This window comes from Rhamphochromis sp. 'chilingali' (genome assembly GCF_963969265.1).
Source record: "Rhamphochromis sp. 'chilingali' genome assembly, chromosome: 21".
NCBI classification, from domain to species: Eukaryota; Metazoa; Chordata; class Actinopteri; order Cichliformes; family Cichlidae; genus Rhamphochromis; species Rhamphochromis sp. 'chilingali'.
Genome location: NC_137949.1, coordinates 9,119,193 through 9,189,305, shown reverse-complemented (window position 1 = coordinate 9,189,305; position 70,113 = coordinate 9,119,193). Strand labels below are relative to the sequence as shown.

General features: G+C 40.5%; 7 protein-coding genes and 1 long non-coding RNA gene across 10 annotated transcripts in view; 3 read left to right on the top strand and 5 right to left on the bottom strand.

Annotated features, from left to right (window-relative positions):
• The window catches only part of LOC308389629 (cytosolic 5'-nucleotidase 1A-like), a gene marked incomplete at both ends in the record, with an annotated part of 2,921 nt that extends 2,736 nt beyond the window's left edge, over positions 1 to 185 (top strand). The window contains one exon of the mRNA XM_080871118.1: positions 1 to 185. This exon is cut by the window's left edge and continues 1 nt beyond it. Within this exon, the coding sequence (XP_080727244.1) occupies positions 1 to 185 (185 nt within the window).
• A 5,195-nt stretch (positions 186 to 5,380) lies between these two features.
• Positions 5,381 to 6,977, top strand: LOC308389755. Its single transcript, XR_013970323.1, has 3 exons — positions 5,381 to 5,406; positions 5,490 to 5,648; positions 5,990 to 6,977. It is a non-coding gene; the product is annotated as an uncharacterized lncRNA (long non-coding RNA).
• A 3,062-nt stretch (positions 6,978 to 10,039) lies between these two features.
• Positions 10,040 to 12,215, bottom strand: LOC308388973 (uncharacterized protein). Its single transcript, XM_080870043.1, has 5 exons — positions 11,699 to 12,215; positions 10,841 to 10,942; positions 10,724 to 10,753; positions 10,487 to 10,648; positions 10,040 to 10,202 (listed from the first exon to the last, which is right to left on the bottom strand). Exons 2-5 carry the CDS (start codon positions 10,848 to 10,850, stop codon positions 10,117 to 10,119), a joined length of 288 nt encoding a protein of 95 aa, XP_080726169.1. The 5' UTR covers positions 10,851 to 10,942; positions 11,699 to 12,215; the 3' UTR covers positions 10,040 to 10,116.
• Positions 12,216 to 12,889: 674 nt separating this feature from the next.
• LOC308388972 (interferon alpha-inducible protein 27, mitochondrial-like) lies at positions 12,890 to 14,409 on the bottom strand. Its single transcript, XM_080870042.1, has 4 exons — positions 14,295 to 14,409; positions 14,129 to 14,158; positions 13,837 to 13,998; positions 12,890 to 13,189 (listed from the first exon to the last, which is right to left on the bottom strand). Exons 1-4 carry the CDS (start codon positions 14,302 to 14,304, stop codon positions 13,104 to 13,106), a joined length of 288 nt encoding a protein of 95 aa, XP_080726168.1. The 5' UTR covers positions 14,305 to 14,409; the 3' UTR covers positions 12,890 to 13,103.
• Positions 14,410 to 15,001: 592 nt separating this feature from the next.
• On the top strand, positions 15,002 to 17,096 carry LOC308388971 (interferon alpha-inducible protein 27, mitochondrial-like; the record flags this gene model as incomplete). Its single annotated transcript, XM_080870041.1, has 6 exons — positions 15,002 to 15,128; positions 15,705 to 15,843; positions 16,056 to 16,183; positions 16,387 to 16,410; positions 16,478 to 16,645; positions 16,975 to 17,096. Exons 3-6 carry the CDS (start codon positions 16,159 to 16,161, stop codon positions 17,094 to 17,096), a joined length of 339 nt encoding a protein of 112 aa, XP_080726167.1. The 5' UTR covers positions 15,002 to 15,128; positions 15,705 to 15,843; positions 16,056 to 16,158.
• A 12,451-nt stretch (positions 17,097 to 29,547) lies between these two features.
• LOC308388974 (interferon alpha-inducible protein 27-like protein 1) lies at positions 29,548 to 31,867 on the bottom strand. Of its 2 annotated transcripts, none has more exons than XM_080870045.1 (6): positions 31,832 to 31,867; positions 31,441 to 31,534; positions 30,532 to 30,650; positions 30,366 to 30,395; positions 30,075 to 30,236; positions 29,548 to 29,896 (listed from the first exon to the last, which is right to left on the bottom strand). In XM_080870045.1, exons 3-6 carry the CDS (start codon positions 30,539 to 30,541, stop codon positions 29,814 to 29,816), a joined length of 285 nt encoding a protein of 94 aa, XP_080726171.1. In that variant the 5' UTR covers positions 30,542 to 30,650; positions 31,441 to 31,534; positions 31,832 to 31,867; the 3' UTR covers positions 29,548 to 29,813. The 2 variants fall into 2 exon arrangements, with proteins under 2 accessions (XP_080726171.1, XP_080726170.1); XM_080870044.1 differs by having other exon boundaries at positions 31,491 to 31,534; positions 31,832 to 31,861.
• A 3,201-nt stretch (positions 31,868 to 35,068) lies between these two features.
• On the bottom strand, positions 35,069 to 38,345 carry LOC308390037 (interferon alpha-inducible protein 27, mitochondrial-like). The gene is made up of 4 exons (XM_080871713.1): positions 38,228 to 38,345; positions 38,079 to 38,108; positions 36,652 to 36,813; positions 35,069 to 35,484 (listed from the first exon to the last, which is right to left on the bottom strand). The coding sequence occupies exons 1-4, from the start codon at positions 38,235 to 38,237 to the stop codon at positions 35,384 to 35,386; spliced, it is 303 nt and encodes a 100-aa protein (XP_080727839.1). The 5' UTR covers positions 38,238 to 38,345; the 3' UTR covers positions 35,069 to 35,383.
• A 3,834-nt stretch (positions 38,346 to 42,179) lies between these two features.
• LOC308388969 (uncharacterized protein) lies at positions 42,180 to 49,408 on the bottom strand. 2 transcript variants are annotated; one of them, XM_080870033.1, is made up of 6 exons: positions 49,390 to 49,408; positions 46,253 to 46,316; positions 46,104 to 46,133; positions 44,234 to 44,395; positions 43,109 to 43,244; positions 42,180 to 42,984 (listed from the first exon to the last, which is right to left on the bottom strand). In XM_080870033.1, the coding sequence occupies exons 2-6, from the start codon at positions 46,260 to 46,262 to the stop codon at positions 42,903 to 42,905; spliced, it is 420 nt and encodes a 139-aa protein (XP_080726159.1). In that variant the 5' UTR covers positions 46,263 to 46,316; positions 49,390 to 49,408; the 3' UTR covers positions 42,180 to 42,902. The 2 variants fall into 2 exon arrangements, with proteins under 2 accessions (XP_080726159.1, XP_080726160.1); XM_080870034.1 differs by lacking the exon at positions 49,390 to 49,408 and having other exon boundaries at positions 42,187 to 42,963.
• Positions 49,409 to 70,113: the final 20,705 nt, after the last annotated feature.

The window sequence follows — 70,113 nt, the reverse complement described above, 5'->3', positions numbered from 1 at the left end:
GGCCACTGAAGGGCTTCCTGGAGGTTTTAGGAAAGCTCCAGAAGAAGTTTTACGGCAAAGGTCAGCGGATGGACTGCCCCATCCGGACCTACCTCGTGACAGCTCGGAGTGCAGCCAGTTCTGGTACCAGGGCCCTAAAAACGCTGCGCTCCTTTGAATATATAAATACTTTGAATATACTGTGACTTTGTAATGATACCTAGCCTATATAATCCAGTTTAAATGTTCTGCAACTTTGCCTGACAATCTAGGCCAATTGAATTGATTGAGTTGATCTTAGGGACATACATATTAGTCAAAGCTAATCTCATACAGCTAATTATTTTCTCCCTACAAAGCTGTGCACTAGTGTACTGAGGAGCCCAAAATATAGAAATGACAGATTGGTTATAAATAACGAACTGTCACATTATTTTAGACTGCACAAAAGAGTCACTGTCTGTAAATCTATAACTTTATGTATTCTAAAAGAAAATCCTTAAAAACAAACAATTATAATGTATTCCTAATTGAAGCTGTGTTTGTGGGAGGGCCTAACAAAGGTCCCACCCTGGAGAAGATCAGTACTTAAAAATATTTTTATTTTAAAGACACGAAAAATAAACATACTTTTATCACATCTGTTATTTTTGTGAAGATGTGTTCATAAAAAAATATTTTAATATAATAAAGTAATCTAAAAATGTACTGCATGATTGAGCTGCAATGCAGAATGGGATTTCATCACACAGAAAGTGTCACAGGGGCTGGTATGTGTCTTGGACAATGGGCTGGAATGGACGGGTATAATTTGGGAAACAAACTACGCTGCAGGTGGTGTTGGACGGGGGCAGGACAAAGTCAGTTTCTACTTTGCTGTTTCAGGGCGGGAGGCGTAAGGTTCGGAGTGGGCCAGAGGGCTGCTGAGTGCTATTCTTGGTGCAAACGATGGTGGAAAAGGCAGGCACATAATCCCTGACATCCCCACCAAAAGTGGCTCTTAATAAATGAGATGGTCCAATTTACTCCAGGTTGGCAGGTGAATCTGGCAGTGCGAGCCCAGTGAATGACGGCAGAGTGGACAGCAGTGGGGATGTTGTGCCAGTTTGTAGAGTCAGATCGACAGATCATGTGTCGTTTTAGGGAGGAGACAAAGGAAAGCAAAACAGAATTCCTAACAAAAGGCGAGCCATTTCCCATGATGGTGTCATGATCCTGGGTCCTTTTGACCCAGCGTTTTGTGTTTTCTCTTCGCGATTTTGGTTCTGTTCTCTAATTGGTGTTTACCCTGTTCCCCCCCCCCCCGTGTGTTCCTGTTTTATTGTGAAGGTCTGCGTCTTATGTGAGTGTTTTCAGTTTGCCTCCCTGGTCTCGTCATGTTAATCACTCCCAGCTGTGTCTCCCACCTGTGTGTAATCTCCCTGTGTTCTGAGTGTATTTAAGTTGTATTTTCTGTCTTGGTAATCGCTGGTTCGTCTGTGTTGTTTCCCCTCGGTCTCCCTGCGTCTCTTCATGTGTATTTCCCCGGATCTCCCTGCACCGTCATTCCTGGTTTGTGTTGTTAGTTTACCCAGTTTAGGTTTTCGGTTTCATGTTCACACCCCGTTGCTGTTTGTACCCACTGCTGTAAATAAACACTCACCTGCACCAGAGCTGCCGCCTTTTGGGACCTTTCTCCACCTCCACACGGCTTGCCCCGGCAAACCGTGACAGATGGGTGGCAAAACTAACGAACAAAAACGCAAAAGCGAACTGAAAAGGAGCTAAGACAAGCTAAACTGGAAAAGCTAAACTAAAAACGTGAACACAGGGAACGTAAAACATGAAATTCTGGATACAGATTCCTGAGACGTGGGATACAAACAGATGATCCGACCCAGAATAAATGACAACTTACAACATAAATACACAAGAGGGTGACGAGGGAAGAGGTGGGGTGAACACAGCTCGGGTGAATAAACAAAATGAAATGGGGGAAGTAAAACAGAACACAATGAACATGGGAAGGAATACTATCAAAATAATACAGGAAACAAGCAGACTAAGACACACAGACTTGAGTCAGGGAATGGGGGAAAAACAGGGGAGAGCCAGACTTGGGAACATAGAAACAGAAACAGAAGACGAAAACACGGAGAGAGACATGGACATAAGATAAGGAACAAGGCTAAACATCATACTAATAGTAAAAGATAAAACTTAAATGTTTCCCCCAAAACAGCAAAAGAAACTAAAATACAAAATAAACTCAAAATGCTGGGTCATTGACCCAGAACCGGCTGGAATGGGGTTGGACTAATTAGAGGCAGATGTACTTGATTGCACTGATACACTGGTCTACTTATAGCCCACACTACAAACACTGCTGTGTCGTTTTCTCTCTGTGCAGGTATGCAATGTAATGTGATGAAATCAGATATGTCTGGGATGGATGGGTTTGCGCTATGAATTCTATAGTGAATGTGTCATTTTGTCTCTCTGTGCAGGCCAGGGCCTATTATATGCCACAGCCTAAATGCAGCAGCGTAGCAGAGGCTGGAGTGACCACTGGCTATATACTTGCAGGGTGGTGGGTCTGAGAGGACAACTGCTAACCCTGTTGAAGTCAACACGTGGAGTACAACTGACAGTGTGGCATAGCTGGCTCTGGCCTTGGGACTGTGTGTTTTTATTTGATTCATAAATGGGACACTGGACTGTTTTATCTTTTATCTCTTGATTATTTGTCTTTTTTTTTTTTGCCTGTCTCGTTTGGTTCTTTTGCCATCAGAATTATTGTCTAAAGGTGAAGAAAGATGCCCAACGGATTTACTTTACCAAATTGACCATCCCAGCCTTGCCATAATGGTCTATTTGATTCACCTTTTATTGTTTATTTTATTTATTTTTTTATTTTCACTTGCTAGACATTGGACAGACTTGAATGAGGAAAAGAAACGGGAGAAAGGAACAGGAGGAAAAAACTGTGGAGAAGAGGGACGGGGATAAAGGGCAAAAAAACAAAAACCAACTAAATAAGCAGACAAAAAAATGCATATATCGATCACCTGGATCACCTGTTGAGAAAGAAAAAAGAAAACAAGCAGAAGAAAACGAGAGCAATACAATAAACAACATCACAATGATATATGGGAATATAACAGTAAATACTAAATATTAAACATTATTGTGTAAGATCGACAGCGCACAGTGTGCTTTGAGGTAGGAGCCAAAAAGGGTGTAGTTTGTGTGTGTGAGCACCCGTGTGTACACCTGTGAGCGTGGACGCGCTTGTTTTTAAAAGGTTCCTTCATGTGATGATCTGCTAGAGGGTGTGGGGGGGCCACAGCCCCGTCCTCCAGGGCATGAAACAGGTATGGAGGAGATCAAAACTCCAGACATCCAGAGGCCCCCAGAACACAAGAGCCCAAGGAAGACCAACAGAGGGGCAGCCGCGCCACTGTCCCAGAAAGAGCTGAGGAGAGTCCCAGATGAGGGCTCACTCAGCAGCCGCGGAGCAGAAGCCAGGGGGAGTTGCAGTGACGCGCCCGTGAGCTCCGCCGGCAGCCAGCTGTGCCAGAGTGACCGAGCCCCAGGCCAAGAGGCCGAGGGCACTCCACCTCCGAAGTGGCCCGAGCGAGCCCCAGGCTCCAGGCCCCGACAGGCAGCCACCAAGGAGTGAGCCGGTGTGTACCTGGACGCCCATCCCCGGACACAAAGAACCACCAACGCACCGACACCTGAGGGAGTCCGCCACTGGCAGGGGAAGTGGTGGTAGGGGGAGATAGACCTCCAAACCTTGGAGGGCCTGAGATGTCCCCAGAGAGGTGGCGTCTGATACCCAACCTGACATATGGACACAGACATACAGGCACACACAGATACAAACATCCATTCCCACCCTCATGCTCTCATATGCACTTACTCCACACTCAACCAACGTGGAGACAGACATAAAGAGACGCTGTACACACAATCACACTCCCCAAGCGTACTCTACGAACCGGGTCTAGGTACCCTTGCCCCTGGAGGGGGAAACTGCACCCAGACCCAGGTGGTGTTACCCTTTTCCCTGGGGTGGGGGGAGGCAGACCGCCCCGACTCCGCAGCAGCAGGGAGGCCCCACACTCCAGACCGCAGTCGGACTCCTCCTCCCGGCCCCCCTGCTCCAGCAGGTCGCAGAGAACGGGGGTGTGTGAAGACTCCAAACCTCCCTCCACCCGCTCATTGTAGTGTTGATGCATGTGTGTTCTAAGGTGCCTTTAAAACCCAGGAGGGCATGGAGCTACCTGCCAGAGAGCAGCAGGTAAGCGCATAGCCCCCCCTGAAAGCCCTCAGTGTCTACGTGTATTTAAAATTGAGAGGTGGGCAACGACGCCAGGGGTGAGGTGTACAACCTGATGGTCTTTTGGATTCCGTGAGCATGCCCACCCCCAAGATCCTATATGTATGTGTAATGAGAGTGTGAGTAATGTGAATGTCTAAGTTGTGGGATAAAATTGAGGCAGGGGCAGCCAGAAGGGGACAGAGGGGGGGTTGCCTCCCCTGCACCCTGGTGACACACCCCTACTCCAAAGCCCTGCATGTGTGGGTGATTGTGGTGGAGCGGGAAGAGGGAGGCAGCTGGAGATGGGGAGGGAAGGAAGGGAGGGGCAAGTGACCCCTTCCTGGGGCCAGATCCCCCGCTGACCTCAGTAGGCACCCCCATACTCTGCAATCCGCCAGGGAAAGGGGGGCCCAAGCCCATCCGGTCTAGGGCCCAGAACAGCAGCGCCGCCCGGCCCCACAGAGCCCGGGACAGCCCACCTGACCCCACCACAGAGAAAACTGCACCCACCCCGTCATCCACTCATCTTCAGAAGTGAAGCTGATGGAGGTGAGGGGTATTTGTTTTTCACTGTGATTTCATTTAAACCTCTGTAATCAATACAGGGACACAGCGTCTTATCTTTTTTTGGCCACAAAGAAGAACCCTGCGCCTACCAGGGAAGAGGAAGGATGGATGATGCCTGCTGCGAAAGACTCTCGAATATATCTTTCCATATCCTTCCTCTCAGGCCATTTGGATCATAGCAAAGAAATATGTTTTGTTTTCAAATGAATATGTTAGTGTTATATTTTTAAAACTACATCCCTATGCTGCTCCTCCTCTGTTCTAATTTGAGAAATAGGAGTGGCAGCTCTTTGAACTAAAAAGTAAAAGACATGCATCAAGTTTCCATATCTGCAGTTGAGCTCTTGCGTGTGTTATCTTTAAAAGCATCAACATGGACTTGGAAGAAATATGTGAGCCTCTCCCTCTCTCGCGCTCTCTCTCTCTCGCGCTCTCTCTCACACTAATATATATATATATATGCAGTCTATATGAATTATTATTGTTACTGTCAAGATTTTATTTGATATCTTTTTGTATTTTATTAACAGGCAAGGCAGTCCTTGGGTCCCCAGGTACACCATCACATCACCACAGCATAATTTTGATATGAAAATCTTTATTATAAGTTTGTTTTTGTTTTTTGTTTTTAATCTAGGACCTGATGGAACTGTGATTCTGACCCCTGCCGATTTGCCTACACTGGGGTTCACTTCAGCTGGAATAGCAGCAGGCTCCATCGCTGCCAACCTGATTCCACATTTAGCACTCGCTAATGTAGGTGGAGCAGGTCTCATAGCAATCTTGCAGTCCTGGGGTAAAAAAACATTTTTGTTATATATTCTCTCTCTCCCTCTCACTCTCTCTAAATGTGTGTAAAACAAAACCAAACAAACAGACATGTTTTCTCATTGAGCGGGAACAGGATCAGCTTCAGGTAAATTCAGAATAGTAATATTTTAGTCCACTTCGCTTTTGATGTTTATCTAAGTACATGTCAAACATATAAAATGCTCTTATTGAACACGTCTCTATAAATAAATGTTCACGACTAAAATAATTTATGTATCAGGTGGTGAAGATGGAAAAATAAAAGCTTTGCTCATGTTGAACAAGTATAACAAACAGCTAATGGTGTCTAATGTGATTTTACTGTAGGCGCAGCATGTCTGTCTTGGATTGCCCCTTTATTGTTTGGCAGTGTTGGAGGAGCAGCAAGTTGGATGTTCACAATTGCGTGTAACGTGACTGTGAGATTTGAAGGTTAACACACTGAATAAACACAAATTTTCAAACACTTAGATAAAGCATGTGTTGAGAACTGAATTACAAAAATCATTGATAAAAATTGTTGCTGATTTTTACCTGTCATTTTGAAGTAAAATATTATTGTAAAGGGTAAAGATGTTTTATCAGATCCAAAGACTGTTTGACGCTTCTGTTCTCTTCATGAATCTAATGTCAAAATAAAAACACATGCAAAATAAAAGTATAGTTGGTTTTATTGTAAACACCATAATGTAATGTACAGTAACAATATCAAATCCATAGTCCATAAATGCATCACTCTTACAGAGCCAGTAATCTGACTGTGTTCAATGAGCTCAAACACCTGTTTCAGTCAGTGACGGGCAAGTTACACCTTTTTTGTCATGTGTTTTTTTCCTGGGTTTTCTGTCCCTCTCCATTAAAATTAAACTACCATAAAAACGAGTGACTGTTCATTTCTCTGTAACTGGGGAAGCATACAAATTGTTTAGGGTTCAAATTTTTTTTCTACCACTGTAACTGAAACGTGGAAGAAATATAGAGACTGGATTTAAAGGCCTGAAGACAACACTGACAATTTGAGGACTGAGATCACTTACAATAATATCATTGATGGAGATACAAATTAAGGCAGATATGTAAGAAAGAAAGTCTTTTTGTTTTTTACCCCGGCTCTTCACTGATATACTGCTTGGTGCTTGTTTTCTGCACAGTCCCACAATGTTATTGGAAGCTCAGACCATGCAAGGATTAGAGAAACTGCAAATAAAACAAAATGAAAACAAAGAGCTTCATCACTGACTTTATTACTTTCTATAGATTTCTCTGTTATTATCCTAAAGCTCATACAATTAGAAAATGGCTGGAAGGGCTGCCATGAGAAGCCTGTTATCTTTCAAAAGAACAAGGCAGCAGCTTTGCAAAGATTCATCTAAACAAACCACAAAACTTGTCATTCGGACAGGTGATCCCGCAGTGGTCTTTTTGTCACAGAACAGTTCATGGAGGACAGGAACTTTATTGCCTTAGGTGTTGCTTCTTAATGCTCTTTTTTAACATTAAAAAGCTTTTATGAATATTTGACATGTATTTATGTTTTTTAATGCTCATATTTATTTATTATTTTTTTTTTTTATCATACTTGTTCTATTTAAACAAGTTCTGTGCATTGAATTTGTCAGGGCAGGTTAGTTTGAATGACCCGTTTTACCTTTTGTTATATGTTCTGTTTGCTTAGGAGGAAATCCCTTCTTGGGATGGGCTGGGAGGTCAGTTCCTTCATCATGATTATGCAAATTCTCATGACCATTGATCAGCAACCATTGATCAAAGCCCACTGATCATTGGCCATGAATACCATTGACAGAGAGTTGGGGAATGGCTGTAATCACAGTATTGTAAGATGGTGAAAGATGTACTCTTAGGCCCTCGTAGGAATTTGCCTTTAGGGCCTTTTCTTTCTTACTTCAAAACAAGTTCTGTACTTTTAATTATTAAGGCAGGTTAGTTTGAGTGACCTATTTTTTCTTTTGTTGTATGTTCTGTTTGCTTAAGAGGAAATTCCTTCTTGCATTCTGTCAGTCTGCCCCAGGGCAGCTGTGGCTACAACTGTGGCTTGCCTCCACCAGTGTGTGAATGTGAGAGTGAATGAATAGTGGAATTGTAAAGCGCTTTGAGGGCCCCAAAAAGCGCTATATAAATGCAATCCATTATTATTATTATTATTAAGAGCAGTGGGTTGGGTGATCTCAACTATGTGTAACGTGACTGTGAAATATGAAGATTAAACCATTGAATAACACATACTGGCCTACAAATGTTTCCTCCTGTGACAAATCTCAATATCCTGAATGAAAATGTATTCTTATATGTAAATGTCAAAGACTGAGATTAAATCATGATTTGAGAATTACAAAAATGTTTGATAACCTTTGTTGCTGATTTTTACTCATGATTTTGAAATAAAATATAATTGTAGAGGATAAAGATGTTTTATCTGGTCCAATGACTGCATGCTCCTGTTGTCTTTACAAATTTAATGTGAAAATAAAAACACATGCAAATTAAAGTCCAGAGCTTAACCTGACTGAAATGCTGTGGTGTGTGGGTCATCGGGACTGCGTGAGACAAAAACAGTATCCTGTAACTCAGTCAGGGTTGCTGTCATGGTCAGTAAGACAACACGTTATTTGGTAAAGGCTAGAAAACAGGGAAAAATCGTTAGTGCTGAGAGGCTGGGACTAGTTTGGGGCACCAATGAAGGGATAGTTTAGTGCAAACTATAATTTCTCCCCATCAGTTTTAACCAGTTACACCAGTATACACATTCACATATAAAACTTTGTATACTGCTGAGCCAGGTTACTCTCTCTTGGGAAAACTGGCTGCAGGTAACTGCCTGTGGTTTTCTGAACAAAAGAGATCTGTCAGTGTTCCTGGGTCATTGTCCCAGTGTTTTTCAGTTTTGGACTTTGTCACTGTTTCCTGTTTTATTATGTTAGCTCCGACCTGTGTGCGTTATCTTTTGTTCCACTTCCTGTGTTATTACTTAGATTTAGTTCAGCTGTGTGTATCACCTTGTTCTTATCACCATTACCCAGTTGAATTTAAACCCTCTGTTTCTCTCAGTTTATTGTCATTGTTGATTCTGCATGTGTGTTTCTGGTTCAGTTCAGCACATGAGCCTGACAGGACTCATGTACATGCTCATCTTTAATCATTAAATGCCTTATAAATCATTCAATGCCTTACAGATACTGAAGGACCCGTCCCATCCTGGCAACAAACTGTTCCAACTTCTGCAATCTGGTAGAAGGTTCCTCATCTTCCGGGCAAGGACAGAGAGACTCAAGAGGAGCTTCTATCCCCAAGCCATCCGTGCCCTAAACACACACACACCCGCCCTCTCACATCATCTATAATTGACTGAGACAGGACTCTTCCAGACACTAAACCCAGGCACAATGTACATTTCAATTCCTTTAATTTTAAATATGTTTATATTGTCTATCCTGTAAAATAGTCAGATGTCTATTCATATTAATGTACAGAATTCACCTGCTTGCTGCTGCTAATGCATATTCACCCAATGTAAATACCACACACACACACACACACACACACACACACACACATATACATACATACACACACACACATATACTTGTATAACTATGCATGTGACAAATAAAGAACCTTGAACCCTTGAACCTTGAACAAATACATTTATCAAAAGAAGAAATGTTTTGGCTTTGAGTTCTCAAGGTGAATAAATAAACACGCTAACAGTTGCTGTAATCATGATGATGATGATAATCTGTGAGGTGACATTAAAAGCTGACCAGCAGCTGTTGGTTGTCCCAAAATCTAGGCTAAAACGTAGAGGAGAACGAGCCTTTTCGATTATGGCCCCCAAACTTTGGAATACGCTGCCTTTAAATATTAGACAGGCATCTTCGTTTCCTGTTTTTGAGTCGCTTTTGAAAACACACCTTTTTTCGATAGCATCTAGACTGGTGTGAGTTGATATGTTCATTATGTATATTATTATGCTTCAATGTGAGTGTCAGTGGTTTTATCTTGTGTTTTACCCTTTTGTTTCTGTACAGCACTTTGGGGAAACCTTCTGTTTTTAAATTGGATTTGGATTTTTTGGATAAAATGGCTTCCTTTTAACTGTAAACTAAAAGAGAGATAAACTAAACACATAACACATGGCAGTTATGTTCATTTCTGACTGCACTCTTAAACCTGCCTCATCAGTCGTCCATCTGTAAGAACTTGTGTTGTCCTTGTTATATATAAGTTTAACAGTACAGTTAGTATTACAAACGGCTAAAAAAAAACAATATTATTGCTGAGATCACCTGGAATTTAAATCTTTTTATTAATGTAATACTTAAGCCTTTCATGCATGAATTATGACAACTTCAATCAGGATTTTTTTCTTAAGTATTTTTATTCGTCTTTAGGCATAAAAAGATGGGTAAAGCAAATATATGAGTTCTTCATGATTTTCAGCTGATGAAACTCGCCAGCCATCCCACTGCTGCTCCAGCACCAGCTACAGCAGCACCAGCAGTAGCTGACAGACCAGCTGCACCTGCAGCACCATGACACAAAGAAGCTGAGAAATACTTATACTTTGTGCCTATATAACTTCAGTCCTGCTGATATCACAGTGTACTGAATCATTATCATCGTCATTATTCACAGTTATCGTTATCATTAATGATACAATTGATGATGTCATTGTTATATTTATTATCATAATGATACAATATAGTGTCATTATCTAATCTAAAATTGTGATATTTTCATGAAAATTGTCTTTTTGCATGTTGTTGCAAGTTAAAATCCTAATGAAACATCTAAGTATTAACTTACCTGCTGACTGCAAAACAGCCACCACACTTCCAGCTGCCACTCCTCCTCCGTTAGCAACTGCAGCAGACGACATCATGCCTGCAGCGTAGGAGCCTGCAGCTATTCCTGCTGAGGTGAAACCAGCAGCTCCCAGAAGAGCAGGAGCAGCGACTACGGCACCTACTGCAGGAAGAAGACATGGATCAGACATGGATCGGGCTTTGATTCAAATGAGTTAAAATTGAATAAAGTGCTTACCTGCTCCTGCAGCACTGCACACAGCTGTCACTACAACACAACATAAGAACACACATTAACATTCCATAATTTTTTTAAATCAAAGACGATCCATGCACAGCAACTCAAATGACTCACCGGGGTCCATGTCTTTATCTGCTCTGCGTCTGCTCTGAAATGGGCTGATTTTTATAGCAAGAAAGGTTTCCTTTCCTCGGAAACAAAACTTTATGTTCAGAGCTGAAAAAAAAAAGAGGGCGACAGAGAGCCACACAAACTGGAGAGTCATTTCTCTTTACTTTTTGTGTTTCTTATCTTTGCTTATATTGGTAAATGCCGTGGTGTTAGTAGGATTTATGAAGTGGTCACATGTATAAAATAAAGAAACCAGTGTCTTTGTGGCTGTAGCTTCTGAAAGAAATGTTCTTTATAGCATAAAATAAAATAAAATAAATAATTTTTGATTTCGTTCATGAGAAATTTGCATCAGATTAAACGCCAGTGTGTCATTCACAACAGTTTAAATGTCGGAAATTAGTTTTTGGCAGACCATCAATTTATAACCAGATGGTAATATGTCACTTTGTTAGCAGTACATAATAATGCACTGATAAAACAAAATCCAAACAATTTGTGCTTACAAGTAGAATTTGTATCATGTGCGACACTCGAGTGTGTCCGACTTTGTGTTTTCACTTCAAGCTTTGGTGATCGCTTTATTTCTATAGCAAGTATAACAAGTATGTCAGCCCTGGGACTCAGTTACTCAGCAACTGTGTTTGTGATTTAGTGCTGTATAAATAAAATTAAAATGAATTGAATCATTATTCACAGTTATTGTTATCATTAATTAGATCATTGATTATGTCATTGTTATATGTACTATTATAATGATAGAGCATAGTGTCATTATCTAATCTAAGATTATGATGTTTTCATGAACTTTTTCTTTGTTACAAGTTAAAATCCTAATGAAACATCTAAGTATTAACTTACCTGCTGACTGCAAAACAGCCACCACACGTCCAGCTGCCACTGCTCCTGTCACGGTTTGCTGGGGCAAGCCGTGTGGAATATGAAATAGGACCCAAAATGCGGCAGCTCTGGTGCAGATGAGTGTTTATTTACAGGGGTGTGAGTACAAACAGCGGTGGCGACAAAACATGAAACCGGAAACCTAAACTGGGTAAACTAATAAGACAAACCAGAATGAGGATGCAGGGAGGTCCGGAGAAATACATACAGGGAGAGCGAGGGGAAACAACACAGACGAACCAGCGATTACCAAGACAGAAAATACAACTTAAATACAATCAGAGAACACAGGGAGATTACACACAGGTGGGAGACACAGCTGGGAGTGATTAACATGACGAGACCAGGGAGGCAAACTGAAAACACTCACATAAGACGCAGACCTTCACAATAAAACAGGAACACACGGGGGGAACAGGGTAAACACCAATTAGAGAACAGAACCAAAATCGCGAAGAGAAAACACAAAACGCTGGGTCAAAAGGACCCAAGATCATGACAGCTCCTCTGTCCTGCGTCTGCTCTGAAATGGGCTGATTTTTATAGCAAGCAAGGTTTCCTTTCCTCAGTAACAAAACCTTATGTTCAGAGCTGAACAACCGAGGGCGACAGAGAGCAACACAAACTGTATCTGTATTTTTGTGTTTCGTTTATGAAGGGGTTACGTGTATAAATAAAGAAACCAGTATCATTGTGGCTGTAGCTTCTGACAGGAAAGTTCTATATAGCATAAAATAAAATAAAATAAAACAAAAAATGCGTTGATTTCAATCATGAGAGATTTGCATGATTAAATGCAACGACGTCATTACCCATAGTTTAAATGAGTTGTAATCAGTTTTTTAGCAGACCATCTATTTATAACCAGATGGCAAAATATCACTTTCTTATCAGTATAATAATGCAGTGAGAAAATAAATCCAAATAATTTATGCTTACAAGTAGAATTTGTATCATGTGCGACACTCAGTGTGTCTGACTTCACTTCAAGCTTTGGTGATCGCTTTATTTCTGCCAGTTATAGAAACCAAATATGTCAGCTTTGGTACTCAATTAAAAATAATGATACATGTCTTAGTATTTTCAGATAACATAAATAGAATAATAAAATATAAACAAAATAATAAAAATAACCAGAACACAACTTTAAAATGCTTTTCATTATTAGGGCTTTATTTAAAGTTGCACAATTTGACCGTGTTCATGTGTTTTGTAATAAAACACCACAGCATTACCAGCACTCACATTTCAGCCAAGCTTTACTGAAGCATGGCGCTGATACTATTGCAACTGTTTCCAATTGGCAGCAGTAAATATGTCATTTATTACTATTTTTTTTCTTTCTGATTATCATAATTTCCTGGTCTCAGATGAGAGCAGCCACCAATCCTCCAACAGCCCCTCCAACAGTACCCACGGCTGCGGTGGCGGCCCCAGACAGACCTGCCATACCTGCAGAGAGAAAACAGGCTTCAGAACACCAGACAGCTGATCGAGCAGTTAGATGAAGTAACTGAGCTGCAGAGGAGAGGGGGAGGGTTTATCCTACGACGGAGTATTAGAGCCACAAGAAAAAAGTTGTTGATATGGACATTACTGTTTGAACACAAACTGCCACATGCGCTACATCCGCTAAAGAAAATTCCTTATTTAGATGAGTTAGTGAAACAAACTGATCAGCCGTCTTGTGATACAACATTCATCCTCTTTATTGCACGAGGATGTAACCATCGATAACCTCGCATCTGTCCATTACCAGCTTTTTGTACAACCTAACACTTATCACCACACTGTGTTTATGAGCTTAAAGAAAAATCATTTCTTTCTTTCTTACTAAAACCGATTCTGAAGCACAATTTCACAAACTCTGATGACATACAGTAGCAACCGTGGGAGCTTTTCTTCAGACACTTGTAATCTCCACATTTCGACTTTATTCTCAAAATGATTGATAATATTTTTTCTTTACGTGGACCTAATAGTCCGTCGTATTATCCTCACTGCAGCACAGTCACATGTTATTGTTTCTGGGATCTTTCAGGTTTATAATAAAGGTTTTTGAGTAATCACTGGTAAAATATTTATTTATTTATTTTTACCTGCTGACTGCAAAACAGCCACTGCACTTCCTGCTGCCACTCCTCCTCCATTGGCCACAGCAGCTGCAGACATCATGCTTGCAGCGTAGGAGCCTGCAGCTATACCAACTGAGGTGAAACCTACAGCCCCCAGGACAATAGGAGCAGAGACCACTGCTCCACCTGACAACAGGAAGAAACACCTGGTTACTGATCATCAGGATGTTTTAAAATGAATACATGTATGATATGTGTGACTTCACCTATGAGTGTTAGATGTAAAAATACATAAATAAACAAAGAGGTTTGTTACCTGCTCCGATTGCGATCGCTAAGCCTGTCACTGAAACATAAGAAAGAAAGGGAAAAAAAAAACATCTTACCAAAGCTCAGCCTGAACTATTTAGACATTTTCAGTGATGCTACAATCATGAACTTATATGATGTAGAGATGATTTGAAAAAGGCAGCTGTACTCACACAGACCCATTGTTGCACTCAGGATCAGGAGCCTAAGCCTGGACTGTGTTGGACGACTGGACTTATATAGGAGTGTGAGGATCAGCTGTTTTCCCGGAAAATGAAACTCTTAGAATGGGCGTCACTGGGTCTGTGATGTAAATAAACTTTCTTTAGTCATCATGGAACAAGTGATTGTGAGGTTGGATCTCAGGGGTTTGACATATTTACTCATTTATTTAATGCCATCTTTATTACGGATTTTACACATGGATTATTTCAAAGGTTTTTCTTTCTGTTTTAATCCTCATGTTAAATCACTTGCTTAATATGAAAACAAACAAGAACAACCTTATCACAGGGAGCATATATAAACGTTACTTGGGTCACTGAAAATGTTTCTGTATTATGTGTGGGAGCAAAAAAGATCACTGGCAGATCTGTAAGGACGGCAGATATACTGCACTTCTTTAAACCTCTGACCTTCCTCAGAGAAAATAAATTACACATTTAAAATAATTAGAGGCCAAAAAGTTCTTCCTCAGGTGGAGACAGACACCAACATGCATCCAAGCACATTTTTGAAAGTGCTGGATTTTTAATGTCACAACTGGAACATTTCATGGAGACCAGAACAGAAACGTCTTTATTGCCTTACAAGAAATGTCTTAGGTGACCTGATTTAAACAAGCACTTTGGTTGTTGTGTATTTATTTTGTTGCACAAAAGTTTCAGTTCATAAGAAATGGTTCTTGTAGTTGTTCAAAGATTGTCACACCACTGCAATGACGACAGCATTAAACCTCGCCCATACTGCAAACATACCCATGACATACCGGCATAGTTTACATTCAGGTAAGTGATGATTGAAGGAACAGGACTTTGTCTTTCTCTTTCTCCTTTCAAAACAAGTTGTGTGCATTTATTTTCTCATGATAGCAAAGCTCGGCATTCCTCATGACATTAATGTGAATCAACACAGTTTAAGCTTAAAAAATGTCAACCTTAATATAAATGATGGTTTATAGGCTTTAAGTCTGTCTCATGGAGCTCTAACATCCTCATCTACAGACTTATAAACAAAAGGGTGTAAAAGTTGTGTGTTGGAACACATTTTGATTCAATATCCTTGTGAGCATTATTTAAAAGGTACTGCAGTGTAGAAAGTAGTGCTGTTATAAAAATGTGGAGAAGAAGCCAATCAACAATCATGACTATAACACTTAAAGGTTTAAGTCTTTGCTACAGAGAAACTGCAAGTGTTTTTATGTAATAACCCCCCCTGTTTTAGGGCAAGAGGCAGGGTACTGAGGGATCTCAGGGATCACTAACTCATAGACACAATCGTTCATAGTCAGATTCACACATATGGGCAATTCAGACTTTCCAACTGACCTAGGCCCACTAACTGCATATGTTTGGACTGTGCAGTTGAGCTCTTGGACTGTGGGAGGAAGGGAGAATACCTGGAGAGAACCTGCAGACTCCACACAGAAAGAAAGGTGGAACTGAACTCAGGACCTTGCTGTGAGGCATCACTGCTAACCAGCGTGCCACCGTGCTGCCCCAGGTTTGTTGTTATAATAATGAAGTTATTACTACACATAATTTGTTATTGTGCAGAGCCCATTGTTACTGCAATGAGATTATTTGGATCATTGCAAAGAAATGTTTCTTTCATTCTTTATGTGGTTTCCACAATCATAAGATGAATATGTTACTGTTTAGAAAAAAAACCCATCATGCTGCTCCTCCCCTGTCTAGTGTGTATTGTTCTTTCAGAAATGGGAGTGTCAACTCTTGAAAAAAAAAAAAGTAAAAGACATGGATCAGCTTTCCATGACTGCAGTTGAGCTCTCGGTGTCTTAGTGTTATCATTGAAAGCATGGACACAAGCTTTGAAGAGATATGTGAGTATATATATATATATATATATATATATATATATATATATATATATATATATATATATATATATATATATATATATATATATATATATATATATATATATATATATATTATAACAGTGTTATCACATTATGCAGTGGATATGAATTATTTTTATAATTGTAAAGATTTTATTTGAAATCTTTTTGTATTTCATTAACAGGCAAGGCGGTCGTTGTGTTTGCAGGTATGCCATCACATTAACCACAGCATAATTTTGATATGAATATATGAATATAAACTTTTTTATCCAGGAGCTGGTGGAGTTGTGATTCTGACGCCTGCCATTCTGGCTACACTGGGGTTCACTGCAGCTGGAATAGCAGCAGGCTCCATCGCTGCCAAACTAATGTCAATTTTTGCCGTCAGCAGTGGTGGAGGTGGACTTCTAGCAGCTGTCATAGCAATCTTGCAGTCCTGGGGTAAACTGGATAATTTGTTACATATTCTCTCTCTCTCTCTAAATGTGTGTAAAAAAATCCGCAACCAAACAAATAGACATGTTTTCTTATAGAGCAGGATTACTGCCAGAAAAATTAGAAATTGTAATATTTTAGTCCACTTTGACTGTTGCTGTTTATCTAAGTGTCAAAGATATGAAATGCTCTTCTTGGACACATCTCTATAAATAAAGGTTCATGAGTAAGATAATTTATGTACATCATAAATTATTTTATGAAGAATTAAAACTTTGCACATGTTGAACAAGTATAACAAACAGCTAATGGTGTGTAATGTGATTTCACTTTAGGTGCATCAGGTCTGTCATGGGCTGCCACTTTAGTGTTTGGCAGTGCTGGAGCAGCAGTGGCTTGGGTGCTCTCAACCGTGTGTAACGTGACTGTGATATATGAAGATTCACACAGAGAATAAACACAAACTGACCTATAAATGTTTCCTGCTGTGACAAATCTCAATCGCCTGAATGAAACTTTATTCTTATGTGTGAATGTCGAACACTCAGATTAAAGGATGATTTGAGAATTAAATTACAAAAACATTTAAAAAAACATTTTGATTTGATTTGATTCTGGTGGTTGTTTGACATAACTGTGATGTCACACAACTGCAGTGACAACAGCAAAGGAATATAATGAAGCTTCGCCCATGAATAGTCCTCCTTTACATTCAGGAACCAGATGAATAAAGCATTAGGGCCTTTTCTAGCACCAGCTGAACACACTGAGAAGATTAGAGGCTGCAGAGGGACGTAACAAAGGTGATACACACAGCTGAACTAAATCTAAGTAATAACACAGGAAGTGGAACAAAAGATAACGCACACAGGTCGGAGCTAACATAATAAAACAGGAAACAGTGACAAAGTCCAAAACTGAAAAACACTGGGACAATGACCCAGGAACACTGACAGATCTCTTTTGTTCAGAAAACCACAGGCAGTTAACTGCAGCCAATCTTCCCAAGAGAGAGTAACCTGGCTTAGCAGTATACAAAGTTTTATATGAGAATGTGCGTCTGTGTAACTGGTTAAAACTGATGGGGAGAAATTATAGTTTGCACTAAACTATCCCTTCATTAGTGCCCCAAACTAGTCCCAGCCTCTCAGCACTAACGATTTTTCCCTATTTTCTAACCTTTACCAAATAATGTGTTGTCCTACTGACCATGAGAGCAACCCTGGCTGAGTTACAGGATACTGTTTTTCAGAGGTGTGGACTCGAGTCACATGACTTGGACTCGAGTCAGACTCGAGTCATTAATTTTATGACTTTAGACTTGACTTGAAAAAATGTTCTAAGACTTGTGACTTGACTTGGACTTTTACACCAATGACCTGGGACTTGAATTGGACTTGAACCGGTTTACTTGAAAAGACTTGATATTTTACCCCAAATATAAAATTTAACATGCATATTATATAGAGATTGAAAATGTGACGCCATTCACGGGTAGAACCGCAAAGGATTCTGGGAACTCGTGGCAAGCGTATGGGCAGAAATCTGTGCCATCAGAAACTGAATTTGAATAAGTTCAATTTGAATTTGAATTGCTCCGATTGAATCTGAATTGTAACTTGAATAAATGCTTTTGAAAACTGAATTTGAATTAGTCTAATTTGAAATTGAATTTATGGTTTGAAAATGATCATCACTAAATTGAAATTGAATTTATATTTTGAAAATGAATTGATTTGCTTTGAAACTGCATTTTATCCTTTAAAAATTCAGCTCTCGAATAATTTCAGTTTCACTTCTCACCATTCAGTTTCAGTTCTACAATTCAATTTCAGTTCCAAAATTCAGTTTTTTGGAACTTACATCCGGTTCCGGTTCAAGCGCAGATTAATAGAACTACGTTTTACTAGTGGACCGAAAGTGTTACTGACGGGAATCTACAGTGTCTTGAGCTGAATTAAGACTTCAGAAGTCATTCGTCATGTCGAATGACCAGCGGATAAACTCTCAGGTTGGTAATAAATGTATTACATGTATAAGAACAAGCGTCATGTTAACAAAAGATAGCCGTACAGTAACTGTTATGCTTATTGTAGCTGTTAGCTAAAAACGCTAATTTAGCGTAGTTTGCCCTGAATTCAGCTTTGACAACAAATATGATCGACTGTTTCTAGTAGAATTCCAAAGTTGTCATCTTGTACCCTCTCAGAGTACCCCCTCTGTATGCTTGCAGAGACCCCTACAGTAGGGAAACATGCAAAACGGTGTCCAAACCTTTGTGTTTTAGCTTTATTTATGTCTTACACAGCATCCCAACTCTTTAGCTAACTTAATAACTTTAGCTAAAGTGAATAGTTAGTCTAATTCATTAGTGCAGCATTACTGGATCATCTCTGTTTTTCTCAGCAATTGCATTGTTTGGAAGTGTTGGTGGAGCAGCGGGTAGGATGATCTCAACTGTGTGTAACCTCAACGTGACTGTGAAATATGAAAATTAACACACTGAATAAACACAAACTGGCCTTCAAATGTTTCCTATTGTGCCAAATTAGACTGACTCAATAGTCTGAATTAAAATTTATTTTTTTATGTGTAGAAGACAGACACTCCGATTAAAGCATGATTTGAGGACCAAGTTACAAAAATGATTGACAGAGATCTCTGATGTTGTTCCCGGGATCTGCTGGAGCCACTCGCCTAGCTTGGGAGTCACCGCACCTAGTGCTCCGATTACCACGGGGACCACCGTTACCTTCACCCTCCACATCCTCTCGAGCTCTTCTCTAAGCCCTTGGTATTTCTCCAGCTTCTCGTGTTCCTTCTTTCTGATGTTGCTGTCACATCGATCACTACGGCCGTCTTCTTCTGTTTGTCTACCACCACTATGTCCGGTTGGTTAGCCACCACCATTTTGTCCGTCTGTATCTGGAAGTCCCACAGGATCTTAGCTCGGTCATTCTCCACCACCCTTGGGGGCATCTCCCATTTTGACCTCGGAACTTCCAGGTTATACTCGGCACAGATGTTCCTGTACACTATGCCGGCCACTTGGTTATGGCGTTCCATGTATGCCTTGCCTGCTAGCATCTTGCACCCTGCTGTTATGTGCTGGATTGTCTCAGGGGCATCTTTACACAGCCTGCACCTGGGGTCTTGCCTGGTGTGATAGACCCCAGCCTCTATGGATCTTGTACTCAGAGCTTGTTCTTGTGCTGCCATGATTAGTGCCTCTGTGCTGTCTTTCAGTCCAGCTTTGTCCAGCCACTGGTAGGATTTCTGGATATCAGCCACCTCCTCTATCTGCCGGTGGTACATACCGTGCAGGGGCCTGTCCTTCCACGATGGTTCCTCGTCTCCCTCCTCTTTCTTGGGTTTCTGCTGCCTGAGGTATTCACTTGAGCACTCGGTCAGTTGGGGCCATCTTATCCAATGTATTCTTGGATGTTCGTTGTCTCATCCTGGACTGTGGTGCTGACACTCACCAGTCCCCGGCCCCCTTCCTTCCACTTAGCGTACAGCCTCAGGGTGCTGGACTTGGTGTGAAACCCTCCATGCATGGTAAGGAGCTTTCTTGTCTTTATGTCAGTGGCTTCTATCTCGTCCTTTGGCAAACTTATTATACCAGCTGGGTACCTAATCACGGGCAGGGCATAGGTGTTGATAGCCCGGATCTTGTTCTTACCGTTCAGCTGACTCCTCAGGACTTGCCTGACCCTCTGCAGGTACTTGGTGGTTGCAGCTTTCCTAGCAGCCTCTTCATGATTCCCATTCGCCTGCGGGATCCCCAGGTACTTGTAACTGTCGTCTATGTCTGCAATATTGCCTTCTAGTAGCTCGATCCCCTCAGTTCTGACTACCTTCCCTCTCTTTGTTATCATCAGACTACACTTCTCCAGCCCAAATGACATCCCGATGTCATTACTGTATATCCTGGTAGTGTGGATCAGTGAATCGATGTCTCGTTCACTCTTGGCATACAGCTTGATGTCATCCATGTACAGGAGGTGGCTGACAACTGCTCCATTCCGTAGTCGGTATCCGTAGCCAGTCTTGTTAATGATCTCACTGAGGGGGTTCAGGCCTATGCAGAACAGCAGTGGGGACAGAGCATCTCCTTGGTAGATCCCGCACTTGATGGTGACTTGTGCTATGGGCATGAGGTTGGCCTCCAGTGTTGTCCGCCACATCCCCATTGAGTTCCTGATGAAGGCTCTCAGGGTCTTGTTGATCTTATATAGTTCTAGGCATTCCAGGATCCAGGTGTGGGGCATTGAGTCATAGGCCTTCTTGTAATCAATCCAGGCAGTGCACAGGTTGGTCAGTCTGGTCCTGCAGTCTCGGCTGACTGCTTGGTCTGCCAGTAGCTGGTGTTTTGCTCTCATGTATTGACCCATGTGCCTGTTCATCTTAGCCGCTATGATGCCTGACCGGAGCTTCCACGTGGTGCTGAGGCAGGTTATTGGTCGGTAGTTGGACGGACCGGTCCTTTCTGGGGGTCCTTGAGGAACAGGACTGTCCGGCCTTCGGTTAGCCATTCTGGATGTCTCTCGTCAACTAGCAGCTGGTTCATTTGTGCTGCCAGACGCTCGTGGAGTGCAGTCAGTTTCTTCAGCCAGTAGGCGTGAACTATGTCAGGGCCTGGTTCTGTTCATCTCTTCATACTGGAGACCCCTTCTTGGATATCTGCCACTGTGATGGTTACTGGACCCTGTTCGGGGAGGTCGCTGTGGTCTGCCCTCAGATCCGCTAGCCACTGAGCATTGCCGTTATGGGTTGCATCCTTCTTCTCCTTCTCTTCCAGTATTGCTCCGTCTCCAGCCTTGGTGGTGCTGTTCTCTTACTGTTCCCTTGCCACTGAGAGTACACCTTGGCTGGTTCTGTGGAGAACAGCTGGTTTATTCTCCTGCCTTCTATCTCTCTGGTGTACCTCCTCAAGCAGCTGCTTGAGGAGGCCAAGGCTGTGAGTCATTGCTTGGCAGTTTCCAAGGCCTCATGTATGGACAGCTTCCTGTACTTCTTAGGCACCTTCCTCAAAGGCGGAGTTGCGCCTTTCTGCAACTCCGATAGTTGGCTAACCTCCCTCCGTGCTACCTTGATCTTAGCCTCTAGCCTCCTTCTCCTTGGAGGGTACTGCCCCTTGTGGCTGTTCAACTTGTAGCCAAGCATCTCACTGATCACTGCTGCCGTATTGTAGATCAGCTTGTTAGTGTCGGTAATCGTGGCTGTAGGTATCGTCCGTAGTGCTGCATTAACATCATCTTGTTTCATCTTGTTCTCTCTATAAACTCCACAAGATGCTCGGTTGAACTTTCCCTCCTCCGAGGTAAACTTTTATTAAACTCTTAGTAACCAGTCATGAGTCTCTACTTCTCACCTTCCGGTGTTACACTCTCTAGACTCCGGGTGGAACACACAGGTAAATGCAATTCCCATTGCTACATCCCTTTTCTTTTACAAAGACAATGAACTATTCATAAATTGAGAACTCAGTTTGCAACTGGAACAAAACTTAGACATGACATTTCTTTGTTGGACACAATTTTCTTCAAAAATAAAAAATTCTTTCTTCCACTTACTTTTTTAGCTTTCTTTCTATTTTCCTTTAGTATTACTTTTATTCATTTTTTCCGTTTTGTTTCTCATTTCCTTATTTTTTTTCCTTTTATTTATTTATTTTTTCCTTCCAAACAAGTAAACAAATCACAAAGCCATAACTCAAAATATTATCACAGATGTTTTGCTCTGTTCTCAAACCAGTAAACAAATCACAACTTATAACTCAAAATGTCGTCACAGGTGTTTTGTTTTTTTTTCTTTTGTTTTTCCTCTGACAAGTAAACAAATCACAGCGTATAACTCACAGATTAGCCCTTAATTGCATACATAGTCCTTCAGATATCCAGGTTGTTGTACTACCCGTCCTGACCTGGTAGTGCTGTTTTGTGTGTTCTCTTTGCTCTTTGTCGGCACAGTAATGTTCTGCCCCTCAGGCTGGAGATGTGCTGACATGTCTTTTTTGACCTCAACAGCTCGCCTCAGATGGCGACGATTCCTTCTGAGGACTCTGCCGTTGTCCAACTCCACATCATAGGATCTGTTTCCCAGAGTGTTACACACTCTAGCCTTGGTCCATAAGTTGTGTGGTTCAAAAGGTTGGACTCGCACCAAGTCCCCTGGGTTTAATGTGTCCATGTCCTTCGCTGTCTTGTTGTAGTACTTTGTTTGTCTCTCTCTGTTTTTCATCAGTGCTAACTTGTTGTCAGTCACTTTGGGTTGCAACAATCTGTCTCCTATTGGGAGGAGTGTCCTTGTCCTCCTGCTTAACAGTCTCTGTGCAGGGCTGGTAGTTAAACCTTGTGTTGGGGTGTTTCTGTGGTCCAATAAGGCCAAATATGGATCCTGTCCAGCCAATTTCGCCTTTTTCATGAGTCGTTTGGCAGTTTTAACGGCAGACTCAGCTTTGCCGTTGCTCTGCGGATAGCCAGGTGATGAGGTAGGTGTCGAAATTCCCATTTCTGGCTGAAGTTGGCAAACTCTGTTGAGCTGTACTGGGGCCCATTGTCAGAAAAAACAATATTTGGGATTCCCTGACGTGCGAAATGAGTCTTTAGTTTCCTAATCACAGTACTCGACTTGGTATCAGGTACATAATCTATCTCCCAAAAGTTGGAGTAATAATCAACAGTTATTAGGTAGTCCCTACCCTCAAAGTTGAATAAATCTGTCCCAACTTCGGTCCATGGTCTAGTGGTCGGCTCGTGTGGTTTTAGTGTCTCTTTCTGTTGTTTTGCATCCACAGACCGACATATGTCACATGTAGCGATGTACTTTTTGATGTGGTCGTTCATACCGTGCCAGTAGACGCAGTCTCTAGCTCTCCTGAGGCACCCTTCTGTGCCAATGTGTGTTGAGTGAATTCGCTGGGTTATATCTGCCTGCAGTGCTTCTGGAATCACCACTCTCTCCCTTGAAGACCAATCCATCCTGTGTGCTCAGTTCATCCTGCAAAGATTGGAACTGGGTTATTTCAACAGGTACATCTTTCTTACAGGCTGGCAACCCCTTTTGTATTGTTTTTATCAGCATTTGTAGTGTGTGGTCGGTTCTTGTCCCTGCTCGTATTCTGTGCATGCTTTCTGTTGAAACAGGTACATAGTCCACCATGTTGACACATTCTGTCTCCAACTCCGTCTGGCTTTTGATGCCATCCTGCAGGTAGGCCCTACTCAGCGTATCAGCAAGTAGCATGTCGCGGCCTGGAACATATGTTATGGTTATATCATATTTTTACAGCCTTAATAACATCCTTTGCAGTCTCTTAGGTGCATGTAACAGTGGCTTTTTAATAATGTTCTCGAGTGGCTTGTGGTCTGATTGCACTCTCACTAGACGACCATATGTATATTGGTGGAATTTCTCCATCCCAAACACAATAGCTAAGCATTCCTTTTCAATTTGTGCATAACCTCGTTCAGTGAGCGTCAATGCACGACTTGCAAATGCCACTGGTTTTCCATGTTGAGTCAGAGCTGCTCCCAGTCCTGTCTCGCTGGCATCACACTGCAGCGTCAGCTCTTCTTCAGGGCTGTAATATTTCAAAACTGGGACTTGTGTTAGTTTTTCTTTCAGTCTTTTAAATGCATCTTCCTGCACGTCTGTCCACTCCCATAGGCTGTCTCTGTGCGTCAGTTGTCTGAGAGGCTCACAGTCGTCTGACAGATGCTTGTAAAACTTTGATAAATAGTTGACCATTCCAACTAGTCTCTGCACCCCTTTTATGTCAGTTGGTGCTGGCATCTCTGTGATGGCCCGTACCTTCTCTGGGTCAGCTCTCAGCCCCTCTGCTGTGAGTAGATGTCCGATGTATGGTACTTCCTGTCTTCTAAGCTTGAGTTTTTCCACATTTAATTTGATGTTTCTCTCTCTGCAGCGTTCCAGGAAAAGTCTCAGGTTTCTGTCATGATCCATTTCTGCCAACTCAGTCGTCTCTCCTTTTCCAGTGATCAGGATGTCATCAGCAATGATGTATGTGCCTGGCAGGTTCTCTAACGCTTGCATCAGTTTGCGCTGAAAGACCTCTGGCGCTGGGCTGATCCCCATCGGCATTCTCAGCCAACGAAAGCGACCAAATGGTGTTGCGAATGTCGTGAGATGGCTTGACTCTTCTGTAAGCTTCACATGCCAAAAGCCATGTTTCACGTCACAAACTGTGAAAACTTTCGCTTTTGACACATCTGGCAAGATGTCATCTATTGTTGGTAACAGGAAGTGACTACGCTTCAAAGCTTTGTTGAGCGGTCTTGGGTCAATACATATCCTGGGTTTGCCATTTGGCTTCTGCACTGTCACCATCCCACTGATCCAATCAGTACTACCTTCCACTTGTGCTATTATTTGTCTGTCTGCAAGGCTCATCAGTTCCTCTTTCAGTGGTTTCATCATCGACACTGGGACTGCGTTTTGGCAGTTTGACGGGCTGCACTGTTGTGTCGATTTCCAGCTCATATTCACCTTGCAAACATCCATCTCCTGTAAACACATCCTGAAACTCAGTCTTTATCTCTTGCATCAACCATGCGTTTTTCTCTGATGGAGCTGTTGTCATTGAGCTGTCCAAAGCACAGATGTTATCATATTTAACTTGTATTAGCTTCATCGCTTCACTAGCTGTTCTCCCAAGTAGAGCTGTTTTACAGTCCTCCTCTACCACTTGGAACTCGACTCTGTACTTTTTGTTGTTTCATGGGTTTGTCAGCTTGACCTTACACTTTCCTAATGGACACAGCCTTGATTTATTGTACATCACAAGAACCTTGTCTGTGTGCTCCATTTTGATGTTAGGGTTCAACAAGTTGATGGGAATAACGTTGCAGGTTGCACCACAGTCAACTTGAAACTTGACCAGGCTGTTGCCAATCATCATGCCTGCAAACAGCTGCTCTCGTTTTTTCATGTCTGATGCTTTGATCTGGTTCACTTCTACTGCAGTCTGTGTCATAGCTGTGACAGTCATTATGTCCTCACAGGAATCCGAGTTCTGCTCCGTCACTGTGTGGACCTTTTTTCCATTTTCACTCTGTCTGCTTTTACTCCTGCATGCTATAGCAAAATGATTTTCTTTGCCACATTTTTTGCATTTTTTTCCATATGCTGGGCATTTTGATCTGAGTCTTTCATGTGCTCTTCCACAAAATCTGCATGATATCTCTTTATCCAGTCTTTTTCTCTCTTTTTGTTTTACTGCATGCAGTTCCTCCACAGCCTGTCCCGCTATTGTTTTGTTGTATTCTCTTGAAATCTCCATTGCTCTACAAATATCTAGACATCTGTCTAATGTGAGGTTCTCTTCTCTGAGCAACCTTTCCCTCCAACTGGAGCTGTTCGTGCCACAGACGATCCTGTCTCTGATCAGTGAGTCTTTTAATTGTCCAAAGTTGCAGGTGCTCGCCAGCATTCTCAGGTCCGTAACATATTTATCAATATTTTCTCCAGGAGCCTGATTGCGTGCAAAAAATCTGTATCTCTCGACAGTCTCATTAACTTTGGGATTACAGTGTTCATCGATTTTTCTCATCAGCTCACTTACTGTTACTCTTGCCTCAGCTCCGATCAGCGTTCCACAGAGCTCCCTGCCCTGTTCCCCGATCAGATAGTAAAACAGCTTCACTCTCGCCTTTTCCTCAGCATCCGGCAGAGCTAGTTCCGTGTAGAGTGTAAACTCTTCTTTCCATGTTTTCCACGCTTTAGACAGGTTCACTGAATCCATACTCCACTGTGCGGGTGGCTTCAATCCATCCATCGTAGACGCCGCTGCGCTCTTCTCGTCAGCGTCTCACCTGCTGTCCTGAGCCGTTAGCACCTCCGAGGCTAACTAGCCTAGCTGGACGCGTCAATACCGTCCACTCAATCTGTTGTCTTCAAAGCGCGGTGTGGATCACTCTAGACCCCGCTGCCACCATGTTTCATCTTGTTCTCTCTATAAACTCCACAAGATGCTCGGTTGAACTTTCCCTCCTCCGAGGTAAACTTTTATTAAACTCTTAGTAACCAGTCATGAGTCTCTACTTCTCACCTTCCGGTGTTACACTCTCTAGACTCCGGGTGGAACACACAGGTAAATGCAATTCCCATTGCTACAATCTAGCAGACCTTCTGTGGGTACTTCACGTAATCTTGGTAACCAGCTACGGGGGATCCAGGTTTCAAGCTTGGCCATGATCCTATCTTTCAGGTCAGTTCCTCTTGCACTCAACAATCCTTCTCCTATCGCACTTGGGGCTTGGTACCCAATCTCGGGTGGGGGTGATGATATCTCCCCCCTGACCTGGCTCCCCCTTGCCGTAGCATTTATGTTGTACCTCGTCAATCTCTAGCTGTGAGAGCAGTCCCTTCTTTCGAATGTTGGAACACTGAGCTACTAGTTGTTTCGCCGTCATTGTGGATGTTGGGTATCGAAGAATCCATAGGTCCCTCATCCTATTCATGTAACCCTTACTTCCAGACACATACACACATAGACATTTGCGTACTAATTTGTCACGAAATATTTTACGGCTACCTCTAAAACCAGTCTAAACACAGTTCCTTTTGGCGAACTGGTGGTTCGGATCGTCAGACTGAATCCCACCGCCGTGGACCAGACCGCCCGGACTCAAGTCCACCTTCGAGGGACCTCCTCGTCTAAGAGGGCTGTGCACAGACTTCGGTGCTGGCTCCCCACGGCGTCAGGAATCAGTCCGCCAGATCTTGGAACAGAGTCACGGATAACAGTTCTGATGTTTTTGCTCCGGCTACGAAGGACCAAAACAAATGTCAAAAGATGTATTCTAAGACACTTCTTCAGCTGAGAATCAGAGAGGAGAAACACACAGTTTTACTTGCATGCAAGGGCAGTACAGAGCACTCGCACTGAGAGTGAGAGCTCTGAGACTCACGCTCTGCCACTGCCCTGGTCTTTATTTATACATCAGTGGGTGCGTTTGATCATTACATTGGAATATGGATGTTTAGGTGTGTGTGTGTGTGTGTGTGTGTGTGTGTGTGTGTGTGTGTGTGTGTGAGAGAGAGAGAGAGAGAGAGAGAGAGAGAGAGAGAGAGAGAGAGAGGTTAAGCTGTGACCCCGTGAAGACTTCCGTAAACCTGCTGGTCTGGAAATCCAGCAGTTCATTTAAATAAAATGGGACTTAGACTAGCTACGTTTATCCTACCGTAAAATTGGAAAAGAAGGTATGACCTCTCCCAGTTCCCCAGGATGTGGGTGTGAATGCCAGTGCACTCTTGAATGCACACAAAGTCGTTACAGACCTCCTAGGATGAGACATTCTTTCAATATGCCACCAACTATATACTTCTAAACACAAATGATTACATGCAGTATTCTACCATAAATAAACTTATATTATTAAAAGATTATACTGACTACTAAATATAATTTCCATTGACAGGTATAAAAAATGAAAGGTGGTGGATTAGCCAGATGCTGGCAGATGTGTAAAAATAACTCTGATGTTTGGTGGTGGCTATGGCGGAGCTTCCACAGAGGCCAGCAGGTGGATGAGGGAAAGGGCAGGAAGGAGGAGAGACCTGAGGCAGCCGCATTTCGTATTGAACTGAAAAGGAACACGATTTGTCCCGTACTTCAGCTAGAATGAAAAAAGACAAAAAGCTGGAGTTATTCTATGTCTTTACCCACTGATGCCTCTTCTCTCATTCTCTCTCCCTCCTTCTCCTGTTGCTACCTCAATCATGAAACTGATCAATGATCAGCTGATCGGTTTTTCTGACGCAAGTCCCGTCTCTCTTGTTTGTTTATCTCCCGCTTTGCGCCAGAAAGAGGAAACCAGCGGATGTCGCGCTAAACAACAGCAGCACGTTTAAGCTTGATCAGCTGTTGTTAGAATTTATTTAATATTACTTGTATCAGCTGATTTTTTCTGCAGCCACGACCGTAAAGCTGCTGGTCATTACCTTTTAGGTGACATGAATAAGTTGAAGGGAAGTTATGAACCGTTTCTGAGAGACAAATAACACCAGGATCCTTTTTTTACGTAGCTGACAGCTGGTAACTGTGCAGAGGCGGGTCTAGCACAGCTTTGCCAGGGGGTCAGGTAGGGCATTAATAGGGAAAGGGGGGCACAAAGAAATACTTTTCTTTCTTATTCTCATTTAAAATGTCTGGCTTTTAATAAATAATTATCTGGATCTTACAACTAAAGTTTTTATCTGATGTAAAATGTATAGAAATCATACATATACCATCAAGACAGACATCACGACAGACATCACTGTCACGACAGCGTTTGTTTTCATTCAAAGACTTTATGGCGTTTCCTATAATACCTGGTGGGCCGGTCTCTAGTCAAAATGCCCAGGCCAACTTTTGTCCCAGTCCAGCCCTGTATATATTAAAAAAAACAACTATATGTAAAATAATTAAAGATGTTTTTCTGATTTTTAAAAGAGGTAGTGGTTTATTTAATTGCAACCTGTAATTTATTGCAGTTAACTTTTATTTGTTTAATTGTTTACAAAAGGTTTGAAAACTGGTTTTAGGATGTGTTTATGCGGGGGGATGATTTTCTTGTAAAACAAAGCGAGGTCCTAGCAAAACAAAATTGGTAACCACTGCTGTAACACAACATAAGAACACTGGGCCATAACTCAGCTGGTTTCTATCAAAGACGAATGGCTCACCGGGGTCCATGTCTTTATCTGCTCTGCGGCTGCTCTGAAACGGGCTGGTTTTTATAGCAAGCAAGGTTTCATTTCCTCAGAAACAAAACTTTGTGTTCACAGCTGAACAACAGAGGGCGACAGAGAGCCACACAAACTGGATCGTGTTTTGACTGGAATGTTCTTTCTGGCACAAAACTGCTCAGATGTCATTAATGAGAGACATGTTTCAGATGTGTTTGACAGATTAAATGTCAGCAATTTATTTCCAACAGTTTATATAGCAGAAATCATTTTGGGCAGACCATCAACGTTTTTAACAAGTTGCACAATTTGACCGTGTCCATGTGTTTCGTAATAAAACACCACAGCATTACCAGCACTCACATTTCAGCCAAGCTTTACTGAAGCATGACGCTGATACTTTTGGCAACTGTTTCTAACAACAGTAATTATATTCTTTGTTATTATTTTTCTTTCTGATTATCATAATTTCCTGGTCTCAGATGAGAGTAGCCAAAAATCCCACAGCTCCTCCAACAGAGCCCACGGCTGCGGTGGCGGCCCCAGACAGACCTGCCATACCTGCAGAGAGAAAACAGGCTTCAGAACACCAGACAGCTGATCGAGCAGTTAGATGAAGTAACTGAGCTGCAGAGAAGAGGGGGAGGCTTTATCCTCACTGCAACACAGCGACATGTTATTGTTTATAAGGCCTGTCCGGTATATCATACTAAGGGTTTTTTTGTTTTTGTTTTTTTACCTGCTGACTGTAAAATAGCCACCACACTTCCTGCTGCCACTCCTCCTCCATTGGCCACAGCAGCTGCAGACATCATGCTTGCAGCGTAGGAGCCTGCAGCTATACCAACTGAGGTGAAACCTACAGCCCCCAGGACAATAGGAGCAGACACCACTGCTCCACCTGACAACAGGAAGAAAAACCTGGTTACTGATCATCAGGATGCTTCGAAATGAATACTTGTATGATATGTGCAACTTCTACCAGCCTGAGTGATAATAAATAAATAAAAAAAACAAACAGCTGTATTACCTGCTCCGGCTGCGATTGCTATAGCTGTCACTGAAACACAAAAAAAGAAAGAAAAAAAACATCTTACCTCAGCTCAGCTGTAAATATTTTGACATTTTCTGTGGTGCTACTATCATAAGCCTATATGATGTAGTTATAGATAATATAAAAAGGCAGCTGTACTCACATAGACCCATTATTCCACTCAGGATGAGGAGCCTAAGATTAGATTGTGCCTTATAAATAAGTGGGAGGGTCAGCTGTTATTCCTAGGAAACGAAACTCTTAGAGTGGGCGTCACTGGGTCTGTGAAGTAAACAACGCTTCCTCAGTCATTTTGGAACAAGTGATTCTGAGGTGTACTGAAGTATTTCAGGGATTTTGCAAGAGAGAAAGTTGCTTAGTCACCCTGCCTAAAAGTTTTTTAAAAAAAACCCCAATTCGTTATGGAGAGCTTGTATGGACTTCACTTGGGTCATTGCAAATGTATTTCCATGCTATTATATATGGTAAGAAAAAATAAATACAAATAAATTTACAGTAATTATACCCAAAAGTACCACATTGCAGTATTGTATTTTTTCCAGTGCATGTTATCTAGGAGGTAAGCACCACATGATTCATTCATTTCATGTTTTTATGTCTCTTTGACCTCCCCCGGGGACTGCAGATGGAAACTAGCTCTGACTCCTTCTGTTCTGGCTGAACTGAGGTTCTTTTCAAGTGGAATAGCAGCAGGATCCAGTACTTCCAAACTGATGTCATATTTTGCTATATTTTACAGAGGTGCAGTTCCAGTGAGTGTCATAGCAACCTTGTAGTTCGCAGGTAATATATTTTCTGTTTTGTTCTCTGTCTTTGTTTAAACAAAACAAACAGAGAGAGGAAACAGCAGGAGCGCCTGGTAGAATTAAATATATTCAAATATATATTCAAGTGTTTTAGTTGACCTTGAGGTAGAATCCAACAGAAGGGAAAGCTTTATCCTCACTGCAGCATAATGACGTGTGTCTATCTGTGGAACCAGCACCCCAATACAGGAAGTCTGGATCAGCTCTTAGTTTAAATGTCTAGTCATTTATCCTTCGGGCCTTACCCAATACGCAGTGTAGAGCCTAGATGGAGCCGATGATGAAGGTAACTCACCCTGTTCTAACTGCCTCAAAAGCCCTCTAGTTGTCTATTCCATCCTGATTAAAAAACAACAACAAACAAATGGGTCCTGAGTAGCCTTCTGGACCAGTTTTACCAGTTATGGTCTGTTACTTTTAAATGACTTGAGTAACTTGTAAATGTTATTTACACAAAGATTTCTACCTTTACTGTTTCACAAAGAATTAAAAGGGGGGACATCCACAATTTAGACTTTGTGAATAAAGGATATTTTATTAAAGCAATTTAGCAGTGATGTATGATATCTACTATGACTTCTCCTATGAGCTTGAGTGATTAAAAAAACAAAAACAAAGTAAGGTTAAGTGTCTTACCTGCCCCAGCTGTGATCGCTACAGCTGTCACTGAAACACAGGAAAGAAAGAAAAAAACATCTTACCTCAGCCCAGCTGTAATTATTTAGACATTTTTTGTGACGCTATAATCATGAGCTTATATGATGTAGCTATAGACGATGTGAAAAAGGCAGCTGTACTCACTTAGACCCATTATCTCACACAGGATGAGGAGCCTAAGACTTGACTGTGCCTCATATACAAGTGTGAGGGTCAGCTGTTGTTTCTTGGGAAATGAAAGTGATTCTGAGGTTGGATCTCAGGGGGTTGACATCCATCCATCCATTTATTATGCTTTCACACATTAAGTGGTGTATTTCTGTGATTTTGCCTGAACTATAAATGAACAAAAGACAGGTTATTATGCAGAGCTTGTATGGACTTTATGGGCTATTCAAATGTATGTCTCTACTATTGTGTATGGTAGGAAAATACAAGTAACTAAATACTAATACAATGATAATATTTTTACCCAGAAGCAGCATAGTTGTTGTGGATTTTTTGAATGACGTGTATACTGCATATCTGCAATAAACATCATCAGATATTTGTTCGCATGTAGCAAAATCAACACCTGTCTGCAGTCAGAAGTAATGTCATAAGATTATGCCACTTGCTGATGTATGTTAATGTGTGACTTTTGACCATGATGTGACCAACTGTGATAAGGCAAAGCAAAGGGTTAATCAAAGGGTGCCCCTCTGCAGACGGCCCTTAGCCAGAGTCCTGACTGGCCCCTGCCTGTATCTTGGTCGGTACCTGACCCTGCTCTGCTGTTTTTGGCTGGAGGACAAGTGGAAAGTTACCCAGCAGCAAGAGGTGGGGTTACTGGCCCATAAGAAGGGGACAGAAGAGTCATCAGGGCTTTTCCCTGCTGTCTGTCCATTGGGGTTGGTCCCAACCTGCATGCGCCTACGGCAAACACCCTAGGGGAGCTTTTGCTTTTCCTTCTTTTTGCTGAACTTCACTGTTGAATAAAACAACTGGCATAGACCTCTGCTCTTCTCCTGTGATTTTTGTGGTTTTTGACTTTAATTGGAATTTGGGAGCTGAAATCAACCTTCTTCTAACCTGAGGAATTGCTCACACAACCTCTTGAAATTGCGACCCCACACAGTGCAGTGGTGTATTTTGTCCGGTGCTGCTGTTCACGTGTGGGCAGTTAGTATCATTTACTAAGAAATGAAAGTGAAACTTCTATCAATAATTATAAAAAGGCAGGGGGGGATGCACTGGACAAAATATACCACTGCACTGTGGATATCTGCGCATAACTACGGATACACTCTCTGTATCATCTGAATGTGGACAGATCATGGGCTGGGAAGGAATATGTAAATCCTTCATATTTTACTGTTTATGTTATTAATTATTTTTCATGCAGTGTAATTTAATGAATTTCTTACTCCATGCGCGATTTTGTTCACTCTTTGTCTTTCAAGGGAGTCGTTATAGTCGGAGGTAAGCTGTCAGATGACGTGATTCACCGCTTTCACGCAACCCACAATGCAATGCAAGTCTTATAAACATAAACTTTATTTACAGTTGAACAACTAAAACATGTTACTATTTCAAGAAATAACATTAGCTCATTTTAAATTTCATGGCAGGACCACATCACTGTCTTCTGTTTTTATTTACATTTCACAATAAACTTTTTGTAACTAAGGTTGGTTCTTGTTACTTCTTATTTGAAAATCTTTCCAATATATATGTAAAATAATATTCAGGAGGTGCTGGCACTGTGGCTCTGGCTCCAGCCGTTCTGGCTGCACTGGGTTCACTCCAGCTGGAATAGCAGCAGGCTCCATTGCTGCCAAACTGATGTCATATTTTGCAGTTGCTAATGGAGGAGGAGTTGCAGCAGGAGGTCTCATAGCAACCCTGCAGTCCTGGGGTAAACCAGATATTTTGATTTAATTAGTAAATTATTTAAACAATATTATTTAGATGTTGCAAAGAAAATTGCTTACATATTTAAATATATAAAACAGATATAATGCAAATCATACAGAGAAGCATCAAAAAGAATAGCATAAAAGCTTTACACATGAATAACAAACAGTTGATGGCGTCTATAATCTCACTGTAGGTATGGGAGGTCTGACGGGAGCTGGCATTGGAGGTGTTGCTGGTGCTGGAGGAACAGTGGGTTGGCTGCTCTCAACCATTTGTAACCAGACTGGAACACGTTAAGATTTACACTATGAACAAATACCAGATGTTTAGTCATGTGACAGATCTCAAATGAAGCATCATTTTAGAAACGTCAGACACTCAGCTTAAAGCAAAATTTGAAAATTAAGTTAAATATATGGTGGATTAAGATTACTGCTATTTTGAATGCATCATTTTTAGGTATCATTGTAGAGCATGAAGCTGTTTGATCTGAACCCAAGACTGATACGAAGAAATTTTCTGAATTTAATGTGAAAATAAAAATCCATGCAAAATAAAAGCATAGTTGTTTTTATTTTAAACATCATAATGTAATGCAGAAATATCAACCACTCCATAAAAGTCCAGAAAATGTGCCAAAATTCTGACTGGGTTGTAGGGGATCAAATACCAGCTTCACCCAGTGCTATGCAAAAAACAAAACAGGGAAAGCAAAGAAAGTAGAATGAGTTATAGAGCCCACGAATGCCTCAGTTTCCAGAAAGTTTACAATAATCTCCACAGAAAGACTCCTCATAATACATGCACTGAGCTCATCTGCAGGTAAGATTATGGAAACGGGTGCAAGGCTTTAAGAAATCAAAACACGAGCACCTGAAAGCTAAAAAATAAATAAATCAGACTCACCTTAGTGAAGACAAAGGCATTAACACCATTCTGAAATTTAGAACTACAATTTCCTACAATAAAGTAATCAATTGATATGAAAGTTTTAGTGTAGAACATTAAAAAAAACATCTGCACATCCTTAAAAAAAAAAAGGGGGGGGGGGGAAGATTGTGTGAGGATTAAATCTTTAAATAATCTTTTGTACCATTACAAATTTTAAAAACACTGGAGCCAGCAGACACTTTGAAATGCATTTTAATTAAGTTAATTTCAGTTACTCTTATTTAGATCTTTCAACAAAGTAAAATATTGCTTAGAGAAGGAAGGAAAGGGTTTAGTGAGTTTCCATTCCTACACCTGAAATAATCAGTGGCAAAGATGTAAGAACGACAAATGTACAGCACATCTTCAAAAATGATAACTCTTCACTCTGGTTTAATATCTTCCTTTATTTTGAACCTTGAATGAATAAACACTAGAACACTCTTTAGTTTAAACACTTCAGTAACGTGGTATGACCAAAAAATTTCGTTAAATCCTGAAATTTTTACAACACTCTGAATTTGTGGAATTACTCTTTGGTGCACAGAAACACTGACTGCAGAAACACTTTCACTCATTCACTGAAACAGTTAAAAAAAATGTATCACTCATATTTCTGACATCACAACAATGCTCATTAGTAGGAAGAGCAGTGGCAACAAAATATCATTAGAATTTGCCATGTGAGATTATTTACATTTTTTATTTCCGTATGACACCTGCCAGCAATTTCAGTCCTGCTCCTGCAGCAGCTCCAACACCGCCCACAGCTGCAGTGGCAGCCCCCGGCAGCCCAGCTGCACCTTCAAGAGGGAGGAGGGAAAATATTCACAGCTTCAATATGTTGCATCAAGTCAAGCAGCTGAGTTTGCTTCTAACTTTATCAGGAATCAAAACAACTGACTGCCACCTAATAGTGGCATCACTGCCCCCTAGTGGTGTCAGATTTCATAAACTAAAAAATGCCCTATGGCTTATACACCAATACCTCACTCATGTTGTAGGCACTAAAGTCATTTTAAGGGTCTGGTAAATGGCCTGCATTTGTATAGCGCTTTAGTTAGTCCCTATGGACCCCAAAGCGCTTTACACTACATTCAGTCATCCACCCATTCACACACTGGTGATAGCAAGCTACATTGTAGCCACACATAGACACTGGCGCAACCGGGCCCTCTGACCACCAGTAGGCAATTGGTGAAGTGTCTTGCCCAACGACCAAGACTGTTGGAGCCGGGGCTCGAACTGGCAACCTTCTGATTACAAGACAAACTGCCAACTCTTGAGGCACGATCGCCCCACACCACAAGCTTAGTCCTGTAACACAACACAGGACACTAAGGCCGTCCCCATTTAAGTTTACAGACTTAAATGGGGACGATTCAACTGATTTAAGTTGAATCAGTGTGTACATTTGTAAATGTGTTATCAGTCATTTGTATTGAATTATTCAGTCCCCGAGTATACATATACTGGTCACCACCAACAGGAGCAAGGGTCACCTTTGCTTTGGTTCCTACGGTGGCCCTGAGAGGCCAAACGGACTGCAACTTAAGAAAACACTAGCAATAAGAAAAACGCTACAAAAGCACACAAAACTAATACTGATGACGGATTTTTAGGCTAATAGTTAGGCTAACACACTTACCTCTAATCTTTTCTTTCCTCACAAAACTGAGAGATGCTCCACTTCTTTTAAGTGTCTCCCAGCCCAATTCTTAGTATATTTTTGGTTCCTGCAACTCGTCCGTCGGGTTATTGTCTCCCCAGAAACACTTCCCTTGTGCTTTCGGAAATCTGTTTTTTCCTATTTCCGTTGTGTTTTGTGTGCTTTTGCAGCGTTTTTCTTATTGCTGCTGTTTTCTTAAGTTGAGGTCCGTTTGCCTCTCAGGGCCACTGTAGGTTCCTAATAAAGTGAATGTATACAGCACTATTGATGAAACCACAGTAAAGTCAGACAACAAGCCTACCTGCTGACTGTAAAACAGCCACCAGGCCTCCAGCTACCACTCCGCCTCCATTAGCCACCGCAGCAGCAGACATCATGCTTGCAGCGTAGGAGCCTGCAGCTATTCCAGCTGAGGTGAAACCTACGGCCCCCAGAGCAACAGGAGCCAAGGCCACTGCACCTACTGCACATGGACGAGAACACCAGCATCAGTGTGACTGTTACAAATGATATGCCATGTAAAAAGTTTTTATATAAGCAGAGGCCTGAGGTACGAGGCAGGATTACATCTTATCCTGGGCTCGCTTTAAATGTTAAAGCAAGTTTAGCATATCGAGGGTATCTTTCAGTTATCTGGATTCACTTACCCCAACACTGGCAATCTGGATAAGTGGTCACATGAAGCTGTTATGAAACAAATTAAGTTAATCCAGGGTTCACCCTTCTCGCTCACGTAAAAGGGCTGGTGCTGTTGTCAAGTGTAAGTGTGAGAGGAAAAAGTACTTTACAGTAGTTTAGTATTAAAAGTGCTGTATGAATGTTTGTGCCCTCTAAGCACTTTGGACAGCATGACTGGAAAATACACATTATATGAATAAAGTCTGGCCTATTTGAAGCCAGAAAAGCTGTGTAAGTTTATAGATTCAATATCACAGTTCTGTGTTTGAGGCACTGGAGAATCTGATGATTATAATTAAGGTCAGCAAGTACAAGTTTGTGTCCTGTTTCACAATCATGTATTATTGCTGGAGAACAAAGAAAATGTTGTAAAACATTTGCTTCCAACAGGAAAACGTAAAGTAATAAAGTTGTATCTAAAGATCTACATTTATTAATGACATCAGGGAAAAACGAACACAAAAACATTAGATCCTCCTACTGTCCACACACAGAGGTCTGGGGGACTTTCTATGAACAGTGACCCTATTGTCTGGATGATGTATTGGTCAGTAGGTGGTGATTTCATGCATAATCTTTATATTTCATTTGAGAGCATAAGTTACAATGGCGCACACAGGGTTCAAGTTATGACTAAGGATCAGCAGGTATGAAACAACGCCTGCTGACTAATCGGTTTTCTGAAAATAGCGTCACTATTCGTAGAAGATCCCCCAGACCTCGGTGTACAGACAGTAGGACGGACTAAAGTTTTTCAAAAGACTCTAAAGTTTTGGTGCTTTCCCTGATGCGCATCAGTAATAAATCTATATTCTTACACTTCACTTTATTCCTTAACATTTTTCTTTTCCCTGTTGGTGGTAAATTGTTTACATGCTGCCAAAAACAATCCCTGTCAAGCGTCAGCCCCAATCAAGGGTTAGCTTATCAAGCCGACAGCCAGCTTCGTGTGACCGCTTCTCCTGACTGCAGGGTAGTGGATCAACATAACAGAGAGATACCGTGGGTAGGTTGAACCCCGGTGACCATACAGACCGTCCAAAGCCTTACCTGCTCCCCCTACAACAGCAACGATCGTCCCTGAAACACAACATCAAAGCTCACATCAGCACTAACATTAGCTATCATCATGGCACCGTCACACCATTAAACACATGAGTATAGTTATTTTAAAGTAATACGTGTATTAAAATACTCACCGACACGCATGTTTACGGAGTTCCGCTTTCTATGTTTGCGTATCGTATAGTGACAGTCTCAACTGACTCTGCCACGGAGACACTTCCGGTATTTCTATGTGTGGCAGGATGAATGTTATCCTTCGGTCCAACCCACTTTCAGCCTGGCCCATTAGGGGGCGCTGGTATAAATAGTGGCCATTTGAGTGTCTCTGCGTCGCTTGCCTGTGATCTCCTTTTTGGTCACCTGACTTCCCCTCGGTGTGGTGGAGATCATTTGCGGGTTATTCTTCTGAAGCCCCCATCGCGGCTGGTCGTAGCTATAGAAGCCTCCTCTGAGCTATTCTGCTTACGTTCTGTGACCCGGCTTATTTGGTACGTAATCAACTTTTGTTACGCTCTCTGCCTTCTATTGTTCTTTTATAGTAATTATTTATTATGTTTCGCAGGAAGTGTGGACCTTAGTTTTGCGCCAAGCTACGTGAACTGAAGTGCTGCTGTTTTGCCTTGCTGTGCTTTTACCGTCTGTTCCCGTTGTGAGAATTCTTCCCTGCTGCTGTCAGCTTTTACAGTGGACGTCGGCGTGGACAACGGCCATATGCATGCCGGTTATCGGAGTCAGCTGTAGTGATGGGTCGTTCGCGAACGAAATGGCTCTTAGAGCCGGGTCTTTGACGTGAACGACGCGAGCCGGCTCCTTATCGCGAGCCGTCACGTGGTTTTTTTTTTTTTTTTTTCTTTCTCTCAGCCTCTCTCTCGCACTTTTTTTCCGCTTCACTCTGCACGCGAGCCTTGTGCTTTACGCTGGGCAGAGGGGGGAGGGGCGGTAGTTACACTCAGTAGCACAGGAACAGAGCCAGAGAGAGAGAAAGAGAGGCAGGGACAACAACATTAGAAAGGTATAGTAATCATCCACAACTATTTTCGGTTGCAGATGATAAAGGATTTATTCATGCAGGTCCATATGACAGAGAATATGCATGTTCTTTTAGTTTTCATATTATAATTTATATTTAATTGTGTTGTGGTTTGCAGTGTTTTGTGTTCTTTTCACTTTAAATTTGTGAAAGGAAAAAGCTGAAAATTTAAATAGTTAAAACTTGAAATGTGAATAGTTGATTTTTGTATTATATGATTTATTTATTACATTTTATGTGGAGTGAATAAATAAAAGTATATTTACGGTGGCCCCTAGAGACAAAGCACATACAAACTTCAAATCACGTACGAACTCTGAAGCATGTACAAACTCCAAAACACGTAAAAACACGTACAAACTCCAAAACACGTAAAAACTCCAAAAACACGTACAAACTCCAAAACACGTAAAAACTCCAAAAACACGTAAAAACACGTACAAACTCCGAAGCACGTAAAAACTCAGAAGCATATAAAAACTCAGAAGCACATAAAAACTCAAAACACGTACAAAAGACAACAGAAGTGCTCCAGGATGCTGGGCGCAGTGTTGAGCCTTTGTTATCTTGTGGCTACACAAGCCAGCAAGTACCAACGACCGGATTTGGTGTGTGGTAATAACAGGTAAATGAACTTTTTTTTAAATTATTTGAATATATATATGAGTGCCTGTGTATAAATATACAAACAATACACACATGCTTTCAATTGTGTAATTTAAGTGATCTAGTAGCTCTGCTTTGGAAGTTCAGTTCATGCTAGAAATGTGTTTTGGAGTTTGTACGTGTTTTGTCTCTAGGGGCCACCGCATATATTTATATATAAACATATATAAATAAAACCACTTGTTTTTACGTTAGTAATTCCTTTTGTGCATAATTTTATATTATTGTTAATAATAAATTAATTAAAGCAACAAAACAACCTGAAGAGCCGGTTCGGAGCCGAAAGAGCCGGCTCTTTTTAGTGAGCCGAACCGAAAGAGCCGGATCTCTAAAAAGAGCCGGAAATCCCATCACTAGTCAGCTGGCGTGCATATTGATTGACTGTTAACTTATCGTCGTGTGGACGGCAAGTTGGAGCAGTACGGCGATTCCGTTTGCTCCAGATTTTAGAGTTTTATTCAGATTGTATGTTGTTTTATTGCTTTTTGATTTGTAGTTTGGATTCTCTGTTACACCACTGGTGGGAGGCCCTTTTTCTAGCTGTGGATCACCAGTGTGGTCCTGCAGTTGGGTTATCCCCCGGTGCTACACATTAGTTTGTTGTAATATATTAACATTTTCTTTGTTTCTTTTATTCAGATGCGGAGTGCCGACGTGGAGGAGACTAGGGTGCCTTGGTGGTGGGATCCCTTGAGTGTACACACCTGCCTTGTCTAGTTTATTAGTGTGAGTGTGTGATAGTGTGTTGCACTTGTGTTTTGGTGTGTTTTCTTTCTTTAGTTGTATGTGGCATCCCTGCCCCTCCACTGGTAAGCCTCAGCTCTGAATACCTTTTTAAGCATATTTGTATTTGAATATTTATGATGTTTTTATTCGGTGTTTTAAATAATTACCAATAAATTGTGAATTTGTTGATCATTGAACCTCGTCTCTGGACTGAGTATAGCGAACCTAAGTGCCTTTCTGGTGATTTAGTGTCATTTCCAGTATTCTCTGGGTGAAATTCCCAGGGTGGCGTTGTCGTTCTTTAAAACTGAAGAGTATTTACTTTATATCCCAACCTCGTCTCGCCACATATGGTAACATGAAAAAACAAACTTAACTTTTCCGTTTATGTATATTGCATGGTTGTTCAGATGTTTTGCAATTCAGATTTGTTTTTAAATCACATATAAAAGATAAATTATTTAAAGCTTTTCCCAGTGATTTTTGACATTTAAACAAAGCACAACAGATAATGGAAAATAAATATCATAGTCATTTCATTATAGTCATAATCTCATTTGAGAGCAGTGTTAATCAGAAACCTTACCTGAGTCAGGTGCTGTGATAAAGTGATAAAGCAGTTTTTTGTTTTTTTGGTACATGTGTTCGTCATTGGAAAATACTGAATAGAGCTGTGCTTTTGTTTCTAGTTTTATCAGCATTATTAGAATCTTATTGAGGAAGAATAAACCTTCCTGTCGAAAGCTAACACTAGCTTTGTGTGTACCTCTTCTTTGCCAAATGCCAGTAAATATCTATTCAGATAAATTTTAATTATCTTAAGAGTGGGAAATGTTGTTTGTTGGAGAATTTGCAGAAGATGGGTAAATAAAATGCTTTGTGAAGAGAGTCTCATGGTATTATGTCAGGCCAAGCAAGGCAAACAATGTTTGTCCAGTTAAATGTAAAAAAACAGACATCAGTTAAAGTATACCAAAGTAAAGCAATCACTCTTGTTTCAGCACAAACAGCATTCTGTCATAAAGCTGTACTCATGACTGTCTGCGTCCATCCTTTACATCACTGCCATCCTATGGCCACAGTTGGCTATTGTCTCTGAAAGTAGACTTGACACTGCTTGATTATAGAGCTACTGAAATCAATATATGGTAGGTGTCCTAATCAACATCTGTGCCCAGTTAATCATGGCTGGATCTTGTCAAGCTAAGAGGACAGCAGCTTGTAGCTGATTGTTTGTGCATAAATCCATGTTGTGGAAATCCCTGAGATCAGTTACAAGTTGTGTATTGTGTGGAAACAAAGCTAGCATTAGCAAGTAAACAAGTACCCTTATTTATCATCATAATTAGTTTTATCTTCGTAAAGACCTGGACCAACACGTGTGATATATGAACCTTTTTTTTTTTTTTTTTTTTACTTATTTAGCACATTAGTAATAAAAGCTGTGATGATGGAGAGGGGAACCCCTGTCATATATGACTTCATAAGGCAGGCAAGTTGAACAGCTGTAGCCTCCATCAGCACTTTCAGACCAACATCTCTGAGAAATCACTTGTAGAAAATTTAACCAGCTGTTTGGTTAATTTTTCATTAATTTTTAATCTCATTGTAGACACTGATAGTTAACAATATCACCTGCAGCAGTAATACTGATCCATGTAACACCGATTACTGCAGAATAAATACTTTTATTTTTGATATATTACATAGAATTTGCCAAAAAATAAATGCAGTTTTATGTTTAATGAAGTGTTCGCAAAGTATTTTAAACATAAAACAATGATTCTAAAAAAAAAAAAAAAACAAAACAAAAAAAAACCTCAACCACTCTTCATTTTGAGCTAATAATAAATAGTTAGCTAACTGTAGTGAGTAATAACATTTAACAATTCTACTGCCAGAAAGAAGTGCAGAGAGGTGAAGATGTTTGAAACTGGTCAAAATGCTCTTGTTAAAGACTAAAGTAAATAAATGAAGAGTTTCTAGACAGTTTACAATATTTTCCAAAGAAAGTTTTCTCATAGTTGATGCACTGAGCTGATCTGCAGGCAGTATTATGGAAATGGGTAGAAGGTTTTAGGAAATCCAAATAACTGAATGTTAAAAGAATTTAACCAGACTTTCTTACCAAAGTTTAGCTTTATCTTAGTGAGGACAGTGGCAACAACACCATTCAGAATTTTAGAATTAGGATTTCCTGCAATTAGATCATTGATTGAGATACAAATTTTAGAAGATGTAGGAGAAAAAAAAATCCACACTTGCTTAAAAACAGTCATGCTTTTCAGTCATATGTAGTTCACTAATATTATACCAGCGTGCACAGAAAAAGTCACCCAGAGGCACAAAAGGAATGATCAGAATGACATCATCAGAATCCACAGCCTTCAGGCAAAGTGTGAGGACAGTTCAGGGAGCCTCGGGTATGGCGAGTTTCCATTCCTACACCTGAAATGATCAGTGGCAAAGCTGTAAGAGCGACAAATGTACAGCACATCTTTAAAAATGACAACTCTTCACTCTTGTTTAATATCTTGTGCCAACAAATATCATTAAAATTTTCCACGTGAGATCATTTAAATTTTTACTTTACTTCTTTTTGTCTTCATCGTCTTCATCGTCTTCTTTGTCCTTGAAAATGAGACCTCCTAGCCATTTCAGTCCTGCTCCTGCAGCAGCTCCAACACCGCCCACAGCCGCAGTGGCAGCCCCCGACAGCCCGGCTGCACCTTTGGGAGGAATGAGGACAAATATTCCAAGTCAAGCAGCTGAGATTGCCAATAACTTTATCAGGAATCAAACTAACTGTACTGACTGCTACCTAATTGTGGCATCACTGCCCCCTCAGTGGTGTCAGATTTCATAAACTAAACAATGTCCTATGGCTTGTACACTAATACACGGTTCTTGATTCTCAAAACAGCCCCAGTTCTTTGCGGCATGGATTCAAAACTATTGGCAAACTTATCAGAACTGGGTCAGTGTTGACATAACTGCAACATGTCCTTTCTGTGGCTCTGCCAGCTGCACACTCATGTTCAAGTCCCTTTTAATCTCCTAAGACCCGAACTCCTTCATGGCATGCATTTTTCATTTTTCTTTGCTATTTGGGTTGATTGGGACCTGATGAATTTAAAAACAAAGAATTACCAGATTTTTTTTTTTTTTACCGAATTTTTGTTTCTGAGAAAAATGAGATCCACATATGTCCACATATGAGGACATTCATTTTAAATTTTGATAGAACAGTGGCAGTATAATGTCCTCGAAAGCAGATATCAGGCCCTTGTAGAGCAAGATTTAGTATTTTGGTCCAGACATCCCAAAATGTGATGTCTGTATATGTGGACAATACTCAGTGCAAGGGCAATAAAACTACACTTTATAATAAAAGAGTTCAAAGTGTGGCAGGATTATAGTCCTTAGTCTAATCGCACCACAAGCTTAGTCCTGTAACACAACACAGGCTGGAACAATTAACTGATCTTATTGACACTAAGGCCGTCTCCATTTAAGTCTGTAAATAGACTTTAAGCTGAATCATTTGTAAATATGTTATCAGTCATTTGTATTTCAGTCCCTGAGTAGCCAGAGTTTTACGAGCCATATACTGGTCACCACCAACAGGAGCAAAGGTCACCTTTGCTTTGGTTCCTAATAAAGTGAATGTGTACAGCACTATTAATGAGACTATAGTAAAGTCAGACAACAAGCCTACCTGCTGACTGTAAAACAGCCACCAGGCCTCCAGCTACCACTCCGCCTCCATTAGCCACCGCAGCAGCAGACATCATGCTTGCAGCGTAGGAGCCTGCAGCTATTCCAGCTGAGGTGAAACCTACGGCCCCCAGAGCAACAGGAGCCAAGGCCACTGCACCGACTGCACATGGACGAGAACACCAGCATCAGTGTGACTGTTACAAATGATATGCCATGTAAAAAGTTTTTATATAAGCAGAGGCCTGAGGTACGAGGCAGGATTACATCTTATCCTGGGCTCACTTTACATGTTAAAATAAGGTTGCTGGTATCTTTCAGTTATCTGGATTTGATCCAGATAAGTGGTCACATGAAGCTGTTATCAAAGAAACTGAGTGTATCCAGGGTTCACCCTGCTCGCTCACGTAAAAGGGCTGGTGCTGTTGGGAAGTGTAAGCGTGCTGGCAGCTCAAGGGCTGATTTTACAAAGAAAGAGAAAACTATACAAAAAATATGAAGAGGTTAAAAACATTATACAGATACTGAACACAGCAGAGTGTGAGAGTGTGTGAGAGGGAAAAAAGTACTTTACAGTAGTTTAGTATTAAAAGTGCTGTATGAATGTTTGTGCCCTCTAAGCTCTTTGGACAGCATGACTGGAAAATACACATTATATGAATAAAGTCTGGCCTATTTGAAGCCAGGAAAAGTTAAAAGATTCAATATCACAGTTCTGTCTGTGAGGCACAGGAGAACCTGATGATTATAATCAAGGTCAGCAAGTACAAGTTTCTGTCCTGTTTCACAATCATGTATTATTGCAACAATAATAATGTAATTTTTCCTGTTGGAAGCAATAAGGTTGTATCTAAAGATCTACATTTATTAATGACATCAGGGAAAAACGAACACAAAAACATTAGATCCTCCTACTGTCCACACACAGAGGTCTGAGGGACTTTCTATGAACCCTATTGTCTGGATGATGTATTGGTCAGTAGGTGGTGATTTCATGCATACCGATCTCTATATTTCATTTCAGAGCATAACCCTGTGTGCGCCATTGTAATTACAATGGCGCACACATTGTAATTACAATGGCGTTTTTATATAAGCAGAGGCCTGAGGTACGAGGCAGGATTACATCTTATCCTGGGCTCACTTTACATGTTAAAATAAGGTTGCTGGTATCTTTCAGTTATCTGGATTTGATCCAGATAAGTGGTCACATGAAGCTGTTATCAAAGAAACTGAGTGTATCCAGGGTTCACCCTGCTCGCTCACGTAAAAGGGCTGGTGCTGTTGGGAAGTGTAAGCGTGCTGGCAGCTCAAGGGCTGATTTTACAAAGAAAGAGAAAACTATACAAAAAATATGAAGAGGTTAAAAACATTATACAGATACTGAACACAGCAGAGTGTGAGAGTGTGTAATTACATTGTAATTACAATGGCGCACACAGGGTTCAAGTTATGATTAACGATCAGCAGGTATGAAACAACGCCTGCTAACTACTCAGTTTTCTGAAAATAGCGTCACTATTCATAGAAAATCCCTCAGACCTCGGAGTGCAGACAGTAGGACGGACTAAAGTTTTTCAAAACTCTAAAGTTTTAGTGCTTTCCCTGATGCGCATCAGTAATAAATCTATATTCTTACACTTCACTTTATTCCTTAACATTTTTCTTTTCCGTGTTGGTGGCAAATTGTTTACATGCTGCCAAAATCCATCCTTGCGTCAGCCCCAATCAAGCCCTGGGTTAGCTTATCAAGCCGACACCCAGCTTCGTGTGACCGCTTCTCCTGACTGCAGGGTAGTGGATCAACATAACAGAGAGATACCGTGGGTAGGTTGAACCCCGGTGACCATACAGACCGTCCAAAGCCTTACCTGCTCCCCCTGCAACAGCAGCGATCGTCCCTGAAACACAACATCAAAGCTCACATCAGCACCAACATTTGCTATCATCATGGCACCGTCACACCATTAAACACACGAGTATCGTTATTTTAAAGTAATACGTGTATTAAAATACTCACCAACACGCATGTTTACGGAGTTCCGCTTCGTTGCTCTTGTGGCACTGCTTCCATGACCCTAACACTGACACGGTCAGAGCGGCACACTTACTGTTTTTATAGGTCACGAATGAAAAACGAAACTTAACATTTCCATTTCATCAAAAGACAAAACGAAAAGAAGAAACTAAAACATGGTGCAGTTTCCTCAAAATTAATATTTGAATATTATCCGTTTTGGATCATGATTGTTCAGATGTTTTACAATTTCAGATAAAACATCACAGCGATTTTAGCCCATTTTGGGGCTAAAATGAATCAAAGCACCCCCCAATATTTCTTACTGTTTTGACAATATTTGTTGTTTGTGTGACACACTACTAAAAATAAAAAAAAAGCATACAGTATTTGGTTGAGACATAACATTTTAACAACAAAAGTATAGATAATCCCCCCCCTCCCAAAATGGTTTGTTCCAGCTCGCCTCTCCCCTAGTGATGGGATTTCCGGCTCTTTTTAGAGATCCGGCTCTTTCGGTTCGACTCACTAAAAAGACCAGGCTCTTTCGGCTCCCAACCGGCTCTTCAGGTTGTTTTGTTGCTTTAATTAATTTATTATTAACAATAATATAAAATTATGCACAAAAGGAATTGCTAACGTAAAAAAAAGTGGTTTTATTTATATATGTTTATTAGGGGTGCAACGATATTCGTATCGATATTGAACCGTTCGATACAGTGCTTTCGGTTCGGTACGCATATGTATCGAACAATACAACATTTGTAATTTATTTTATCAATTTTCCTTCTGACGATGCTGTCTGTGTTGAGCGCTCAGTGAATCTGTGTTCGACTACTCCACCTAGGCTGCACTGTCGAGCGCAGATCCACTGAGCGCTCAACACAGACAGCATAGTCAGAAGGAAGAGCGCAGGGCAAGCTAGCGAGACAGAAGTTAAGCTCTCCTTGCAACAGGCAAATTGAACCTCATTCAGATCTGGCGTTTGGAATTATTTTGGTTTTCATGTGACGTATGACCCTGAAGGTAAGCGAGTCATGGACTAAAGTAAAACAGTATGTTGAATGTGCCATGCAATGCTCAATTACATTGGTGTGAACTAGTGTGTTAGCGCAGTTAGCTCGTTAACGTGTTGGCCGTCTAGCCCCATGCACGGAGTGATCGGCGGTAGATTTGCCGTGTTGTGGCGTTAAGGTAATTTCAACGAGATTAACCTGAAAGCACTAGTGGGAACACAACGAATATGACTGCATATTTACGCCGACATCATCGTAGTGCAAAGACAAGTGGAAGCAGACAAAAAAAAGCAAGCATGCTACTAACTTTAGCCGAGTCATTTAGACAGCTGTTAGCACATGATTCTCCTTATGCTGCTGAGAATATAGCCCAGAAGAAGCGGATAGTATAGCTTTTATTTTGGAAAGAGACATTTCTCTGTAATAAACTCTCTTTTCCAAAGATGAGTGATTCCTCAATCAGATACAGGGCTTGCAATATCGCTAGCCCGACGTCCCGGAGCTAGCGATTTTTTCAGTCGGGCTACCAAAATCTATCTCTTCCCTGCCCGTCGGGCTATTGTAGGAAAAATATATGTCAATGCTTTTGCATTCTTTCGGAAATGTAGCTGGGTAATTATGTCATTGGCATCGGTGAACCACTGTCAATATGTGACATATTGAAGTCGCGTTTGAATTTGCGCTTGTTTTTTTGCTTTCACTTTGCAATCGTGCGAACTGTGTATAGAGAGCGACAGCACTGATCTGTGAGTGATGATAATTTGTGCACCAATTCCTCTGACATCGTCTTATCAATCATTAGCTTACTATGCAAACATGACAAGTGAAATCTCCCGCAGCAAGCTTAAACATGTGAGAGGTTGATCGTGCAGAGAATCGCTGAGCTTATGTGAGTGAGTGTGTAAAAGCATTTCAGTTCTGCTGAGCCAAATAAGACAGGTCAGGGTGAAGAAGTGACAGCCAAAGAAAAGCTTACCACAAAACGGAGAAGTTATGACAAATCAGACTATGAGGCAAAAAGAAAGTGCAGCTTTATGGTTTCATGGACAAAATAATTTCTGTGGCTGCAATATGATGAGCTAAATAACCAGGGCTGCACATAAGTGGTCCGCAGGTGCGCATTCGCTGTCAAAATAAAAAACACGCACAAGGGTTAGGGTTAAATTCAAAAACTGTACTTTTGAGTTAAAATATATATTTATAATTTTAATAAATGACAAATTAAAAATGCATGAACATTTTTTTGTATCGAAAAAATATCGAACCGTGACACCAAAGTATCGAACCAAACCGAACCGTGAATTTTGTGTATCGTTGCACCCCTAATGTTTATATATAAATATATGCGGTGGCCCCTAGAGACAAAACACGTACAAACTCCAAAACACATTTCTAGCATGAACTGAACTTCCAAAGCAGAGCTACTAGATCACTTAAATTATACAATTGAAAGCATGTGTGTATTGTTTGTGTATTTATACACAGGCACTCATATATATTCAAATAATTTAAAAAAAAGTTCATTTACCTGTTACTACCACACAACAAATCCGGTCGTTGGTACTTGCTGGCTTGTGTAGCCACAAGATAACAAAGGCTCAACACTGCGCCCAGCATCCTGGAGCACTTCTGTTGTCTTTTGTACGTGTTTTGAGTTTTTATGTGCTTCGGAGTTTTTACGTGCTTCGGAGTTTGTACGTGTTTTTACGTGTTTTGGAGTTTTTACGTGTTTTGGAGTTTGTACATGTTTTTACGTGTTTTGGAGTTTGTACATGCTTCAGAGTTTGTATGTGATTTGAAATTTGTATGTGCTTTATCTCTAGGGGCCACCGTAAATATACTTTTATTTATTCACTCCACATAAAATGTAATAAATAAATCATATAATACAAAAATCAACTATTCACATTTCAACTTTTAACTATTTAAATTTTCAGCTTTTTCCTTTTACAAATTTAAAGTGAAAAGAACACAAAACACTGCAAACCACAACACAATTAAATATAAATTATAATATGAAAACAAACAGAAGATGCACATTCTCTGTCATATGGACCTGCATGAATAAACTTTCTGAATCCTTTATCATCTGCAACCGAAAATAGTTGTGGATGATTACTATACCTTTCTAATGTTGTTGTCCCTGCCTCTCTTTCTCTCTCTCTGGCTCTGTTCCTGTGCTACTGAGTGTAACTACCGCCCCTCCCCCCTCTGCCCAGCATAAAGCACAAGGCTCACGTGCTGAGTGAAGCAGAAAAAAAGTGCGAGAGAGAGGCTCAGAGAAAGAAAAACAAACCCACGTGACGGCTCGCGATAAGGAGCCGGCTCGCGATAAGGAGCCGGCTCGCATCGTCCACGTCAAAGATTCGGCTCTAAGAGCCATTTCGTTCGCGAACGACCCATCACTACTCTCCCCTACTCTGGCTCTAGCGCTCTTGCTGCCAGAGCATGGTGGCTGAGACACAGCGGAGCAGAGGTGTAAGTGCCTGGCTTAAAACAGGACATATTAGCTACATTTAACCTTCAGTTACTCTTTATATAGTTAGGTAGGAGTCAGAACATGTTTCTTTTTAGCTGATTCACCCAGGTAACCTGCAGTGTTGGAAACGTGTTTTCCACGATGTTTTCTACCCTACAATCAGTCCTGCTCTGTAGTAAAATCAGCGACATTTGACCGTCCTGTTGCTCCCATTGAAATGTATATTTAAAATCTAAAACTTAAAATTGTCCGTAGCCTAAAGTTGTTACCACTGTCCTGTTTTAAATGGAATGAGAGAAGCTGGTTATTTTGTCATATGTGCCGACATTAAACCCAGGAGCCACATTCAGGTAAAAGTGTAAGAACAAATGATCCGTCAATAAAGGATAATGTTGGATCAGTGTTTCAATATTTATATCTTTTATTAGATGTACATATGGTTTGGTTGCCTTTTGGTTGAGAGTACACTGAGAGAGGATTTTTTTTTTATTAGTGATCTTAATAGTATTTTTTTTTTCATATTAATGTCATTTTTTCATCTAATTGAATACAATCTATTTGTGTATGATTGTCAGTCCAAAGAGGGAGAGAGGAAAGAGGGGAACGTGAGGAGAAAGGGCAAGGTCAGGAAGAACCAGGTAGGAAAACAGACAGGGAACAGTGACAGGCAAAATGAACTGCTAAACTGCTTGAGAGAGTTGACCACCAAAAAGTGATAGACAGATTTGCCAACTTCAAGGTGAGGCAACATAGGTTAAAATAAAAGAAATAAATCTGCAGAGCCATAGTAGTATCTGCAGTAAAGATATTTTCATACATTGTACCATAGGCAAAGTTGCCTCCATTTTTATATATATTTTTTTATCAATATTTTGTACATTTCAATGACTCTATTTTTGGAGTGTATTTTTATATATCTGTATTGTATTATACATACACATTAAAAGTGAATCTCTGTCCAAAAAATGCACTCAGTTTACTTCTTACTCACCATAATCATCATTCATCATTTTCCCCCAGTAAAGTAATTAAGGTTAGGATGTGTGTGTGTGTGTGTTTTTTTTTGTTTTGTTTTTTTTAAATTCCAATCCATTCTTCTTTTGCAGCATTTAAATAACCTTTATCTGATTTGATGGTTTTGTCACAGACTTTTAAAAAAGTGTTTTGCAAATGTGGGGATTAAATTGTGTTAAAATGTACAAAACAGTGATGTCATGTTTTGTGACGAGGACCCAGGCACAGAGAGACTTGATGAATTTAAGAATCTTATGATTTAATAAAGAAATTTGCAGACTTGCATAGAGATGGTAAAATTATGATGACTGATAACGGAGATGAAGACAACAGACGATGAGGACAGGGAGGAACAGGGGTTTAAATGCACCAAGGAGACAGTCAGAGGGAACTTGGGACAACTGGAGACATTTAAGGATGCAGGGACTGACAGAGACAGGGAAGAAGTCTCATTGTGACGAGTAAAGTTTATCTTGCCTGGCTGAGCAGTTCTCTGGGTGCTCAGCACCCCCAAAATCTCTGATCCTAGAATCACCCCTGCATCACAGCACGTCAGATAATGGGAAATAGAAAATAAATATTATAATCATTTCAATCTCATTTAAGTGCGGGGCTAAGACTAATTTAATAATTTCTTCAGTTTCTTCTGGCGAGACTTAACTTTGAGCAAACTGAGAACACGTGACTGTGTTGGTTAGTGTTGTTATCATGTGGTAGGATTTTGTACATTCACAGGAGAGTCACAAACAGGACCTCTTTCTTTGCACCTTATATATCACATTTATTATTATGATGATTAGACTTCAAAAATATGTGTAATCACAGTATAAGATAAGTTTCTACATCCTTTAATGAGGCAGAACTGGACATGGGATAGTGGAGATCAATATTAAACTTTAAATGATACTATAAACTGGAACTTCAAGTTTTCATTTCTGCTAATGTTTTACACTCTTAATGATACATTTGACCTGTCAGATTGTTTAGATGAGGTTCATGTATCCTAAAATGAAAATGTGAATAACAACACAAATAATGAAAACAATAGACTTAAAATAAGATCTTTAATCAGTTCATCTTCGCCAACTGTAGGAATAAATTAGGAAATAGGGTTAGGGTTATTAAAAAAATATACAAACAGGTACCCCTAAAGTTTGTATTGTGGGTATACTGCAGGGTAATCTCTTGCATCGTGTGAAAGCGATATTAAAAGGCATGCTGTATTTTGTTTTGTTTTGTTTTATAAAGCTCGCCACCACTAGAGGGCACGATGACACCATTAGTTGTTTTTTAACAGAAACCTTACCTGAGTCAAATGGTAAAGGCAAACCATTTTTGTGGTGTCATTGGAAAATACTGAATGGAGCTGTACTTTTGTTTCTAGTTTTATCCGTAAGATTAGAATGAGAATAATCGAATTAATTAAGTTAAATATTAAACCAAAGTTGACTTTTTTCAAAAAAACAATTTTTTAACTATCATAAATTTTGGTTATTATACAGCAGTATTCCACATCCAGACACTAGAGGGTGTTTATAATGCTGCTGGGGGCTCAGAGGAAGAATAAATATCGCTTCATATGTGTACCTCTTCTGTTCTTTACCAAATGTCACTAATTATGCATAAAAACATATTTTAACCTTCTAAAGCACGACAGAAATCTTTTTTTAAAGTCTCATGCCCATTACGTGTGAAGTTCAATAGTCCAATAAGATGTGGCAGTCACTATTATGAATGAGTTGAAAGGGTGGTATCTTATTCTTACATATGGCCTAGTGTTTGCATAGTGTTTTATTGCTAAAGCAGTGGTTCTAAAAAAATTATCCACCACTCGGCATTGTCTACTAATATAGGAAATATCTAACCAATTTTTCTTTTTAAAGACTGGAGAATATAAGGAACAGTTTATTTCATTTTATTATTTATTTACTTATTTGGTTGTGAGAGGAGGAAGCACTTGCTTGCCTGTCTGTAAATATCGCACACCGCTGTTAAATGGTGGTTTAAGGTTGTATGGCTACGGTTTTCGTGTAGTATGTTATTTTCTCGTTAATATTTGTAGTGAGGGGACATTTTTATAGGTCAATATCAAATTCAGAAATACAATATTGTAAGGTGGCTTGGTGAGTCACCAACAGACTGTATATAAAACATTGATTTAGCCACTGGGCCATCAATTGTTTTGTGGACTCACATTTTGAAGTCTCAATTTGCTGGGCTGCTGCCACGATTATTTCTTTCTTTATTAAGAGAGACGTGACCACATTTAGTATAATGAGTGGAAATCTAAGTTATCAACTAGCACTATCTATTTTTTAAGTAAACTGCATTTTTACACAATATGGGTGCATCACACAAGCACCACAACCACTACATAATTTCCTCGGGGATTAATAAAGTATTCTTATACTGAATTATTGCTATGTAACATCCAAATAAAATACTAGAATTTTATTTAGCAAAAAAAGCTTCTTGGTTTTGGATTAGTGCAATTAACTGCATAGCAAATCATACCATTATCCCTCTGCTGGTTTCTTTTTCAGGTGAAGAGCTGGGCCGGCTGTGTGGTTGCTCAAACTGTGGGTGAAGCCCTTCTGTTCCTGGGCTCTAGCTCTCATATCTGTTGCCACTTTTAAGGCGCAGCTTGAGGGGCTTTTCTCTGCCAGAATGCAGTTGCATCATGGTGTGAAATGCCTTGTTTAAAAGGAAGACTTTCACTCATCAGGCTGGTCACTTCTCACAGCATGTAAAAGAAAAGTAATCACAGAGTCCACCCAGAACAGAGTATGTGTATTTTTTTTTAACATAATTACATTAACATTCCAGTTTTTAAAATGTGTTGCACAAAATTAAAAAAGTTTTGTGCAAAACCTATCTCATAGTGCTTCGTGGGGAAAAAGGATAATGACCCAAATCCTGCTGCAAAAGCAACCCAAGAGTTTCTCGGTACAAAGAAATGGGATATTCTTCAATGGCCAAGTCAGAAACCTGACATCCAACCAGTAGAGCGGGCTTTTGGTGAAACTGTGAATGTATGTGTGCTATCTTATATGACGTGTTTCCCCTCTTTGTCCAAGATAAATTTCTCCCAAGCGAGACAATAACTGCTGATCTGATCCGATCTTTTCAGTTACTCAATCACCTATTGCATGATTTTAAATCCAATGTGGAGGTATAAATGGGAAAAATGACAAAAATCGAGTCAATGTCCAAGTACTTACAGCCCTACATGTATCAATTTCACTTACTTTTAACAGTAAATCCATGCTTCAGAGAGCAGCCATCACACTGATGATATCATCTGCACTGTTTCACTTCCTGCTTTTCTTTGTCAGCCTGATGGTAACTCTTTTCCAAACCTTACCAACAATTGGTATTCAACACACAGAGTTAAACAAAAGATGCTTAAAGATACGTTACAAATTAATGTTAACATCATATATAACAAGCCAAAGACCAAAACCTTGTTTTTGTTCCAGGCTGTAAGCATGTTTAATTCTGCTCTAAAATTGGACATTTAAACATGGGGGTTTATGGGAAAAGACTCACATTTGGAGTCGGTTGTTGAAGGAACAGCAGTACTTTGAGTCCTGACGCGTTTTTGTCATTTTTCAGCCTCAAAGGTTTCCATTTGTTTCATCATTCAAGTTTTGAGTGCACATTGCTGCTCAGAAAGAGCCTGGGAACAGGAGAAGTGGCTCAACTCTGAAACTTGTCCTTCACCTTTCCCCCCTCTCCCTTCTTTCATGTACCCTCACCCACCTTTCCCACAAGTGACCAAACACTTTACCTGAACTCAGGTTTCTGCTTTTGTTCCAGATGGTAAGAAACGGGAGGATGAGAGACTTAAGGGGTCATACCTCAGTGGTGAATGTGGCCTCTTTGGGTTTCGGATTATCAAGCAGGAAGATGAGAAAATGTGAAGATCAAGGAAAAATGCTTATGCAGTTGAAGCTGCAGCACCTGAAGTAGGTCCTGATCTGAGTTTAGCAGAGAATGAGCTGGACAATGCGGCCTTTGTCTCGTGATCAAAGGGGGAAATTCCCACACAAATCGGGGGGGGGGGGGGGGGGGGGGGGTGTCTCAGGTGAATTCCATCCAGCCACCGACCTTCACAGATAAGCAGGCGGCTCCTTTATGGCTAAGCCCCTGCAATAGGTGGAGGAAGGCCTCGGCAGCCCTTCATTTATTTACTTGCTCTTGGTCAGTTATTAAGATGCCACCAACGTCTTGCTTTGTGAGATACTGTTGCCAGATTATGGTGGATGAAGAAAACCACTTCTGAAATGGCAGTACCCCACACACTCCAGATGTAATTTGTGCTTTAACCAAACCGAAATAAACTTGCAGCTAAAGCCAGTTGAGAATTAGGCCACACCCCTTCAGCGTATTCTTTCCCCTTCATCCAAAACCAAGTAAGAGCCTTGGAGTTTGAAGCAGAGCTGCATCAGTTGTGGACCCTTGATCTGATTCTCTTCATTCTCAGCCTCGCCAGCTTTATTCAGTGTTAATTTGATGGCTCTACAGTCTACCCTGAAAACTTTAAACACTCAAAGCAGGAACGAGATGGTCAGTCATGTGGTCTCACAATTTAAAGCTTTATTTAATCTACATAAAAATAAACAGTTCAAGTCACACCCTGAAAGTACAGTGGTCACAATTTAGCTCATTTACAAATCACGTTCAGGCGAATGAAACCAGAATCAAAGACGGTCACTACACGAGTCTGAGGTGTTCTCCCACTGCACGCAGGAGTAAAAGGGCCGGTGTGGTGCCAAAGTTTTCAGAGTCCTTGCAGAGCCAGTACAGAGGAGAGAAAGAGCAGAATGCTTGAAAGTGAGCGTCGCCTTTTAAGACAAGTTTTCCCACCCAGCACTTGAAATGTAATTCCAAAACGCGTTTTTGGCTGTTTTTGAGTGGGTGGGTGGGTGGGTGGATTGAGAGATTAGTGTAATTAGACTAAGCCAGCACTGGATCCACAGTGTAACCTGTGCTGGCTTTTGTGTCCAGCGCGGTCAGTCCACTCAATCAGGACCGGTGGAGGAGAAGAGCGGTCAGAGCCAGCGGGGGGAGCAGCACCATGAAGGCGGCGGTAGCCCCACAACAAGCCCCCGTGGAGCTCAGGGTGGGGATGTTTGTGTTGTCCGGATTCGTGGCGTTATTCACCAGGGCCATCTGAAACACATTTGTATTTAATTAAGATGATTCAGTCCGGGTGATTTCATTTTTAAACTAGGATTTAACGTGCGAGGGAGAAAGTTAATCAAAATTCAGTCATTTCGTTTCCATTTTGATTTGAAAAAAAAAAAAAAAAAAAAAAAAAGCGCTTTAAAGCCTCTGTTCAAGACCTAGCCCGAAACTTCTAGAAGTTTGCCATTGTATCCTTATTGCCGCCGTCTGTTCTGCAGGGGACAAACTGATTTTTATATTCATGACTTTTCCCCTAAAATTACGAGGTCGTAGATGCACTCCAAGCATAACGTTTTAACCTCGATCCCTAATTGAACATTTAGCTCATCTGCGCCATTACAGCGTTTCATGCGTAAACAAATTCCGTTGGCCACAGTTGATGAGGTTGGTGAAAGTATGAAGAAACAAAACAAAAAAAGGAGGCACGGATCAAACTGACCTGTGATGTGAGATGGAAAGCCAGCAGCAAAACTCCGACGACTGCGACGCACAGTTTCTTCATGATGGATGGGATTCTGTTCTTCTTGGTAGAGAAAACGTGAATGGAACAGGAGACCAAGCCTTTGCTTTTTTTATACCTCCCAGTGACGTCATCAACCACGCCAAAACACCTGCCTTTATGTATCATTCATTCATTCTACCCACTGAGGCAGTGTGAACAAGGAGACGAATGTGCTGGGATTTCCTTGATTTCCTTACATTTCTAACCACCAAAGCCTGTCTGTGTTGATCTCCACTGAACGTGTGCAAAGCCTGCATATCAAAATAGAAACACTGAGGGATTGAACAGATTCACCTTTTCTCAAGTTCACATTGGTGGCAGCGCCGGGCGAGTTGTGGGAGTTTATTTGGCATGCTGGAGAATGGGGAGTTCTCGGGTGTCAGTTGGTGGATGCATCAGGCAGCGCACACACGTCCACCTGTTGCTGTCTGTTGAGCCAGGCTGGCTGTTCAGTTATTGAAGTAGAAGAAGAAAAAGAGTGTAGGAAATGCTGCAAGTCTGATAGAGAGTCAACACAGTTCCAGTGGTCATACAAGGAAATCTCTAACCAGTGTAAGAAACGATTTTGTATTCTTTAGATTGGAGATGTGTCAAACTCACAGGATTCAGAGGACGGGTGGGGTTGGTTTCGGTGTGGGCAGGGTCAAGTTCCCGCTCTACACTTGAAAGCTGAGGAATCAGCCACCCAACCCTCATTTACCTCCTCTTGCTACAGGACAGGGCCCTAAACATAGTAATGATGCTGGTCTTTAGCTGTCTAGCAGATGGTCACGCTGCTTCTACAGGGATCACTTTGCCTTAGATTCACCAGATTCTCTGGCTTGGAATCAAGTCAAGAGTGCAGAGACAGACAGAAAGTGTCTTAAAGTGTCTTGGCTGTGGCCACACATGGCCATTTCATTACTTTTGGGAAACTGATCATAGAGATGGGATTTTTATGGGAGAAATTCACTCCTTACAGTGTCCCCTGTGGCTGTTTTTATTTAGAACCATCGTCCATTCTGCTCTTCCTCCTGTTGCTTCACACTGCTCAGATGACAGTTTGTCATCCAGTTTATGCAGATTCCTGATCTCAGTGCAACTCTGACCACTTCTGGTTCTAAAGCAACACTATCAAAGTGAAGCTGGCTCTGGAAGACACTGTGGTTGTCTGATTTTATTGATTTCAAATATGCACAAATCCGTAATAGTTGTCCAGTCTTCAGTGAAGGAGTTTCAACTTGTATTGCAACTTTTTCCTACTAACAAACAGAAAATTTCACTAAAAAGCCATCTGTGATTTGGTCATAGTCAAGTCACCCTAGGGTAAATATAGTATGCTGGTAATGGTGCCAGGCCCCATTACTTTCACAAGGCCACCAGAATTCCAAACAGCTGAAAAGAAAGAGCCGTATTTACTTGATTTTAAAGAGGTGACAAGTCTTGGGTCATCCTGTGGCCGTATTGAGTTTCTCTATCTGTAGCCTGTAAGAGCAAACTGTGTTTCCTCCATCCATCACACTACTACAAAGAAAGCTGCAGCATTGATTCTGAGGCAATACTGATGCTTTCTGCTATCAGTAATCACCTCCCTGAAGCCCACACTTGGATTGTGGGTTTTTAAAATGATGCCCATATGCGGTACTGTGCCAGTTTGACCACCTACTTATTTCACCATGACATTTCACTGGATTGTTTCACTTGGATCATATAGAACGACCAAAATATATTTTTAAAACCACAACTTTGTTTTTTTTAAATGCTTCTTAAAAATCCAATTGTTAGTTTCTTTATCCATTAATTTCTGACATTGTTTTAGCTGTATTTCAGTAGTGGTGAGGCATTAGAAATTTGCTTTTCTTGTGTTTAAACTTAAAGTTGGTGAAATGTACTTGCTGCCACTTAAGGTCAACTAATCCAGTTGCTGCTCATGTGGATCAAAGCCTTCAGTAGGATTAAAGTCACTGGTCAGTCTTTCACAGGACCAGCAGCCAGAAGAGCGATGTTTGCCCTCATCAATATATAGTGCACTGTGCAACAGTCTTGAACAACCCCTCATTTCTTTAGGTTTTGCTTCCAAGGAGATAGTTTATTGTATATTTTCATTCTTCAAACTAGTCTTGAGCTTTTTGAAGGTCTTTAACCTTTTCATGCATGAATTATGACAACCTCAAGCAGGATTTTTTTCTTAAGTATTTTTTTATTCATCTTTAGGCATGACAAAACTATTTTTGAACTTCATTTTTAACATGTACTTTTCAGAGAGTTTCTTTTACATCCATTTAGGTGGACAACATATGTTTTGACTTATGAATTTGGTATTTCCAAGTATACCATCAACACTGACACAAATACAAGAAAACAGCCTTTGAATAGCTATCCTCTGTAGTGACCACTATAAGTGAAAGGGTTAAAAAGTTGTTGTTTTTTTTTTGGGGGGGGGGGGGGGGGGGGGGGGGGGATTTTGGGTGGGTTTTTTTTTTTGTTTGTTTGTTTGTTTGTTTTTGTAGCTGACTATTTTCAGAGGAGTTATTTTGTTGTTGTTCTTTTGTTTTTCTTAAGCTGTTTAACCCTAACCTATGAATCATTCATGCACAAAAATGCACCTAGCTCAAGGGATGGACCAGTGTTGTTTACACATAACAGACAACTTGGCAAAGAACCAATTTTGAATCATGTCCTTAGGCACTTTATCACAAAAATACAATTTTTTTCCTTGAATCTTCAAAAAAATCTTCAAAGAAGCTATTTGGTTACATTTCAGCCAATGGTGCTGGAAATTCTCTCAATATTAATTGAAGTATGACTACAGAAAATAAATTCCACGTTGTAATCCACCATAAGAAAAGCACATTAGTGGGAACAGTTTTGTTTTTTTAAGCATGACAAAGATCCCATATTTCCTATGCAATAACAGCTTATGTGGATAAACAAATACACAGCGGAAGAGTCTCAGTCATGGATTGGCCTCCTCAGAGCACAGACTTCAGCATTATTGAAGCAGTGTGGGATCACGTTCTCATGACAGGGAACAACAACCGGTTTAATTGAACTGGAAAACTTTTAAGAAACAGCCAGGTGAACCGTTCTCCTGTTCATTTTATTTATGTATGTTTTTTTTTTTTTTTTTAAAGGTAAGTAAACTGGCTCTGGCCATGTATTTAGTATGCAGACAGACTATTGATTCATGCAAATCCAGGCCAATTACTCCATTGGGTCCATCTTTGATATATGAATACCTCCTATATGTATGTAAAGAGATTCCAAACCATCTAGTGAACCCTCACGTTACATGTAGATGCCAGAAAGAGTAAGACTAATATGAAACACAGCTTGACTTTGAACCTTTACAACCTTGTTTTAACATTTTACGTCTGCTTAAAACAATTGACAGATTTGTCATTAGAGAAAATAGCTCCTGAAAGACGCATGCTTTCAGTTGTTTCCAATTCATTTTTATTCATAAAGCAGTGTGAAATTACCGACTGGAGACAATTTTCTCCTACATTGTAGGATTTGTATGAGCTGAAATTGAATGCTTTATGCATCAAGATTATTCGGCAAATAAAAACCCCACTTAAATGATTTTCCATGCTGGGGCTTTTATTTTGCAGTCACACCAAATTCCCTATGATTTAGGCTCCAATGTGCCGTTATTTGAAATATTGTTAGGGTCTGTTATCTTGCCTCCTGAGTCTGTGGCTGCTGTACAGCCTGTATCTAAATCTATTGAATTAATACTGCTGTGAAGGAGGTGGGAGCCAGAACCATGGCAACCATCAGCTCAGATTAGTGTGGGATGTGAGCTGGCAGGAGACATGCACACACCATACATACTATACACTTGCATACGCAAACAAATCAATATCCGTGCATGCCTTGCCAAATAGAGCCTGCCCGCTCTCCACTCTAACAGATACAGATGTTCATTTGTTGTACTGATTGAGTTGAGGTCTGTCTTTATTTCACAGCGATACCAGAATCTGTGTAAATGGTTTAGAAATGATATCACTTCAAACTGGTTGCCCTCAGTACTTTGATTAATGTAGTTTATCTCCTTTTCTGCTGTTGAATTGAACAAAAGGGATGCTCTAATGTAGTAGTCATCGGCAAGCTCCCAAACCCCCAAAACAACTGGACACTGGATACTGGACATCGGGCTGGTACTACCAGACTTAATAACAAGGAATATCCATTCAAAGTCAGTAAGAACCTACTGTTTTGCAGGAGCAACAGTCACCAACATAATTAACAAGATCCCAAGTTTGTTGGATGAACATCCCACGGCTACATGGTGTGTTCTAACATCAGCAATCAGAGCTACTGAAACAGACTTTTACACGTCTCTTTAACTTACGTGAATATTGTTGTGAAAATCTTTCTAAAATTCCTGTTTTGTTGCAGTGTTGGTTGATAGTGTTGGTCAGTTCTCCAGATTCCTCTGGAAATACTTTAAAACTTCGTCTTTATCACTTCCTTGAAAAAGTTTCTCAAAGTTCTGTTTTTGAAAATCACTAAGAATTCAGATATTTGCAAGACTTTTAATTTGCACTTAATTTTAGCTGGACTATTTTATATACACTTGTTATCTAACGCTATAGAGGTTGCGTTAGATAACAAGTGTAGCTATAATATTAGAATTATTTTTTTTTACTTTGATAAGCCATAGGGAGGTCTGCAGTAAACTGGCTACCTTAAACCCAAAGAAATCTAAGACCTTCTTTCTTTACCTTAATGCCTATAAATCATATTCTTAATTTAACAGCCGCTACAAGCTACTTTTTGACCTTCCCCAAGGGACCCGTTTCTCCTCCTAAGATGGACCAGGGATATTTCATCTGTTAAGCAAATGTTTAAGACACTGCACAGTGGAGCCACTTAAGACTTGGTACAGGCAAAAATCCAGAAGTGTTGAATCCTGCACAGGTGCTCCTACTCCATAAATGTGGTAATAGTGATCTGAATAATTACCCCCAATACCCCCAATCTCAAAACTGTCTTGCCAAGCCAAAAACAAAGAAAAAAACTCATTACTTATTATTGCCAATGAATAACTTTATAATAGAATTCAGGAAATTTCTTCCAAGGATTTCAGGTCAAGTCCATTTACTCTTTATACAGGTGTTCCACAGGGACCCATTCTGGGACCTTTCTTATTCACCCTCTAGAAAAACAATATTATCTCTGCCACGCAAAACTGTAATGTATATTTCTATGCAGATGACACTGTTTTATTTGCCACTGGCTCGTCTGTTGATCTGGCCATTGAAAATATACAATCTCCTTTTGAAGCTTTTCAGAAATCTTTTATCACACATGAACTTGTTTTAAACTCTGGGAAAACTAAGTGCTTGCCATTTATAAGGACCCCTGAAAGTATCCAGCCTGTAGAGGCTAGATGTTAGACTCTCTTTTAAAACTCATGTGGAACACTTATCAGGAAAATTAAAGACAAAGATTGTATTCTTATATAAAAAAAACAATTCTTTTTCTTTTTATTCACGAGTCTCAAGATCATTGTACATTTATCTACAATCCACAGTTTTGGCTCTGCTTGATTATGCTGGAATATGCTTCTAAATCCATCTAGAACCCTCTTGATTCTTTTGGCTATTGTTTGTTATAAAATATGTAGGTATACTGTTCAAAATACTACCTCCTGCCCCTGCCTAACTGTCTGCAAGATATCTGGTTTTTATTTTGGGTGGTGTTAAGATTCAAAATTGAGGAGGGAGAGTAAAAACCACTCTTGGTCCAGAGGATCTTGGTCCAACAATGATTTTAATGAACACACGTGTGGGAAGACACTCTGTACGCAGACAGCCAGTAGTCCTCGACTTAATCAAAGCATGAACAGATATTTTATAGCATCAGGGTTTGATTTACTGACGCCCCTTCATGCGTCACAGATACATTTTATACATAGATTTATACAAGATGATCTTCTGGCTTTTACCCCAGAAGATCATCTTCTATTTTCATGGCTGGCCCTTCCTGTCTACCTTTCAGTTCTTGTCTTGTTCCTCTTTCTTGCCGAGACAACAAGGAACGGTTCCTCTTTTACCGAGACACTTTTGTAGTTACAACCAGACATGAGTAATCTCTCCTCTAAATAAATTTAACTCTATGTGTGTGTGTGTCACGACCTCACATGCTCTTTGTGTCACCTCTTCACCTACTGTCTGTGTCTCGTCCTCAAATGCTCTTTCTCAATTCACCTGTTGCACTTCTGACCTTTTACCAGACCAGAAGCTCACTGAGACTATGTGTATGTCTTCTACTAAATAAATGTTTTAACCAAGAACCTCTACTAAAACCTTAATATAAAATGATCTGATATATAAGTGTTTTGTAAGCATGTATTGCAATTCCTTCTATGTTCTAGTTTTCCCTCAGCATGGATCATCTAGACACTCTCACTAGATGAAGCTTAAGACCTTTAAAGAACCTGAACATCAACTCAAATAAGCACAGATATGCAATATGTATAAAATAGTTATAACTGCACCTGGAATACAAAGTTAATTTAATACCTGTATGCATAAAACCTTAAAGCCTTCTTAAAGCTATCTGTTACATTGTTAAAGCCTCGTCTTAGCCTGCTGCTCAAAATAACTTCCTGCTTTCACTTCTGCATACAACTTCCTGTCAGCCTGCAACTCAGTCTTTCTGAAAGAGACACTGTTTAACCCCTGAATGCAATATAAACTCCAGATTATATTATTAATGCAATGGTAATGATGACAATTATTTAACAATAGCAGTAAAATAATTTCCCTGCTCCACACTCCCTCTCTCGACCTCTGGAACACCAGAGGTCGCAATACATTGTGTCCTCGCTCAGACCCTCTCTGGTGGTTTAGCAGGCCTCGAGATCTCCAGGATCCTCGCCCCTCCTGTGGTCGCCGAGATCGATCTTCTGCAAAGGAAACAAAACACCTTTTCCTGCATCTCCCTAACTTATCCTTTTTGGGACTCTTTAATCAAAAGCATGATCCTAATTATGCTCTTAACTTATTGACTTGTATTTATGTATATTCTTCAACGTTCCTCATCACTTTAAAACTCTTTAAGCCCTGCTTTCACGTCCAGTTGCTCGCTCTATTTTTCCCTTATCTGATCATCAACATCCTGTGCACAAATTGTCGCTGCTGCAAGTTCCTCTACTCTAAAAGATCCAAAAGAAAACAACCACTTTAATCAATTAAGTTTAAGCATATAAGCAATTACTCCTGTATACATTTCATCATAGCTAAATGCTGCCTTGAAACAACTCCTATGTGTTAACTTCATTTTAACCTCACATTTCCTATGTTATAACCCATTTTGGTATAGCCTTTTTATTTCATTTTGCTCCTTTTAATGTAACAATACCTTCTAATTCTAGTTTATCAGATTTAACCAAAATATATGCTTTCCTTCCTCTTTGGTCCTTCTTTAAGTTCAGTTAAAAGCTAAATGAATTTAGGGCCTTTTGCCTGGAATCAATACTGTCATGTGTGTTTCTTAACTCTGTGTCTGTAAGCGTGCAATCCTTCAATAACTTCAATAACTCATATCAAAAAATGCAATATGTATAAAAATCATTTCTATTTACAAGCTCTCCCCTTTATCCTAAAAATACCTCCTATGTAATATCTGTATGTGTAAGCCTACATTATAACCACTACTTCTAGAAATCAAAAAGAAATCAAAGCTGTTCTACCCCTTCAACCCTCTCTAATTTTCCCTCTAAGAATTATTCTCAGCTTTGAAAAACCGGCATTGTATCTTCTAAACAGGATTCAGTTCTGTCATGGTCCTGGGCCATGTTGGCCCAGTATTCTTGGTTCCTTGTATTTTCGCTCCTTATTTAGGCCAGGTTTTTTGAGGTGTCCTGTTGTGGTGTTCCCTAAGTGTTTTTTCCCTTTGTGACTCTTACCCCCTTGTGCCCCTCTGTGTATTTATGAGCTCTCGTCTCTCTTTGTGTTTATTCCATGTTTCCCCCAGCCTGTTATGTCTGTGTTCTCCCCGTGCTCTCTCTCCTCCTGTCTTTAACCTTAACTTAAAAATAACAGTTTCAGTTTTACCATATCCAAATGATCAAAAACCCAAAAGGTCCTGAAATGATCCTAAATTATTAAACAATTAAATTATTAAACCCTAAACCCCCCTTTATCTTGATACATTTCATGTGTCAAGATACTATACAAAACTTAAAAATGCTCAGTTTTCCCCACTCATGATCCAATTCTATGTCATAAAAATAAACTTAAAACAGAACAGTTATCAGTCATGTGTTTCTTCAATTAATGATAACTGAGTTACATCAAAAATATTTCCCCTTTAGCATTTGGCATTCTCCCAACAATATACTATAATCCCATAATCTAACCCCAGTCAACAAATTTTCTCTGGTAAAAACAATTGTTTGTCCACATTAATTCATCCTCACTCACATGCAGTCACACATTCACTCACATGCAGTCACACCATGTATTTGCTGATAGTGGAGCTTCCCGCACGATCAGATACTCCACCCTCAGCAAAATGAGCTCAGTCATTTTTTATTTTCCATAGGAAAATATTTCTTTATGCTTTTGGACTGGATTGACTCGCATAAAATCCTTTTTACAGGGACTTACGACCTGAATTGTCCCCAGGTAGCTTTTTCCTCAGCCAATTGTAATCTGGAAAGCCCACCTTATATTTGCTCTTCCCGATAATTTTCAGCGCCGTTATTCACTGTTGCAGGCCTGCTTAAAACAGAAATGGAAAAATAGAGCTGATTGTTAGCTCATAAAAACAAAACAAAATCACCTGACAGGTTTTCTTTAAGTGCACTGTTACAAAATAATGGGCCCCTCCCAGACATGTCCATGTTTCCTAAAACTCCCTCTATTAAAAACAAAAACACCAACCCAAACCTAACTGACAAAATCAACCCATCACCACAACAACCTCAACAACCTTAAACACACAAAAGTTTTGCCACCACATAATTTCACCTCCTCAATACACCGAAAGTCTCATTAAAACCACACAATTTGCAAACAAAAATCACCCCCTTATGCTCTTAAATTCAGCATAAGACCCCTTACGACATCATATAATCACTAAACTATAAATTCCCTACCCCAATCTGCACTTCTCGTCTCTGCTATGCTTCCTCTTCCTGAAAGTCACAGTCACACACATACAGGAAGCTCCTACGTCACCACTCACTCCAGCTAATTTGCATACTGAGTCATCTCTCAACAAGCTGTAACAACAGAAACATATGTTTAAACATTCCCAACTCATTAAATCATTTTATTTCTTTCTACAGTGATCACTGGTTTTGATCACTCAGTACGAGAGAGCACTCCTAAGTCACTCTTTTAAAACTACTTTAATCACTTTTGTTTACATAACTCACTCCCTTTGTCATATGGCTTCTTCTATTCCTCAATTACAAATTCAAATGCATTTTATTAAACATTCACACCATTGTATCATTCATACAAAATAGCAAGCTGTTCTTCATTGCATATGTTTGTGTTCTTAGCCAAGTTTAATCTGTATCTATGCATTAATCTCCATGAGCTTGTCTTGTCTTCATAAGGTTAATGCATTTTCTGCTTGTGTATGTGAATTTGCATATGTTGCTTTTGCAGTGTGTCAGACTCCTGCACAATTCTCCACTTAAGCCGTCAGTTTCTTTCCCAAATTTGCTAACCCAAATTTTAAGCTCCCACCTTATTAACACCATTCCTGCTCCTTAGCCAGAAGTTAGGGCCCACTTGTCAGGTTTATGGAGACATGGCGCTGTGAACAATTCAACCAGAAACTTGCCTTGGCATGTCCAGTCAAGTTAACCTACAGGTTTCTTCCGACCGCTGCATGTGGAGAATTGATCCAGATCTGTTTCGCCCCTATAGAAACACAACTGAGACATTTTCATTATTTTCATATGTACTTAAACTACCCGTTTCCCTTTCTCTGGTCAGAAATCCCAACTTGTGTCATGTATATACGTGTAAGCAGGTCTTCATTGCTTTTCCTATGTATTTTGTTAATGTTCAGTAAGTGTAAGCTGCTTTCTTCATTGCCTCTATATGTTATAGTCAGGTTTAATTCATGCATCTTTTCCCTGATTTCTTAATTCAAAACTATCTCACTTCTGATTCTTTCCAGAAATAATTTCACATGTAACACTTTGTCTATGTGTGTTTTCTATTCTTGTTTACCTCTTTGTTTGTGACGGTGGACATCTCTAAACCATCATGAGTTCAAGCTTCACTTTCAGTCCAATTACACCCTGTATTCTCACAGTCGAACTCGTCCGGCTTCGCCTCTCACTGGTCACTGTCCTCTTCTCTCAGTGTCCTTTTGTTGTCTTGAATTCCAGCAAACACAGTCTGTTTCTTCTCTGTTTCTCTTCAGTATTTTCCTTTTGGATCAAGTCCCAGCCTGGCAAAATACCACATTCAGTGCCTTTAAACAGTCATGTCACACTGTTCTTACCAGCCTGCTGTCCACCGTGCATGGTTCATCACGTGGTTTCTTCTTTTCTGTTGATCCTCTCAGTCATCTCTTTCAAGATTACTCCAAGCATGGCAAATCTGACAATCAATGTCCAGTGCTTTACCACCGTTCATTATCCCACTGTTCAACTGCCCAGCCTGTAATTTACAGTACATGTTTCCACCTCGTGGTTCCTTACATGCTGCTGCTGGTGTCGTCAGTGTGGTTTCAGTTGCACTGTCTTTTGGCTGCTGTTAATTCTTCTCAAGTCCACGATGTTCTGTCTGTCTTCATCAGGAGATTAACTGTCCTTTGAGCTTCTTCTCAGGATGGGGACAAGTGCGAGGTCAAGCTGTAAAATTTTAAGCCAAAATCTGGCCTGTTTTCTCCCAATTATGCTACTCTACTGGTTTTGGCGCCGTACTCAAAATTCCAGGTTGAGAGAAGTCCACCTTTATTTATCTGTAATCTGTGTTGACACACTAAAACATACAATTAATATCCTTTTCATTTCTTTTTTCAAAACCTCCATTCGCTTTATCTGCCTAGAGTTTAACTCATCTGTTTCTCTCTCTGGGTGCTCACTCGTCACCTTATATGGGCATGCAAACTTCCTGTCACCCACACCATTTCCTGTTACACACACACAGCACGCAGCTGCTCTGCTGTTTCTCCAGGCTAATCAAACTTATTTTGTATTTACAATCTACAAACCCTCTGTAATTCTACTAACTTTTGATCTAAAATGTAGCATCATTCACACAATGATTTCATAATCCTCTCACACACACCTTTTAAATAAACTAAACTCTTATAACATCACTCATGCATCTCTTAAATTAAAAACACTTTCAAATTTTAAAACATCCTACTTTACATCACCAAAGAAATACCTCTCACACCTTTATTCATCATTCAAAACCTTCTAGTCACCGCATTCACACAAGAAACTGAAAAAATAAAACACACCAGCAACTATTGCTGGAGAGAAGTTACTACTGAAAGTAATATGTTAATCTTAAGTATACACAGTGCACTCAATATATTTATATATCTACATCCAACTTCAGTCAATTACTATACATCCCCTACGGCAACTCAAAACTTTATTTATAGTCCTCTAATAAACATAAATGGCATTTTAAACACACACTCAACAATGTTTGCAGCAGTATTTGTAAAACCAACGGTGGCTTAAACAGTTCACTGCTTACTCATTTGCATTTTCACTCACACACACACCGTCTAAAAATAGCTCCAGCATTGCCTCAGACTCCTTTCACACAGAGATCTCTTATTTTATATTACAAAGACGTCTTATATTTACAACCACTGTCAGATCTGTCAGCTTTAGCGCCTACACAATTTAGACAAATTTAAAATAACCGCCCAGCGGATAAACTCCCTGAGTTTTTTGCGACCAATTAACCAGTATCAAGACTTTAACTGTTTCTGGCCTCATTTCTAAAATCCCTAACTCAATTTAAAAGCGTCAACCAACCCAAACTTTGCCTGAAGCTCTATTTTTGGCATTTCACAGCCAAGGCTTACCTCGAAGTGTTAAGTTAAAGTTACACGCCCGAAGTCCAACTTCTCCTGTCCAAAAAAGCGCAGACTACCGTTCCAAACGGTAAGGAGACTCTAACTCCTAGCTATTTTGGAGGTTCCCAAGTTCTCCCCGGTTGCCAACCGTACTAACCCTATTCGCCGATAGGTCAGGGCCAAGCGTCCTTGGCCGGGAGGGAGCATTACCTCCGAGAACTGCGCTTCCTAGCAGACTCGAACTGCCGTTCTAGAATAATTTATAATACTTTGAAACAACAATCAACACCCGAAACAAGTGTATAACTGAGGCAGGTGCAACCTAGTGGTCAATGGAGACTCCAACTCACAAAATGACCGCTCAGGTCCACTCTTATGACCAAATTTGGACTCTAACCAACACAATAACCAATTCCCTACCAAACTACTTGAGACTCTAACTCAATTTCTTTGGGACTTCAACCCAGTATTTAAACTTTTCCTGGCAGACTCTAACTGCTTTAGCAGACTTTACTGCTTTCATTTCTTCTTAGCAGAACTCTAACTGCTTCAACTCATGAAATTTTCATCAAAATCAAAACAGACATCCACCAGTAACTTCAGTGAGTAGACTTAAATTTTATCATATCCAATTTGGCACACTTTGGAAATAATTCAACAGGTAGTGCCTTACCTTTTGGATAAGCCGGCTTATGTCCACTCACTTTGACCACTGGAATTCATGTCTGCCCGTCAGACCACCTAAGACCAAATTTCTCCATCTAAACCTCCAATCCTCCCTCCTCAACCACCGGACGAAGCCCCCAAATGTTAAGATTCAAAATTGAGGAGGGAGAGTACAAACCACTCTTGGTCCAGAGGATCTTGGTCCAACAATGATTTTAATGAACACACGTGTGGGAAGACACTCTGTACGCAGACAGCCAGTAGTCCTCGACTTAATCAAAGCATGAACAGATATTTTATAGCATCAGGGTTTGATTTACTGACGCCCCTTCATGCGTCACAGATACATTTTATACATAGATTTATACAAGATGATCTTCTGGCTTTTACCCCAGAAGATCATCTTCTATTTTCATGGCTGGCCCTTCCTGTCTACCTTTCAGTTCTTGTCTTGTTCCTCTTTCTTGCCGAGACAACAAGGAACGGTTCCTCTTTTACCGAGACACTTTTGTAGTTACAACCAGACATGAGTAATCTCTCCTCTAAATAAATTTAACTCTATGTGTGTGTGTGTCACGACCTCACATGCTCTTTGTGTCACCTCTTCACCTACTGTCTGTGTCTCGTCCTCAAATGCTCTTTCTCAATTCACCTGTTGCACTTCTGACCTTTTACCAGACCAGAAGCTCACTGAGACTATGTGTATGTCTTCTACTAAATAAATGTTTTAACCAAGAACCTCTACTAAAACCTTAATATAAAATGATCTGATATATAAGTGTTTTGTAAGCATGTATTGCAATTCCTTCTATGTTCTAGTTTTCCCTCAGCATGGATCATCTAGACACTCTCACTAGATGAAGCTTAAGACCTTTAAAGAACCTGAACATCAACTCAAATAAGCACAGATATGCAATATGTATAAAATAGTTATAACTGCACCTGGAATACAAAGTTAATTTAATACCTGTATGCATAAAACCTTAAAGCC

Bases quoted from the DNA above. Each gene is read 5' to 3' on its own strand.
- LOC308388969 (XM_080870033.1), bottom strand. The intron at 44,396-46,103 runs GTAAGGCTTTGG...GTCCATGTGCAG, and splicing joins TGCTGTTGCAGGGGGAGCAG to TCGGTGCAGTGGCCTTGGCT. The intron at 42,985-43,108 runs GTAAAGTAAAAA...TCGCTCTTACAG, and splicing joins GACGATGAAGACAAAAAGAA to CTTTGCCACTGATCATTTCA.
- LOC308388974 (XM_080870045.1), bottom strand. The intron at 30,237-30,365 runs GTAATACAGCTG...TCCTGTTGTCAG, and splicing joins AGCAATCGCAGCCGGAGCAG to GTGGAGCAGTGGTGTCTGCT. The intron at 29,897-30,074 runs GTAAAAAAACAA...TTCTCTCTGCAG, and splicing joins GGCTATTTTACAGTCAGCAG to GTATGGCAGGTCTGTCTGGG.
- LOC308390037 (XM_080871713.1), bottom strand. The intron at 36,814-38,078 runs GTAAGGCTTTGG...GTCCATGTGCAG, and splicing joins TGCTGTTGTAGGGGGAGCAG to TAGGTGCAGTGGCCTTGGCT. The intron at 35,485-36,651 runs GTAGGCTTGTTG...TCCCTCTTGAAG, and splicing joins GGCTGTTTTACAGTCAGCAG to GTGCAGCTGGGCTGCCGGGG.
- LOC308388972 (XM_080870042.1), bottom strand. The intron at 13,999-14,128 runs GTAACAAACCTC...TCCTGTTGTCAG, and splicing joins AGCGATCGCAATCGGAGCAG to GTGGAGCAGTGGTCTCTGCT. The intron at 13,190-13,836 runs GTAAAAATAAAT...TTCTCTCTGCAG, and splicing joins GGCTGTTTTGCAGTCAGCAG to GTATGGCAGGTCTGTCTGGG.
- LOC308388973 (XM_080870043.1), bottom strand. The intron at 10,649-10,723 runs GTAAGCACTTTA...TTCTTCCTGCAG, and splicing joins GTGCAGTGCTGCAGGAGCAG to TAGGTGCCGTAGTCGCTGCT. The intron at 10,203-10,486 runs GTAAGTTAATAC...ATGGTGCTGCAG, and splicing joins GGCTGTTTTGCAGTCAGCAG to GTGCAGCTGGTCTGTCAGCT.